Here is a 72,089-nt window from a genome sequence, read left to right as displayed (position 1 = left end):
CTGAAATAATAAGAAAAGCTTGTCTACAGTCCAATATTATAACAAATTATTTTCTGAATAAGTGTCATTAGCTAGATTTCCATCCAATTGGTGACAGATTTTTATGCAAATATTCTAAAATTTGTAAAATTTTCCCACCAACGGTGTTTCCACAAAACGGACTTGTTGCGTATAAAAATCAGTGCATGATGACATAGTGCACACAAAATGTACTTTTTCGCTTTAGTTTTCATGTACTGAATAAAAATCTACAGTTCAATGTGTTTCCATTGCATTTTAAACTCTACTAATAGTTTTGTCACAAAAACTGTTGCATTAAACAGCAAATGTGCCTACTCCGGTCTTGGCACGTGCACTTTAGCCAACAGCTGGCAGATACAGTGTGGGTAGGCTGTGCTGGTAGGTTAGTTAGTCTACGATGAGATTATTATGGATAAGAGATATAATGTTTTTATTTGTCAAACGGCAGCCAAGCATCGATCGTCATGTCACCAAAATATGACCCTCGATATTTATTGGATAGCAGCATCAAGCTCATCACCGGGCACTTTTACCACCCTGTGAAGTTTATCATCATTTATTTAATCTGTAGGCTAATAAACTGTGGGAACTTATATAGACAGATGTGTGCCTTTCCAAATCATGTCCAATGAATTGCATTTACCACAGGTGGACTCCAATCAAGATGTAGAAACATCTCAAAGATGATCAATGCAAACAGGATAAACCTGAGCTCAATTTCGAGTCAAGTATTTCTGTTTTTTATTTTTTATAAATTAGCAAAAAAACCAACAACCTGTTTTCACTGTCATTATGGGGTATTGTGTGGAGATTGATGAGGGAAAAAAAATATTGAATCAATTTTAGAATAAGGCTGTAAGGTAACAAAATGTGGAAAATGTCAAGGGGTCTGAATACTTTCCGAATTACATTTACGTCATTTAGCAGACGCTCTTATCCAGAGCGACTTACAGTTAATGAATACCTTTTTTTCATTTTTTTATTTTTTCATTTTTTTTTTTTATATACTGGCCCCCCATGGGAAACGAACCCACAACCCTGGCGTTGCAAACACCATGCTCTATCAACTGAGCTACATCCCTGCCGGCCATTCCCTCCCCTACCCTGGACGACGCTGGGCCAATTGTGCGCCGCCCATGAGTCTCCCAGTCGCGGCCGGCTGCGACAGAGCCTGGATACGAACCAGGATCTCTAGTGGCACAGTTAGCACTGCGATGCAGTGCCTTAGACCACTGCGCCACTCAGGAGCATGCACAGTATATACAGTACCAGTCAAAAGTTTGGACACACCTACTAATTCCAGGGTTTTTCTTTATTTTTACTATTTTGTACATTGTAGAATAATAGTGAAGACATCAAAACTATGAAAGAACATATATGGAATCAAGTAGTAACCAAAAAAGTGTTAAACAAATCGAAATATATTTTATATTTGAGATTCTTCAAAGTATCCACCCTTTGCCTTGATGACAGCTTTAAACACTCTTGGCATTCTCTCAACCAGCTTCATGAGGTAGTCACCTGGAATCCATTTCAATTAACAGGTGTGCCTTGTTAATTTGTGAAATTTCTTTCCTTCTTAATGGTCCATCATTACTTTAAGACATGAAGGTCAGTCAATCCGGAAAATTTCAAAAACGTTGAAAGTTTCTTCAAGTGCAGTGGCAACAACCATCAAGCGCTATGATGAAACTGGCTCTCATGAGGACCGCCACAGGAAAGGAAGATACAGAGTTACCTCTGCTGCAGAGGATATGTTCATTAGAGTTAACAGCCTCCGAAATTGCAGCCCAAATAAATGCTTCACAGTGTTCAAGTAACAGATACATCTCAACATCAACTGTTCAAAGGAGTCTGCGTGAATCAGGCCTTCATGGTCGAATTGCTGCAAAGAAACCACTACTAAAGGACACCAATAAGAAGAAGAGACATGCTTGTGCCAAGAAACACGAGCAATGGACATTAGACCGGTGGAAATCTGTCCTTTGGTCTGATGAGTCCAAATGTGAGATTTTTGGTTCCAACCGCTGTGTCTTTGTGAGATGCAGAGTAGGTGTACGGATGATCTCCGCATGTGTGGTTCCCACCGTGAAGCATGGAGGAGGAGGTGTGATGGTGTGGGGGTGCTTTGCTGGCGACACTGTCAGAGATTTATTTAGAATTCAAGGCACACTTACAGTGCCTTGCAAAAGTATTCATCCCCCTTGGCGTTTTTCCTATTTTGTTGCATTACAACCTGTAATTGAAATTAATTTTCAATTGGATTTCATGTAATGGACATACACAAAATAGTCCAAATTGGTGAAGTGAAATTAAAACAATTACTTGTTAAAGAAATTCTAAAAAATGAATAACGGAAAAGTAGTATGTGCATATGTATTTAACCCCTTTGCTATGAAGCCCTAAATAAGATCTGGTGCAACCAATTACCTTCAGAAGTCACATAATTTGTTAAATAAAGTCCACCTGTGTGCAATCTAAGTGTCACATGATATTTCACTTGATCTCAGTATACATACACCTGTTCTGAAAGGCCCCAGAGTCTGCAACACCACTAAGCAAGGGGCACCACCAAGCAAGCAGGAACATTTACATTTACATTTACGTCAGGAACATGAAGACCAAGGAGCTCTCCAAACAGGTCAGGGACAAAGTTGTGGAGAAGTACAGATGAGGGTTGGGCTATAAAAAATTATCAGAAACTTTGAACATCCCACAGAGCACCATTAACTCCATTATAAAAAAATTGAACGAATATGGCACCACAACAAACCTGTCAAGAGAGGGCCGCCCACCAAAACTCACGGACCAGGCAAGGACGGCATTAATCAGAGAGGCAACAAAGAGACCAAAGATAACCCTGAAGGAGCTGCAAAGCTCCACAGTGGAGATTGGAGTATCTGTCCATAGGACCACTTTAAGCCGTACACTCCACAGAGCTGGGCTTTACGGAAGAGTGGCCAGAAAAAAGCCATTGCTTAAAGAAAAAGATATGCAAACACGTTTGGTGTTCGCCAAAAGCCATGTGGGAGACTCTCCAAACATACTGTATGGAAGAAGGTACTCCGGTCAGATGACACTAAAATTTAGCTTTTTGGCCATCAAGGAAAACGCTATGTCTGGCGCAAACCCAACACTTCTCATCACCCCGAGAACACCATCCCCACAGTGATTGAATAGTGATTGAACAGTTATGCACGCTCAAGTTTTCTGTTTTTTTGTTTTATATCTTGTTTGTTTCACCCCAAAAAATATTTTGCATTTTGCATCAAAGTGGTAGACATGTTGTGTTAATCAAATGATACAAACCCCCCAAAAATCAATTTTAATTCCAGGTTGTAAGGCAACAAAATAGGACAAATGCCAAGGGGGGTGAATAATTTCTCAAGCCACTGTAACCAGCATGGCTACCACAGCATTCTGCAGCGATACCCCATCCCATCTGGTTTGCGCTTTGTGGCACTATCATTTGTTATTCAACAGGACAATGACCCAACACACCTCCAGGCTGTGTAAGGGCTATTTGACCAAGAAGGAGAGTGATGGAGTGCTGCATCAGATGACCTGGCCTCCACAATCACCCGACCTCAACCCAATTGAGATGGTTTGGGATGAGTTGGACCGCAGAGTGAAGGAAAAGCAGCCAACAAGTGCTCAGCATATGTGGGAACTTCTTCAAGACTGTTGGAAAAGCATTCCAGGTGAATCTGGTTGAGAGAATGCCAAGAGTGTGCAAAGCTGTCTTCAAGGCTAAGGGTGTCTACTTTGAAGAATCTCATATATAAAATATATTTTGATTTGTTTAACACTTTTTTGGTTACTACATGATTCCATATGTGTTATTTCATACTTTTGATTTCTTCACTATTATTCTACAATGTAGAATTTGGAACCCCACCTCTTTAAGGAACACCTGGGATAGGATAAAGTAATCCTTCTACCCCCCCCCCCCCCCAAAAAATAAATAAATAAATAAATAAATAAAAAAGTATAATTGTAAAGTGGTTATCCCACTGGCTATAGGGTGAATGCACCAGTTTGTAGTCGCTCTGGATAAGAGCGTCTGCTAAATGACGTAAATGTGCCCTTGAGCAAGGCACTTAACCCTAATTGCTCCTGTAAGTCGCTCTGGATAAGAGCGTCTGCTAAATGACTAAAATGTAAATGTAAATGTAGAAAATAGTACAAATAAAGGAAAACCCTTGAATGAGTAGGTGTGTCCAAACGTTTGACTGGTACTGTATATATATATATATATATATATATATATATATATATATATATATATATATATATACAGTGGGGAGAACAAGTATTTGATACACTGCCAATTTTGCAGGTTTTCCTACTTACAAAGCATGTAGAGGTCTGTAATTGTCACGGATTCTGCCGAGGCTGCTCCTCCTCCTTGCTCGGGCAGGCTTCGGCGTTCGTCGTCCCCGGAGTACTAGCTACTGCTGATCGATATTTTCGGTGTTTGTCTTGTGTTGTCTAGTTAGTACACCTGTTGCATATTAGTGTTGATTGTGTAGCATATAAGTTCCCTTGTTTTACGTTTGGGCTTTGTGTGTTATTGTTTATTGTCTTGTTGATGTTAGGCCTAGCTACTACTTCGGATTACGCATATGGTGTTTTTCCCTCCAGTGTTGGAGACGTTTGTTTTGTGCGTAACACTCAGTAAAGTAGTCAACCTGATTCTCTGTGTCCTGCGTCTGACTTCACTCGCCGCGTACACATCACCTCCTGACAGAATAACACACCACCATGGAGTCAGCAGGACCAGCGGTACCAACAGAGTCTTTAGAGGAGCGCGTCAGCAGCCAAGACGCCATGATCCGAAGACTCGGCACCGACATGCAGGATGTGATGGACACTTTGAGCCGATGGGAAAGAGGAGGTTTGCCCACACCTCCTCCTACAATACCACCACCATCGGCCAGACCCATCGTTCCATCTCCGGAGTCCAGTGGGATTAGGCTCTCGCTCCCGAGGGTTTATGATGGCACCGCAGCCGGGTGTCAGGGTTTCCTGCTTCAAGTAGAACTCTACCTGGCAACCATTCACCCGGCGCCCTCGGGATACGAGAGCGTTTCCGCCCTCATCTCCTGTCTATCCGGCAAGGCATTGGAGTGGGCCAATGCCGAATGGAGGGGAATAGACGCCGCCACCATCAGTTATGAGGAGTTCTCCCGCCGCTTCAGGGCGGTTTTCGATCATCCCCCAGAGGGGAAAGCGGCGGGGGAGCGTCTGTTCAACCTCCGACAGGGGAAGAGGAGCGCGCAAGATTTCGCCCTGGATTTCCGGACTCTGGCGGCCAATGCAGGATGGAATGAGAGGGCCCTCATCGACCACTATAGGTGCAGCCTACGGGAGGACGTTCGCCGAGAGTTGGCCTGCAGGGACACCAACTTGAGCTTCGATCAGTTGGTGGACATGTCGATCCGTCTGGATACCCTGCTGGCTACTCGTGGACGTCCGGAGTTGGGGTCGTCCATTCCATCCCCCAGCACCTCCGAGCCGAGCCCTATGGAGCTCGGGGGTGCTGGTGCTAGAGAGAGGAGGAGAGAGACCCGGAGAGAGGCCGTCCCCTGCACCAGCTGTGGCCGTAGAGGACACACCGGTTCGGTGCTGGGGAGGGTCTCCTGGGAATCGAGGCAGCAGGTCACGCACTGATGAGTCATTCCAGGTGAGTAAGCGCCCAACTCACCCAGAGCTCTCTGTTGTCCACTTGTGTATCCAAGTTGAATTTCCCCAGGTTTCATCTCATTCCCAGCATAAGGCGCTAGTCGATTCAGGCGCAGCTGGGAATTTTATTGATCGCAATTTCTGTTACAAGTTGGGTATTCCCCTCCTACCAGTAGATGTGCCTTTCCCTATCCATGACCTAGACAGCCGTCCTTTGGGGTCAGGATTGATTAGGGAGGTCACGGCGCCACTTAAGATGAAGACGCAGGGGGGTCATGAGGAAATTATACAGTTGTATCTGATCGACTCTCCTGCGTTTCCCGTGGTGCTGGGGCTTCCTTGGTTAATATCTCATGACCCCAACATTTCGTGGCAACAGAGGGCTCTCAGGGAGTGGTCTGATCAGTCGGGCGGTGTGTAGGTGTTTCCGTAGGGGCGACAATGGTGGAGAGTCTGAACCAAGTGCCCGCACTGCACATTCCTCCTGAGTATAATGATTTGGCACTCGTCTTCAGTAAGAAGAGGGCGACTCAATTACCACCGCATAGACAGGGGGATTGTGCGATAGACCTCCAGGCAGGCGCTGCACTTCCGCGTAGTCATGTGTATCCTCTGTCTCAAGAGGAGACGGCGGCTATGGAAACATACATCGCCGAATCTCTGGGACAGAGATACATACGGCCCTCCACTTCTCCTGCGTCCTCGAGTTTCTTTGTTGTGAAGAAGAAGGATGGAGGGTTGCCCCCGTGTATAGATTACCGTAGTCTCAATCAGATTACTATTAAATACAGTTATCCTCTCCCTCTGATTGCGAGTATGACGGAGTCATTACACGGAGCGTGGTTCTTCACAAAATTGGATCTCAGGAGCACTTACAACCTGGTGCGCATTAGGGAGGGAGATGAATGGAAAACAGCATTCAGTACCACCTCGGGTCACTATGAGTATCTCATCATGCCATACGGGTTAATGAATGCTCCTTCAGTCTTCCAATCATTTGTGGACGAGATTTTCCGGGATTTGCATGGGCAGGGTGTAGTGGTGTATATTGACGACATTCTAATATACTCTGCTACACGAGCCGAGCATGTGGCCCTGGTGCGTCAGGTGTTGGGTAGGCTGTTGGAGCATGACTTGTTTGTGAAGGCTGAGAAATGCCTGTTTTTCCAGGAGTCCATCTCCTTCCTGGGACATCGGTTGTCCGCGTCAGGGGTGGAGATAGAGATTGACCGCGTTTCAGCCGTGCGTAATTGGCAGACTCCCACCATGGTTAAGGAGGTGCAGCGGTTTTTTGGTTTTGCCAATTACTACCGGAGGTTTATCCTGGGTTTTGGACAGGTAGCAGCTCCCATCACCTCCCTGCTAAAGGGGGGCCCGGTGCGTTTGCAGTGGTCGGCCGAGGCAGACAGGGCGTTTAGACATCTGAAGGACCTGTTCACCTCGGTTCCGGTGCTGGCACATCCGGACCCCTCTTTGGCGTTCCAAGTGGAGGTGGACGCGTCAGAGGCGGGTATTTGGGCTGTACTGTCTCAACGCTCGGGCATGCCTCCTAAACTCTGTCCCTGTGCCTTTTACTCTAAGAAGCTCAGCCCGGCGGAACGTAATTACGACGTGGGGGACAGGGAGCTGCTAGCTGTGGTCCAAGCCCTAAAGGTGTGGAGGCATTGGCTTGAGGGGGCTCAACACCCTTTTCTCATTCTGACTGACCATCGTAACCTGGAGTACATCCGGGCAGCTAGGAGACTGAACCCTCGTCAGGCTAGGTGGGCCATGTTTCTGGCTCGGTTTGTCTTTAAGCTCACCTATATACCAGGGTCACAGAACGTTAAGGCAGACGCCCTGTCCCGGCGATATGACACAGAGGAGAGGTCCATTGAGCCCACTCCCATACTTCCGGAGTCTTGTCTGGTGGCACCGGTGGTGTGGGAGGTCAATGCAGAGATCGAGCGGGCGTTACGTACCGACCCTACTCCTCCAGAGTGTCCGGAGGGGCGGAAGTACGTGCCGCTCGAGATCCGTGATCAACTGATTTATTGGGCTCACACGTCACCCTCCTCTGGTCATCCTGGTATTGGCCGGACAGTGCACTGCCTTAGTGAAAAGTACTGGTGGCCAACATTGGCAAAGGACGTGAGGGTTTATGTCTCCTCCTGCTCGGTGTGCGCTCAGTGTAAGGCACCTAGACACCTGCCCAGGAGGAAGTTACAACCCCTACCCGTTCCACAACGGCCGTGGTCTCACCTATCGGTGGACTTTGTCACGGACCTTCCCCCCTCCCAGGGGAATACCACTATTTTGGTTGTTGTGGATCGGTTTTCTAAGGCCTGCCGTCTCATTCCAATGCCAGGTCTACCTACTGCCCTACAAACTGCTGAGGCCCTGTTTACTCACGTCTTCCGGCACCACGGGGTACCTGAGGATATAGTGTCTGATCGGGGTCCACAGTTCACCTCTAGAGTCTGGAGGGTGTTTATGGAACGCTTGGGGGTCTCGGTTAGCCTTACCTCGGGTTTCCACCCTGAGAGTAATGGGCAGGTGGAGAGAGTAAACCAGGATGTGGGTAGGTTTCTGAGGTCCTATTGCCAGGACCGGCAGGAGGAGTGGTCGGGGTATATCCCCTGGGCAGAGATTGCCCAGAACTCACTTCGCCACTCCTCTACTAATCTGACTCCTTTTCAGTGTGTGTTGGGGTATCAGCCGGTTCTGGCACCCTGGCATCAGAGCCAGATCGAGGCTCCTGCGGTGGATGAATGGTTTCGGCGCTCGGAGGAAACATGGAACGCTGCGCATGTCCATCTGCAGCGTGCTATCCGTAGGCATAAGGCGAGCGCCGATCGCCACCGCAGTGAGGGTCCAGTGTATGCACCTGGAGATCGAGTCTGGCTCTCGACTCGAAACCTATCCCTTCGCCTGCCCTGCCGGAAGCTGGGTCGGCGGTTTGTGGGGCCATTTAAAGTCCTGAGGAGATTGAACGAGGTATGTTACAGGTTACAACTGCCCAATGATTATCGCATTAACCCCTCGTTCCATGTGTCTCTCCTCAGGCCGGTGGTAGCTGGTCCACTCCAGGAGAATGAGATACGAGAGGCTCCTCCGCCCGCACTGGACATCGAGGGGGCTCCGGCGTACTCAGTCCGGTCCATCGTGGATTCGAGACGTCGGATGGGGGGTCTGCAGTATCTCGTGGAGTGGGAGGGGTACGGTCCGGAGGAACGGTGCTGGGTGCCTAGGAGGGACATCTTAGATCCCTCCCTCTTGACGGAGTTCCACCGGAGTCATCCCACTCGCCCTGCTCCGCGTCCTCCTGGCCGTCCCGAGGCCGGGGTCGGCGCACGGCTGGAGCCGCGCGTCAAGGGGGGTGGGGGGTACTGTCACGGATTCTGCCGAGGCTGCTCCTCCTCCTTGCTCGGGCAGGCTTCGGCGTTCATCGTCCCCGGAGTACTAGCTAATGCCGATCGATGTTTTCGGTGTTTGTCTTGTGTTGTCTAGTTAGTACACCTGTTGCATATTAGTGTTGATTGTGTAACATATAAGTTCCCTTGTTTTACGTTTGGGCTTTGTGTGTTATTGTTCATTGTCTTGTTGATGTTCGGCCTAGCTACTACTTCGGATTACGCTTCTGGTGTTTTTCCCTCCAGTGTTGGAGACGTTTGTTTTGTGCGTAACGCTCAGTAAAGTAGTCAACCTGATTCTCTGTGTCCTGCGTCTGACTTCACTCGCCGCGTACACATCACCTCCTGACAGTAATTTTTATCATAGGTACACTTCAACTGTGAGAGACGAAATCTAAAACAAAAATCCAGAAAATCACATTGTATGATTTTTAAGTAATTAATTTGCATTTTATTGCATGATATAAGTATTTGATCACCTACCAACCAGTAAGAATTCCGGCTCTCACAGACCTGTTAGTTTTTCTTTAAGAAGCCCTCCTGTTTTCCACTCATTACCTGTATTAACTGCACCTGTTTGAACTCGTTACCTGTATAAAAGACACCTGTCCACACACTCAATCAAACAGACTCCAACCTCTCCACAATGGCCAAGACCAGAGAGCTGTGTAAGGACATCAGGGATAAAATTGTAGACCTGCACAAGGCTGGGATGGGCTACAGGACAATAGGCAAGCAGCTTGGTGAGAAGGCAACAACTGTTGCCGCAATTATTAGAAAATGGAAGAAGTTCAAGATGACGGTCAATCACCCTCGGTCTGGGGCTCCATGCAAGATCTCACCTCGTGGGGCATCAATGATCATGAGGAAGGTGAGGGATCAGCCCAGAACTACACGGCAGGACCTGGTCAATGACCTGAAGAGAGCTGGGACCACAGTCTCAAAGAAAACAATTAGTAACACACTACGCCGTCATGGATTAAAATCCTGCAGCACACGCAAGGTCCCCCTGATCAAGCCAGCGCATGTCCAGGCCTGTCTGAAGTTTGCCAATTGTTACGAACCCCGTGGCTCTAAACATCTAGGGTGGATGGACATGAGACCCGTAACATAAATTCATGTAAATTATAAGTGTGGCATGGAATAGTGAGAACAAATAAGACACAACTACCATGAACTACCGTCAAACACAAAGTGTTTATTTATGAACACACGGTAAGGGTTTGGGAAAAAGGGCTGAGCAGGACCCAAGAAATGAAACAATAGTGTAAAACCCCCTAAACTGATCTAGCCTGCCTGAAGAACCGCTAGGCTACTGCTACCATACAAAAATACAGTGGGTGGTCCGCTCAGGTCTAACTGGTGTTTATAGACAGATTTCTTCCTACGGGTAATGTACGCCCAAGGGCAACTAGCTTAAACCCCCCTTTTCCCAAAAAAACACACAAAACTACTAAACAGGGTACTCAGCAATTAAATAAGTACACAGGATACAACAGTATCCACACTCAGGTAAAGAAATATATTCTAATAATGTTACCAATAGGGTAACCAACAACTTAGTGCGTACACAACACACAGGACACCACCGTGTCCATACTCACATATGGCAAAAAGTCTCTCTCTCCTCCAACAAACACAAGTCTGGTTTTTATAAAATGGGATGTGTGATTGAACAAACGAATAACAGGTGGTGCAATTAACAGGAATGTTCACTGATTGGTCCAATCAGCAGACACCTCAACGACCACCAATCAGGAACATACAGGACACCTGTGATTAGGGCAGAAAGAGTAGAAACACACAAAAACACAGGATACCTGTATCCGTAACACTCCCCACCCTTAAAAGAGCAAACCAAAATGGTTTGCGACACACGTACTATCACAACACCCAAATTCACAAATCATCCTATCGGGATAACAAAAAAAACCTAGATCATTACACACGAGACAAAGCATCTGCCAACACATTATCCAACCCCCTTTTTGTTCTCCAAATTATAATTTTGCACGACAAGTGCCCAACGCATAAGGCGTTGGTTCTGGTTGTACATCCGGTGGAGAAAAACTAAGGGGTTATGGTCAGTATACACTATTACTGGTAATGCACTGGAACCAACATAAACTTCAAAGTACTGCAGAGCTAACAACAAAGCTAGAGCTTCTTGTTCAATGGTGGAATAGTTTGTCTGACATTTGTTAAATTTCCGTGAAAAATAACAGACAGGATGGTCCACTCCACTCTGGTCTTGCTGCAGTAGAACAGCACCAGCACCTCTGGCACTTGCATCTACCTCCAGTTTAAACGGCCGCTCAAAATCTGGCGCAGCAAGAACAGGAGTACTACACAAGAGTGCTTTAGCAGTGTTGAAAGCAGTACAACAATCTTCAGACCATACAAATTTTCTCGCCGGACTGAGCAAATCCGTTAATGGAGCAACTACCGCAGAGAAATTTTTACAGAAACTACGGTAGTAGCCAACCATCCCTAAAAAAACGGCGTAGCTCTCTTCTGGTGGTAGGTGCGGGAAATGCGTTTATAGCTGAGACCTTGGCATCTACAGGGCGCACCTGACCATGGCCGACCTGTTTACCAAGATACGTAACAGTGGCCTTCCCAAACTCGCACTTTGCTAAGTTCAGGGTTAGAGAAGCGGTTGCTAGACGTTCACACACTACCCTTAGAGTGTTAACATGATCAGACCACTCAGTTGAATAAATGACCAGATCATCAAGGTAAGCACTACAATTAGGAACTCCAGCCAATACTGTGTTAACCAGGCGTTGGAAAGTGGCTGGTGCGTTCCGCATCCCAAATGCCATGACAGCATATTGTAGGAAGTGATCTGGGGTCACAAATGCAGAGATGTCGGAGGCACGTGGGGTTAACGGCACCTGCCAGTAACCTTTTAGAAGATCTAATTTGGTTACATAGGTAGCAGCACCAACAGTATCAATACAGTCATCCAGTCTGGGTAACGGGAACGAGTCGGGCACTGTGACAGCATTGACTTTCCGATAGTCCGTACATAATCTGGATGTCCCATCAGGTTTAGGAACCAGAATGCACGGAGAACTCCAAGGACTTGAACTTGGCATAGCCAGGTTATTCTCCAGCAAATAACCGACCTCACCCCTCATTATCTTTCTCTTAGCGACGTTGACACGATACGGATGTTGCTTGATAGGTGCAGCGTTTCCAACATTAATGTCATGTTCTAACACATTTGTACATGTAGGAACATCATTAAAAAGACATGGAAAGCTGTGTAATAGTCTCACAATATCATCTGACTGTCTGTCCGTTAAATGAATCAGGCTTGACGGGAGAGACAGCAGCATCTCTGAATTGGGCAATCTAGCACACTGCTGCTGAGTATTGCGCAACTCCAAACCATCTCCGTCCACATCATTAACATGACCTCCCACTACAGCCGTAGCAGCAACAGAGACAGCCAACTCGGCCAGTTTCTCTGGACTGTCTACCTGAGTGACGGGTCTGGTGTGGTATGTCTTCAACATGTTAACGTGGCACACACGAGATTGGCGTTTTCTATCAGGAGTCTGTATCACATAGTCAGTTTCAGTTAGTTTCTTTTCAATGACATAAGGACCAGAGAAACGTGCTGACAATGACGCTCCTGGCACAGGCAACAACACAAGAACTCGGTCACCTGGCTGCAGTGAACGAGAAACAGCCTGTGTGTCATAGTGTCGTTTCATCCGTTTCTGTGAGGGAAGACATTGCTTCCTTTGCTAGAGCACAGGCAGCATGTAGGCGCTCACGAAAGCGACTAACGTAGTCCAACACATTTTCTTTCACACACAACTCTTGTGACAAAAACTGATCCTTAAGGACTTTCATAGGTCCTCTCATGGTGTGTCCAAACACCAGTTCAGCTGGGCTGAACCCTAGGGATTCCTGTACTGTCTCACGGACAGCAAACAACACTAGAGGAACTCCCTCATCCCAATCTTTCTCAGATTCCAAGCAATATTTACGGAGCATAGACTTCAGGGTCTGATGCCAACGTTCAAGCGCACCCTGAGACTCTGGGTGATATGCGCTTGACACACGGTGTGTAACTGACAAGGATTTTAACACTTGTTTGAAAAGTTTAGAAAGGAAATTCGTACCCTGATCAGTTTGTATCACCTTAGGTAATCCAAAAGTTGAGAAGAATTTGATCAACGCTTTACTCACCACCGGAGCAGTAATCCTTCGCAGAGGAATGGCCTCTGGGTACCTGGTGGCCACACACATAATTGTCAACATAAACTGGTTACCAGATTTTGTTTTCGGTAATGGTCCAACACAATCAACCATCACCTGTTCGAATGGTTCACCTATGGCCGGTATGGGACAAAGAGGCGCGGGGGAAATAACCTGGTTCGGTTTCCCAACTACTTGACAGGTGTGGCAAGTCCGACAGAACTGAGCCACATCTTGTTTTAAACCAGGCCAAAAGAAATGTCGCAAAACACGATCATAAGTCTTGGTGACTCCCAGATGTCCGGACCACTGGTGATCATGAGCGAGGGATAAAACATTTTGTCGAAAGGCTGTAGGAATCACTATTTGGTAAACAGCATTCCAATCTCCGCTAGCGTCAACATGGGATGTCCATTTACGCATGAGGAGATTACCATCAATGAAGTATGCCATGTTTTTCTTCTTTAGCTCGTCTTTTGAGACAACACTAGAAAAACATTTAGCCAGGCTAATGTCAACCTGTTGGTTAGCGATCAGCTGCTCACGAGTAACTGGTAACTGTATTGCTTCAGCAACAAGTTCCACATCCTTCTTCCTTTCTCTGGGCTGTTGGTCAGACTGCACCAGCTTACCAGAGGTAGCACCCGAACTATCCTCTGGGTCACACTCTCTGAATAGAATCGTGTCTGACAAATCTACCACTTCACCCACTTGTCGTGCTTGAGCACGTGTGACAGCACAAGCGGGGAACACATCTGGATAACCCTGTGCCAGCTCCTCGGAGAGAGACTGGTCACTTTTATCCAATACCTCCAATATGGGTATTACCTTTCCTCCGGCAATATCGTTGCCCATTATAAATGTCACACCTTTTACTGGCAACATAGGACGTACGCCCACTCTGAACAATCCACTGACTAACTCAGAGTGTACGTTCACAAAGTGCAATGGCACTGGGACGAAACCCATTTCAATTCCTTGTACTAACACACTGGAACCACAATATGTATTATTAGACAAGGGCAACACATCAGCTAGTATGAACGACTGCGCCGCACCAGTATCTCTGAGGATTCTAACTGGACGCTGAGACGCTTCATCATCTGATATAGAAACAAACCCCTCAAAAATGAACGGTTCATAACTGTGATCTGGGACAGGGACTTTCAAACCACATTCACTATGAGGCTTCTGTCTTGATTCCGGCCTTACAACCGCATCGAATCAGCCCAACACCCGTTGGCGGCCTGGCGTGCTGAGGCATCCCGGTTTGCGTTTTAGCAGAAAGCAATCATTAACTATATGTCCCACCTTATGACAATAGAAACAGTGACGCACATCTTTGGGCGTGCTGGATGTACTGCTGGTCGACTAGGATTAAAAGTTAGCAACTCCGCAGCCCGGCTCTCCGTACGAGCCGAAAACACGCTCTTATGCGTCAACACAAACTCGTCTGCCAATACAGACGCTTCCGACAGTGAGGATACTTTCTGTTCGTTCAGATAAACTACAATGCGTCCGGTAAACAATTTTTAAACTCTTCTAACAAGATTAACTCCCGTAGAGAGTTAAAATCAGTTACCTTACTAGCACTGTGCCATTTGTCAAACAGATTTCCTTTGTCTCTAGCAAACTCCACATAAGTCTGAGTAGGAGACTTTTTATGAGACCTAAATCTCTGTCGATATGCCTCAGGAACAAGCTCATAGGCACGAAGAACAGTAGCTTTGACCACCTCATAATTCAAACTGTCTTCAAGAGGTAGCGCTGCCAGAACCTCTTGGGCTTTACCTGTTAGCTTACACTGAAGTAATAGGCACCATACCTCGTCGGGCCATTTCAATGCTACCGCTATACGCTCAAACACACTGAAATAGGAATCAACCTCTGACTCCCCTAAACTCAGGTACCAAGGTGATCTGTCTACTAATATCAAATGTAGCAGACGACACCGCTGGTGAGGCTGGCTCACTAGCAGGCATAGTATGAGCAGAGACTAACCTCGCTGTTTCTGCCTCTAGTTCCATTTTACGCATCTCCAGTTCCATCTTACGCGTCTCCAGTTCTTGATCAAGCCTACGCGTCTCCAGTTCCATCTTACGCGTCTCCTGTTCTGCCTCTAGCTTACGCGTGTCTCCTGTTCTGCCTCTAGCTTACGCGTCTCCTGTTCTATCTTACGCGTCTCCTGTTCTGCCTCTAGTTCCATTTTACGCATCGCCAGCTTGTCTTGCCTGATTTGTGCCCGCTCTTCCGCCTCTATTTGGAGCCGTGTCGAGCGGACATCCATCCTGGCATCACTGTCAGTCAGTGGGGAGAGTGGGTCATAACGGGGCAATGTGGCTGGAGCCTTAGCCTCGTCCTCAGACACTGATGGGCTTACAGGAACAGCAACCACATCCCCTACAGGAGCAGCAGACTCAGGCGGCGGTAACTCAAGCACTCGCTCGTTTAACAATATCGCTAACACTACTTCCCTAACTTCTGCTTTCACTAAACCCCTCGGTATGGGTACAGAAAAGTGGTCAGCCAAAGCCTGTAGATCCACTCTACGACAATTCTCAAAAATCTCCCACGTAGGGTTTTCCAAAAATGCTTCCAAATCAAAAGTAGCCATCCCACTAGCAACACGAGCCGTCGACTACTGAACACACAAAAAAAACAGGTAGTTACAGCTGCCAAGCTCAACACTGAACCAGACACTAACTAATTTACATGAGTAGCATGGGATAGATAGTATCCCGGACGAGCCCCCACTTTATGTTACGAACCCCGTGGCTCTAAACATCTAGGGTGGATGGACATGAGACCCGTAACATAAATTCATGTAAATTATAAGTGTGGCATGGAATAGTGAGAACAAATAAGACACAACTACCATGAACTACCGTCAAACACAAAGTGTTTATTTATGAACACACGGTAAGGGTTTGGGAAAAAGGGCTGAGCAGGACCCAAGAAATGAAACAATAGTGTAAAACCCCTAAACTGATCTAGCCTGCCTGAAGAACCGCTAGGCTACTGCTACCATACAAAAATACAGTGGGTGGTCCGCTCAGGTCTAACTGGTGTTTATAGACAGATTTCTTCCTACGGGTAATGTACGCCCAAGGGCAACTAGCTTAAACCCCCTTTTCCCAAAAAACACACAAAACTACTAAACAGGGTACTCAGCAATTAAATAAGTACACAGGATACAACAGTATCCACACTCAGGTAAAGAAATATATTCTAATAATGTTACCAATAGGGTAACCAACAACTTAGTGCGTACACAACACACAGGACACCACCGTGTCCATACTCACATATGGCAAAAAGTCTCTCTCTCCTCCAACAAACACAAGTCTGGTTTTTATAAAATGGGATGTGTGATTGAACAAACGAATAACAGGTGGTGCAATTAACAGGAATGTTCACTGATTGGTCCAATCAGCAGACACCTCAACGACCACCAATCAGGAACATACAGGACACCTGTGATTAGGGCAGAAAGAGTAGAAACACACAAAAACACAGGATACCTGTATCCGTAACACCAATGACCATCTGGATGATCCAGAGGAGCAATGGGAGAAGGTAATGTGGTCTGATGAGACAAAAATTTAGCGTTTTGGTCTAAACTCGCCGTGTTTGGAGGAAGAAGAAGGATGAGTACAACCCCAAGAACACCATCTCAACCGTGGAGCATGGAGGTGGAAACATAATTCTTTGGGGATGCTTTTCTGCAAAGGGGACAGGACGACTGCACCGTATTGAGGGGAGGAATGAATGGGGCCATGTATCGCAAGATCTTGGCCAACAACCTCCTTCCCTCAGTAAGAGCATTGAAGATGGGTCGTGGCTGGGTCTTCCAGCATGACAACGACCCGAAACACACAGCCAGGGCAACTACGGAGTGGCTCCGTAAGAAGCATCTCAAGGTCCTGGAGTGGCCTAGCCAGTCTCCAGACCTGAACCCAATACAAAATCTTTGGAGGGAGCTGAAAGTCCATATTGCCCAGCGACAGCCCCGAAACCTGAAGGATCTGGAGAAGGTCTGTATGGAGGAGTGGGCCAAAATCCCTGCTGCAGTGTGTGCAAACCTGGTCAAGACCTACAGGAAACGTATGATCTCTGTAATTGCAAACAAAGGTTTCTGTACCAAATATTAAGTTCTGCTTTTCTGATGTATCAAATACTTATGTCATGCAATAAAATGCAAATTAATTACTTAAAAATCATACAATGTGATTTTCTGGATTTTTGTTTTAGATTCTGTCTCTCACAGTTGAAGTGTACCTATGATAACAATTACAGACCTCTACATGCTTTGTAAGTAGGAAAACCTGCAAAATCGGCAGTGTATCAAATACTTGTTCTCCCCACTGTATATATATACATACACATGCATTCATATAGATGAAGCGAGGGAATAACAATGGAGTTAAAACATTGCATATTGTTAACCAGGACCCTGTATTAACAGGCAGGCAGACGCAAGCAGTGTCGCAATATTGCAGAGAGCTTACTAGCTAGTTTACTCTATTAAAGTATGCTCAACAAGATATGGGAAGTAGCCATAAACTGATCATAACCCAAATGTTATAACGTTTGTGTGTGGCTCAAAACTCATTTCTGGGATTGGTTATTAGTGCATTCAATGTGTAGCCAATGTGTACTGGTTTCGATGCATATGAGCTTTGTTAATTGAGTTTGCCCCACCAATATTTCCATGTTAAAGTTGCCACTGCATAGTCACAACCATATCCTGTCAAGTCCATCTCCTTTATATATTAAGATAGAATATGAGTTATGGTTCAAAAATCCAATTCCGGCTATGTTTAGTTTAGCAGATACATTATTCAAAAATTACACATGATTTTCATCATCATCATCATCATCATCATATTTATAATCATCAAAGACCTTTAGGAGAAGCAGCATGGGATTCACCACTTTTCAACACAGATTTGTGACTGTTCATATATGTTAACTGCACCTTACCCACCGGGACAAAGATATCAGGGTGGGTGAATGCCGCTGACGATACCCAGTGTGTTGAGGCTACAACTGCCAGTACTGTGAAAAATGACATCAACAATCCAACCGTCAACCAATGTCACTGTCAACTAACCGCTAATGCTACTGGTAAGTTTGATATAGTAATTTTAACCAATTTTATTCATTTGCTGATTAGTTGTCCCCCACAGATGAAATCGGGGAGGGGACTGTGGATCGGTCTCAGTCCGTCCATTACATGATGACCAAACTGGCTCCACGCGTACCCATATTGATTTTGTCTATCCTCACCAGATACGCAGGTTAAAATACCAAAGCCAACTGTGAACTCAACCAACTATACTGAACAAAAATATAAACGCAACATGTCAAGTGTTAGTCCCATGTTTCATGAGCTGAAATAAAGATCCCAGAAATGTTCCATACTCACAAAGAGCTTATTTCTCTCAAATATTGTGCACAAATTTGTTTACATCCCTGTTATTGAGCATTTCTCCTTTGCCAAGATAATCCATCCACCTGACAGGTGTGGCATATCAAGAAGCTGATTAAACAGCATGATCATTACACAGGTGCACCTTGTGCTGGGTACAATAAAAGGCCACTCTAAAATGTGCAGTTTTGTCACACAATACAATGCTACAGATGCCTTAAGTTTTGAGGGAGCGTGCAATTGGCATGCTGACTCCAGGAATGTCCACCAGAGCTGTTGCCAGATAATTTAATGTTAATTTCCCTACCATAAGCTGCCTCCAACATCATTTTAGAGAATTTGGCTGTACGTCCAACCGGCAACACAACCGCAGACCACGTGTATGGCGTCGTATGGGCGAACGGTTTGCTGATGTCAACGTTGTGAACAGAGTGCCCCATTGTGGTGTGGGTTATGGTATGGGCAGGCATAAGCTATGGACAACGAACACAATTACATTTTATTGATGACAATTAGAATGCACATAGAAACCGTGATGAGATCCTGAGGCCCATTGTCATGCCATTCATCCCCCACCATCACCTCACGTTACAGCATGATAATGCACGGCCCCATGTCACAAGGATCTGCACACAATTCCTGGAAGCCCAGTTCTTCCATGGTCTGCATACTCACCAGACATGTCACCCATTAAGCATGTTTGGGATGCTCTGGATCAATGTGTACGACAGCGTGTTCCAGTTCCCGCCAATATCCAGCAACTTCACACAGCCATTGAAGAGGAGTGGGACAACATTCCACAGGCCACAATCAACATTCTGATCAACTCTATGTGAAGGAGAAGTGTCGCGCTGCATGAGGTAAATAGTGGTCACACCCGATGCTGACTGGTTTTCTGATCCATGCCCCTACAGATGCATATCTGTATTCCCAGTCATGTGAAATCCATAGATTAGGGCCTGATGATTTTTTTTCAGTTGATTCATTTCCTCATATGAGCTGTAACTCAGTAACATCTTTGAAATTGTTGCATGTTGCATTTATATTTTTGTTCATTAATTTGGGGAGAGGTCGAAATTCTGATCCAACCATAAATTCATACATTGTGCCCCTGGCCTGAGAGAATGGAAGTTAAATATGAAGCTAGGTGTAGAAGGCTAATGTTAACTAGCTAATGTTGCCCATGCAAGGAAGCTAGGCTAGCGAGCAAGCATTTTAGCCAGGTAGCCTAGGACAAAAAAAAATAAAATGTGTACTGTATGACAGAGTGATAGACCGTTTCGTCAACATGAAAGAGAGGAGGGTGGATGGCATTGCCGTTTCTCTATAGGTAGGGTGAGTCAACATGTTTTTTCTACTTGCACGCACACACACACACACACACACACACACACACACAAACACACAGAAATCAGAACCATGGACAGCCACAGCATATTAACTTACGTTAATTGGACTAAATAGTTTTTGGTATCTTTTAGTTGTCACTGTGTTAGACTAAGCATAGGTGATTTGATGATGTTGAAGTTTAAATGGTGCTCCTGTTTTCTTTTCGACTTGCGGTAACTCTCTGTTTCTAAATCAATAGTTGTTTAGTAGTCCGAAAATGTCGGAAACATTAACTTGCTTGACCATGCTGTAGGTCATGTAACTGTTTGCAACGCTAGTGCACTCAACACGCAGGCGGTGTGGTCAGCATGTAAGTCACACGCAATATCTCAGACCGCATTGGCCCGATTTCTATGAAGCTTTGGTGAATGATACGTCTTGCCATAGAGATCCAGCATTTACAAATATATACCGATTGGCCCAAGGCGGGAGCTATAGTATTTAACTGAAATGTGTGATTCACACCTAGAGAGGAGGAGGCGACACAAGAGGGATAACTGGACCCAAAATAAATCTTCTCCAACAGTTGGCGTTTTTTATTTGGCGTATTACATGGAGTACAGGGAGTGGATTAGCTAAAGAGACTGAATAATTTGTGGGGGATGACATGGTTACTGTTGCCTTCTTAATTTAAGTGTTATTCTGTCTCTCTTTTCCACAGGACCTGGGTTCAATGTGTTTGTTTATTTCCAACTTGCTGAAGTCTTCATTCTGCTGACAGTCTGTCTGGGATCATACTGTTTCTACAAGAAGAAAACTTGTCCTCAAGAACAAAGTCAGTACCATGCATTGTACCTTTCAATTAAGGTCTATCTTTGTTTTAAACGTTTCTAATTTATTCTGCTTAATTCTCTTTCTCTCCAGATGATGGCCAGTAAGCAGAGTGTATGAAGTCTCTCAGGTGGATCATGATGGGACTCAGAGAAGGGTGTTGATGTCCTGAGAGTTGCTATGGGGACCAACCAGGCTTTGAGATTACCTTATGAAATAATGACTAATGATGATATAATACTGCTTCTCTCTCTTTTAATCTTTAATCGAGCTCAAACTCAAAGCACAGTAATATTTCAACTAAAAAAATGCCATTCTGTTCTTTAGAAATGTATTTGAAATGTATTTTCTTATGTTCCTTAAGACCTGCCCTTAACAAATTAATTATGAATGATCTATGTGATGGTGTTTATTTAATGAATTTTAACACTTGAATTGTAGTGTTTTAGTGCTTTTTCGTTTGTACATACAGTTACATAAACTAATAAAAACGCTATTGTGTTTTTGAAAATACATTTTCTTTCATTTTCTAATGTTACCTTCATAAAAACAAACAAATTATTATTTTTCCAATAGCATACATGACATAAATTTATTAGATTCAAAGACTTATCATTGGCTTGAAGGGCGTCCCTCTAGGCTTTCCTAGTGTTAATTATTGTTTAAAATGTCAAAGGAGTGTATAGTACAGTGTACTGATTGCATTGCAGTGTTTTGTTTTATGTTGCTTGTGATATACAGTAACAGAAATGTATGAGAGTTGAAAGGCTTTTTAAATGGGGAACTGTAACAGACACTTCCATTCTTACATCATGTTATGATTTGATGTGTTTGTGCGATTTTGAATGCATAGAAATAAAAGCAAGCAACTTTTAAAACATTTGAACCTCATTTCTCATTATCTACTACTTTTTGAAACATTCTGGACCTAATTTCTCATTATCTACTACTCTTTGTTTAAAGCACAACAAACTAAGTGACTATGTGCTGTCGAATAATGGAACACCCAATACTAGTCATGGTAGGGATTGTAATAATAAAACATATTTATAGTAGGTATAGTAATTTATAAAGGGATAAGACAGTATTACAAGAAAAGATAACAAGCTAAATAATACATCTTCAAATTATAACACAAGTACTCAATCAACATAGTGGAGATAGAAACATAGCAAACAGAAGACATAGAAGGCACAGTATGTGGGTATGTGTGGATGAATTGTGATGGAAGGCCTGGTGTGCGTTTTGGTGTTTGAATAAGTGTGGCTTTAAGTGAGTGAGAAAGAAATGGTTGCATATCCCAGAACTAACATGTGTCTGTGAGCAGGGGTTGTGAGAGAGAGCTATCCATTTTGTGCAGATGAAGGATATACATTTTAAAGTATAGTATACATCTAATATATTTTTTATTGTCCTATCATGATGGAACGATCCCCAACCCTATATCCTAGACACCCACCTGAGCGACCCATACACCAAAGAGAAGTCCCCATCTGTTTTATGGACCTGCTCTGAGTTGCCTATATGCAGCCAAAACAGGAAAATAAATGCGGTCAGAGACCTACTTGAGCAGCACCACCCCCTCAAGATTCTGAGCCTGCCTGGCAGGGTTGGTCCTACAAAGCCAGAGCCCCCTGATGGGAGAGCATTATATACAAGGAAATTCTCAAAGCTGCTAATGAGAACCTTGACGACCTTGTACCTAGCCGGTGGGGATTCCGGTGGGGCACCCCCACCCAGGTAGTGGCAGTGCTGGCAACACTGGCTGCAGTAACCCATGGGGAGGGGGTCACACTCGGACAATCAGAGAGGGGGCTTCTCATTGTGGCCCAGGTGGCACAAAATAATCAAAGGTCTGACTGCACGGAGATGCTTGGGAAAAATTGTTACAACGGGGGACCAGAGTGTTTGTGTCTCAAGTGAAGAGGGTGGATTTGATCTCCATCACCTAGGACTTGACATAGATTAAATAGATTAATCAAATCTCACATTGTTGTCAATATCTGCTCAATCTTGCATGCTTTATCAATCAGCTGTAATTATACATGCATTCGTAAATCAGGTCCTTTCTTGAGTTGGGCTCTGGGATGTAACAACCGTTGAGCATCTGATTTTATGGTTGATTGTGTAGGAAAGGGGTTGAGTGTGTTAGAATATGTGAGTATGTGCGTGTGTGTTTATCCCACATCTGTTGCAAGGGGGTAAGGATGTTAGGGAGAATATAGGATGAACCACAATAATTGTTTGCTAAAATAATAATTACTTGTCAAAAATGAAATGTAATACAACGGGTTAAATGTTAAAATCCTACGCATGAACTGTCAACATTATTACGCATATTAATTGATAATGATGGAAAATAAGATATGCAATATATTTGAATAGATATATTTTTAAATAGTTATATATATATATATATATATATATATATATATATATATATATATATATATATATATATATATATATATATATATATATATATATATATATATATATATATATTGAGGTTATATATATATTGAGGTGACAGCATTGGAAATGCTTTTGGCGGTTAACCTGCTTCTGTTTTGTGGGTGGCACTGTGTGCTGTTTTCGATGGATGGGTCCTGGCCTCTCGGGGCCCTAGGGATCCGGAGGGACAGGGGTGGGATGCCGATCACTGGGATGACGGCTCAACTTGGGATGGGGAGGGGCTTTAGCGGGGGAATTAGTGGAGAACAATTGGAGGGTTACTTAGTAGCAATGCAAATATCATGGTACAGCTAGAGTGGGGAGAACAAGTATTTGATACACTGCCGATTTTGCAAGTTTCCTACTTACAAAGCATTTAGAGGTCTGTAATTGTTATCATAGGTACACTTCAACTGTGAGAGACAGAAACTAAAACAAAAATACAGAAAATCAAATTGTATGATTTTTAAGTAATTAATTTACATTTTATTGCATGACATAAGTATTTGATACATCAGAAAAGCAGAACTTAATATTTGGTACAGAAACCTTTGTTTGCAATTACAGAGATTATACGTTTCCTGTAGGTCTTGACCAGGTTTGCACACACTGCAGCAGGGATTCTGGCCCACTCCTCAATACAGACCTTCAGATCCTTCAGGTTTCGGGGCTGTCGCTGGGCAATACGGACTTTCAGCTCCCTCCAGTCGTCCTGTCCCCTTTGCAGAAAAGCATCCCCAAAGAATTATGTTTCCACCTCCATGCGCCACGGTTGGGATGGTGTTCTTGGGGTTGTACTCATCCTTCTTCTTCCTCCAAACACGGCGAGTTTAGACCAAAAAGCTCTATTTTTGTCTCATCAGACCACATTACCTTCTCCCATTCCTCCTCTGGATCATCCAGATGGTCATTGGCAAACTTCAGACGGGCCTGGACATGCGCTGGCTTGAGCAGGGGGACCTTGCGTGCGCTGCAGGATTTTAATCCATGACGGCGTAGTGTGTTACTAATGGTTTTCTTTGAGACTGTGGTCCCAGCTCTCTTCAGGTCATTGACCAGGTCCTGCCGTGTAGTTCTGGGCTGATCCCTCACCTTCCTCATGATCATTGATGCCCCACGAGGTGAGATCTTGCATGGAGCCCCAGACCGAGGGTGATTGACCGTCATCTTGAACTTCTTCCATTTTCTAATAATTGCGGCAACAGTTGTTGCCTTCTCACCAAGCTGCTTGCTTATTGTCCTGTAGCCCATCCCAGCCTTGTGCAGGTCTACAATTTTATCCCTGATGTCCTTACACAGCTCTCTGGTCTTGGCCATTGTGGAGAGGTTGGAGTCTGTTTGATTGAGTGTGTGGACAGGTGTCTTTTATATAGGTAACGAGTTCAAACAGGTGCAGTTAATACAGGTAATCAGTTGAGAACAGGAGGGCTTCTTAAAGAAAAACTAACAGGTCTGTGAGAGCCGGAATTCTTACTGGTTGGCAGGTGATCAAATACTTATTGTCATGAACCCTGCATCCTGAGTCGGTTGCTGCCTGTGTTGTCATTTTTCTGCTCGGGATCTCCAGTTTCCTGAGGGTTCTGGAACGCTCCCTGCCTGGTTGCCGGGCGACGTTGCTAGGCGGGAGCTCTCCTGATTAACCGCACCTGCATCCCATCAGCGATCTGCACACCTGGTCCTGATCATCACCCTTTTTAAGCTCTGACCTGACATCCATTCCCTGCCGGATCGTTAGCCATGAACAGTATGTTTGTCAGTGTATCAGCCTTGGAGCTTCTAGCGTTAGTTTTGTTGTTTTGCACCTTGTTGGCTTGCTGTGTACTTACCTCCGTTTTGTTCTATCTGCAGTCACTCACCCGGAACCTTCACCCAACCCCTGCCTGGTGGTCGGCGGCTGCCGAGCCATTATTGGATCTGCCACTGCACCCCCACCAACTCATCTCCGCCGCCCGCTCTGTTCCCTGGATTATTCAGCATCGCTTTTGACTCTGTTAAATAAATACTCACCTTCGTTTCAACTCACCTTGTCCTGGTCTGCTTCTGGGTTCTGGCTTTGTAACCCGTGACACTTATGTCATGCAATAAAATGCAAATTATTACTTAAAAATCATACAATGTGATTTTCTGGATTTTTTTTTAGATTCCGTCTCTCACAGTTGAAGTGTACCTATGATAAAAATTACAGACCTCTACATGCTTTGTAAGTAGGAAAATCTGCAAAATCGGCAGTGTATCCAAATACTTGTTCTCCCTACTGTATATGGACACTAAATCATTACGGTATTTTTTATTGGTAAATTTACAAACATATATAATGATAAATAGACTTGAAACTTGTATCTCTTTATGGTGTATGGTGAAATAAATATAGCCAGTTATAATTGTAATGGCTTAGCAGATAATAACACAAGAATAACAATATTTTTATGGCTCAAAGAGAAGGAATATAATATCTATTGTTTACAGGAAACTCATTCAACTTTTCTAGATGAAGTTGCGTGGAAAAAGGAATGGGGTGGCAAAGAAACTCAAAAGGGGTGATGATATTAATTAATAGTAATTTCTATCCAAATGTGCAAATTGTCCAAATAGATACGCAATGTAGATTATACATTACCATGTATTTTACCAATAAAATGGTCTGATGGTCATGTGGATATACTCGGAATACATATCCCAAAGGAAATAAATGATCTCACTCCAATAAATGTTAATAGAAAGTTAGCAAAAATAGATAAGATCTTGCAACCATGGAAAGGTAAATGCCTGTCAATTTGTGGAAAAATCACCCTGATTAACTCTTTAGTATTATCCCAGTTTACCTATTTGCTTATGGTCTTGCCTACGCCTAGCGAACAGTTTTTTAAATTATATGAGAAAAATATATTCCATTTTATTTGGAACGGCAAGCCAGACAAAATTCAACGGGCCTATTTATATAATGAATATGAATTCGGAGGACAGGAATTATCAAACATTAAAGCAGTAGACCTATCACTAAAAGCTTCAGTCATACAAAAGTTATACTTAAATCCGAATGGGTTCTCTAGCAAATTAGTAAGATTGTCTCACCCAATGTTTAAGAATGGCCTTTTTCCCTTTATTCAGATTACAACCTCTCACTTTCAGTTATTTGAAAAGGGAATAATCTCCCAAATATCACTATTTCTAAAACAAGCCATAGAAAGTTGGTTGCAATTTCAATTTAATCCTCCAGAAACGACAGAACAAATAATGCAACCAAAATTGTGGTTAAACTCAAATATACTAATTGACAAAAAACTTTTTTTATTTGACAAAATGTTTAAAAAAGGTATAATCTTCGTAAATGATATCATCGGTAGGACTTATGGAGTTATGTCGCACATGCAGCTAACAAAAACATATGGAAATGTCTGCTCTACCCAAAATTACAACCAAATAATTGCAGCCTTACTGTAAAAATGGAAGGAGGAAAGTGGAAGGGGGAGAAAGTAAGGAACTTGTCTGTCGGCCTTGCATTAAATAACATAATTGGTTAAAGAAAACTGTGATAAATAATAAAGTATACCAGTTTCATTTAAGGACCAAAGGATTGACAGCCATCCCATATAGATTGCAAAATAGTTGGGAAGAGATTTTTTATGTACTGATCCCATGGCATATTGTTTATGAACTGATACGCAAAACAACACCGGATTAAAAACTTTGAATCTTTCAATTTAAATTATAATATATAATTCTTGCTACCAATAGAATGTTATTTATATGGAGGATACAATCTTCACAGCTCTGCAGATTTTGCTGCGAAAAGACAGAATCATTAGATCATTTGTTTTGGTACTGTCTTTTTGTAGCTTGTTTTTGGACACAGGTCCAGGAATGGCTAAAGGATTGCAATATTTACCTGGAGCTAACCTTGCAGATAGCATTACTGGGTGATCTGAAAAGTCATAGTCAATCGATCAATAATATAATAATACTTTTAGCAAAAATGTTTATTTTCAATTTACAATCTGTAGAAACAATGAGAATAGAAAGGTTCAGAACTTTTGTAAAACATCACAGTACAGTTGAAAAATATATGGCAATGTATTTGTATGGATATGACAATCTATGTGTATGTACAGTGGGGGAAAAAAGTATTTAGTCAGCCACCAATTGTGCAAGTTCTCCCACTTAAAAAGATGAGAGAGGCCTGTAATTTTCATCATAGGTACACGTCAACTATGACAGACAAATTGAAGAAAATAAAATCCAGAAAATCACATTGTAGGATTTTTAATGAATTTATTTGCAAATTATGGTGGAAAATAAGTATTTGGTCACCTACAAACAAGCAAGATTTCTGGCTCTCACAGACCTGTAACTTCTTCTTTAAGAGGCTCCTCTGTCCTCCACTCGTTACCTGTATTAATGGCACCTGTTTGAACTTGTTATCAGTATAAAAGACACCTGTCCACAACCTCAAACAGTCACACTCCAAACTCCACTATGGCCAAGACCAAAGAGCTGTCAAAGGACACCAGAAACAAAATTGTAGACCTGCACCAGGCTGGGAAGACTGAATCTGCAATAGGTAAGCAGCTTGGTTTGAAGAAATCAACTGTGGGAGCAATTATTAGGAAATGGAAGACATACATGACCACTGATAATCTCCCTCGATCTGGGGCTCCACGCAAGATCTCACCCCGTGGGGTCAAAATGATCACAAGAACGGTGAGCAAAAATCCCAGAACCACACGGGGGACCTAATGAATGACCTGCAGAGAGCTGGGACCAAAGTAACAAAGCCTACCATCAGTAACACACTACGCCGCCAGGGACTCAAATCCTGCAGTGCCAGACGTGTCTCCCTGCTTAAGCAAGTACATGTCCAGGCCCGTCTGAAGTTTGCTAGAGTGCATTTGGATGATCCAGAAGAGGATTGGGAGAATGTCATATGGTCAGATGAAACCAAAATAGAACTTTTTGGTAAAAACTCAACTCGTCGTGTTTGGAGGACAAAGAATGCTGAGTTGCATCCAAAGAACACCATACCTACTGTGAAGCATGGGGTGGAAACATCATGCTTTGGGGCTGTTTTTCTGCAAAGGGACCAGGACGACTGATCCGTGTAAAGGAAAGAATGAATGGGGCCATGTATCGTGAGATTTTGAGTGAAAACCTGTAATTTTCATCATAGGTACACGTCAACTATGACAGACAAAATGAGATTTTTTTTATCCAGAAAATCACATTGTAGGATTTTTAATGAATTTATTTGCAAATTATGGTGGAAAATAAGTATTTGGTCAATTGTTATATACCCTTTGTTGGCAATGACACAGGTCAAACGTTTTCTATAAGTCTTCACAAGGTTTTCACACACTGTTGCTGGTATTTTGGCCCATTCCTCCATGCAGATCTCCTCTAGAGCAGTGATGTTTTGGGGCGGTCGCTTGGGCAACACAGACTTTCAACTCCTCCAAAGATTATCTATGGGGTTGAGATCTGGAGACTGGCTAGGCCACTCCAGGACCTTGAAATGCTTCTTACGAAGCCACTCCTTCGTTGCCCGGGCGGTGTGTTTGGGATCATTGTCATGCTGAAAGACCCAGCCACGTTTCAACTTCAATGCCCTTGCTGATGGAAGGAGGTTTTCACTCAAAATCTCACGATACATGGCCCCATTCATTCTTTCCTTTACACGGATCAGTCGTCCTGGTCCCTTTGCAGAAAAAACAGCCCCAAAGCATGATGTTTCCCACCCCCATGCTTCACAGTAGGTATGGTGTTCTTTGGATGCAACTCATCATTCTTTGTCCTCCACACACGACGAGTTGAGTTTTTACCAAAAAGTTCTATTTTGGTTTCATCTGACCATATTACATTCTCCCAATCCTCTTCTGGATCATCCAAATGCACTCTAGCAAGCTTCAGATGGGCCTGGACATGTACTGGCTTAAGCAGGGGGGACACGTCTGGCACTGCAGGATTTGAGTCCCTGGCGGCGTATGTGTTACTGATGGTAGGCTTTGTTACTTTGGTCCCAGCTCTCTGCAGGTCATTCACTAGGTCCCCCCGTGTGGTTCTGGGATTTTTGCTCACCGTTCTTGTGATCATTTTGACCCCACGGGGTGAGATCTTGCGTGGAGCCCCAGATCAAGGGAGATTATCAGTGGTCATGTCTGTCTTCCATTTCCTAATAATTGCTCCCACAGTTGATTTCTTCAAACCAAGCTGCTTACCTATTGCAGATTCAGTCTTCCCAGCCTGGTGCAGGTCTACAATTTTGTTTCTGGTGTCCTTTGACAGCTGTTTTGTCTTGGCCATAGTGAAGTTTGGAGTGTGACTGTTTGAGGTTGTGGACAGGTGTCTTTTATACTGATAACAAGTTCAAACAGGTGCCATTAATAAAGGTAACGAGTGGACGACAGAGGAGCCTCTTAAATAAGAAGTTACAGGTCTGTGAGAGCTAGAAATCTTGCTTGTTTGTAAGTGACCAAATATTTATTTTCCACCATAATTTGCAAATAACTTCATTACAAAATCCTGCAATGTGATTTTCTGGAATTTTTTTTCTCAATTTGTCTGTCATAGTTGACATGTACCTATGATGAAAATTACAGGCCTCTCTCATCTTTTTAAGTGGGAGAACTTGCACAATTGGTGGCTGACTAAATACTTTTTCCCCCCACTGTATATATGTATATGTATGTATATATGTGTATATATATATATATATATATATATATATATATATATATATATATATATATATACAGTGGGGGAAAAAAGTATTTAGTCAGCCACCAATTGTGCAAGTTCTCCCACTTAAAAAGATGAGAGAGGCCTGTAATTTACACCCTGTCTCTAATTACATTTTAGTCATTTAGCAGACGCTCTTATCCAGAGCGACTTACAGTTAGTGAGTGCATATATTATTTTTTTATACTGCCCCCCCGTGGGAATCAAACCCACAACCCTGGCGTTGCAAACGCCACGCTCTACCAACTGAGCTACACCCCTGCCGGCCATTCCCTCCCCTACCCTGGACGACGCTGGGCCAATTGTGCGCCGCCCCATGGGTCTCCCGGTCGCAGCCGGTTACGACAGAGCCTGGATTCGAACCAGGATCTCTAGTGGCACAGCTAGCACTGCGCTGCAGTGCCTTAGACCACTGCGCCACTCGGGGACCCGGGAACCCTATTGTATCTTTCTAAATGGACACATTACAGACGCTCAATGAAATAAAAGTAGGACATTGCTACACAATACAAAGCAGCTTTAGTGACAGTTTGAGTAATATTCTGAGTGCATTATTTTTGTCATTCAAAGCGGGGATCCCCATTGTGAGTAAATGGTTGCAGGACATACTAAGACATATCTATAGGCCTTTGTTGTGACAGACTTTATCAACATGCAGGATGTGTATGGCCTTCTAATGATGGTAGTGGGACTGTCATATAGCAAAAAAATGTATGCAGTATCTCACAGATATATTTGAATTGTATATCCATCTTATAACTAAAATCAGTGATAAACAATTATTCCAAAACAAGTTTGTTAATGATTTTGCTTGTGAAACGATCATATTGGTCACAAAGTCCATAAGTTAAATTATAAAAGAGGTTCAGTTGAGAACGTTATAATTTTCACTCTATCCTCAATGGTTCAAACTGTTTTCTAAAGCACATCTTATTTTGCATCCAATAACAAACCCAATTCAACAAGGCTTGAGCCCCCACAAAGTGATATATAAACTCAGTCCATTATAAAGTCATGTTATTGTGTCTAGCCAACAGCTGCAACCCAAAATGAATCAGTTGCAGCCGGTCGAAGACACCAGAGAGTCACAAACCACTATTAGGGAAACATTGGACTTTGATCTGCTGGTCCTCTCTGTTTCACTTCTTATTTCTCACATCTCCACTCAAATTCCTGTCTTTCTATCTCACTTGTTCATTTCTTTTTCAAATTATCACAATCTAAAATTACATTAGACATTTTAGTCATTTAGCAGACGCTCTTATCCAGAGCGATTTACAGTTAGTGAGTGCATACATTTTTCATACTGCCCCCCCCGTGGGAAACGAACCTCTAATGATCTTGGAGATGGGGAAAGGGCCGATAAACCAGCGGGAAAGTTTGGGGGACTCATCCCGGAGGGGCAGATCTCGGATGGACATCCATACCTTCTGCCCAAGAGACTGGAATGGAGAGAAAATATAAGTACCCTTTTCAAGAAAGCACAAAGTCCTTTGCTCTTTCATTGTTTTCATTCATTGACTTCTAATACATATTTAATGGTATTGGCTTTAAAAAATAATTCAATTTCTGTTGCCAGATATGAATTCGCAATGGCATTAAGATATTTTCAAAGGATACGGAAACAAATTGCATTTGAATACTTTTTCTCATGAGAAATAAACAGCATGAACTTGTAACACTTTCTTAAAATGTAGAAGTTCTCCCTCACAAATCAAATCAAATCAAATTGTATTCGTCACATGCTTCATAAACAACAGGTGTAGACTAACAGTGAAATGCATATGGCTATTCCCAACAATGCAGAGAGAAACAAAATAGAGAAATAATAGAAAAGTAACGTAGAGAGTACCACTTCCTCCCGATTCGGCCCATACCTGGCACGACCTCGGGACCTTTTTCTCACCAACACATTTCACTGTCCTCCCTCAAGCGTATTAGCCGATCGTGCCACTTCAAAAGCCATCTAATTAGCCTATGCAAGCGGGACACTTAATGCTGAGGAGTACGTTTCACACATCCCCATATGTTACACTGGCACCACACTGCCAGATCTCTGGCCTCTTACCTATAGCCCGTCTCATCGTTGTCAGTGATGAGGCCTACCACTGTTGTGTCGGCGACAAACTTAAGTAACGGTGTTGAGGGTCAGCGTGGCGGATGTGTTGTTGTCTATCCTCACCACCTGGGACGGCCCGTCAGGAAGGCCAGGATCCAGTTGCAGAGGGAGGTGTTCAGTGCAAGGGTCCTTAGCTTAGTGATGAGCTTGGAGGGCACTATGGTGTTGAACGCTGAGCTGTAGTCAATGAAAAACATTCTCACGTAGGTGTTCCTTTTGTCCAAGTGGTAAAGGACAGTCAGGGAGAGGTTTAAAATGTCAGTGAAGACACTTGCCTGCTGGTCAGCACATGCTCTGAGTATGCGTCCTGGTAATCCGTCTGGCCCTGTTTCAAAGGTCTCACTCACATTGCTACAGAACAGCTGGTGCTCTTATGCATGGTTCTGTGTTGCTTGCCTCGAAGCAGAGTATGTGAACGGAGTTGAGTAGTAGGAAATCCTGCTCATTGCTCTGCTAAAAACTGCTCCTCGCTCAAAAAAATAAGAAAACGCTGCTCCAAATTCGCTCCATTCATTAAAATCACAATTTATCCAACATCCATCTACCGTATTGTTGTGACTACCTCGACCTACCATTTGATTTTGAAGTATTGAAACCAAACTATATGATTTGAATGAAAAGTATTTTAATAAACAACATGAAAATGTGACTGTAAGAAGCACTCAACATTTCAAATAATCTGCATGTCGTATTAACCTTTTCACCTGTGAGTTCCAAATATCATTACTGAGCCGGACAAACTTCTCTTCGATGAGAGCCCAAGCACTTCCCCAGTGTTTCTCCAGATCAAGTATGCAGACATTTGCGCATCTCCAGTCAGAACAGAACTTCAGAACTTGCATGAACTTTCTCCCCCCTTTCACATTTTCCGGCTGGCGCCCGCATTGCCTTCATTATTGTTTTCTTTACTAATAATAACTTTGGACATGTGTGCGTTCCTATCAAAGTAAGTGCCGTATTACGTTAACATTATAGTTTCTGTATATCGTGTTGTCGTTTCTACTGTAGCACATCGTATGTAACTATGTATGGAGCATAATGTATTTACTGTTTTATTCACGTTTTCAAGTACTTGTGACAAACATGCATTTCGATTCTTGCAAAGATTGTAATGGACACATATGATGTGTGTAAAATACTTTTTTGAAGGTTGTCCTGATCATGATGAGCTAATGCTACGCTAATTGCCAGCTGTGTGTGGCGCCATGTTTGTTGACATCATACACAATGCATTCTGGTTGTCACGCGAACATCTGTCAGACCAAAGATGTTATAACAAAACGAGGTGAAGGGATGGTTCACTTGTCTTTCGAGTAAACTTACGGAAGTGAATGATGGTAGACGACACAGCCCCTTCAACATGCATACTGCAAACAGTCTCTCTCTCTCTCTCTTTTTTCATACTGGTCCCCCGAATGAATCGAACCCACAACCCTGGCGCCATGCTGACTTTTAACATTTGAGGTACGTTAGACTTTCTACAGACACTGTTTGTATAAGGGGCTTAAAAGCCATGGAATCATTGAATGCAAACAGCCAGTTGGGGTTTAAGAATAATTTAGACCTTCAGTTTAGGATGCAAGACTTATGTTCTTAAAAAGGAAGTGGTCAGCCTGCTATATATGCTTCTGTGTTAACACCTTCTGTAGATGAGTACTGTTGTTGTGCTCTGTGGGTGTTGTTGCCTGGTAACGGTGGCCTGAATTCAGTCAGGGGGTCCCGTTCAGCTATAAAGATGGCCGCAGGGGCCTGTTTCATGACTAGAAATTCAAACCATACCATACCAACCATACCAAACCATACCATACCATACCAAACCATACCAACTGTGTAACAGTCTAGCAAATCTAGCAAACCTCAAAGATGGCTATCTACAGTACACCGATGGTTACCACATTCAGTCAGCTCATGTGACTGTTGTGTCAGTGTTGTAGCTCACTTTAGCACTGTTTTACGTGGGCTTTTCTACTTCACATTAGTGTAGGCCTAGATGCGTTTCGATAGGGCGATTTCCAGATCTACAGATAGTCCAAGTGCATGTGAAGTAGGTGAATAGATGCTATTTCTAACTCCACTCATGACATTGCATGACCCTTGATACAGTAGGGATCTATAGTTACTATACCCACACTTCAACCATAGTGCTTCTGTAGGCTACTAACATACAGTGGGGAAAAAAAGTATTTAGTCAGCCACCAATTGTGCAAGTTCTCCCACTTAAAAAGATGAGAGAGGCCTGTAATTTTCATCATAGGTACACATCAACTATGACAGACAAAATGAGAAAAGAAAATGCAGAAAATCACATTGTAGGATTTTTAATGAATTTATTTGCAAATTATGGTGGAAAATAAGTATTTGGTCAATAACAAAAGTTTCTCAATACTTTGTTATATACCCTTTGTTGGCAATGACACAGGTCAAAAGTTTTCTGTAAGTCTTCACAAGGTTTTCACACACTGTTGCTGGTATTTTGGCCCATTCCTCCATGCAGATCTCCTCTAGAGCAGTGATGTTTTGGGAATGTCGCTGGGCAACACAGACTTTCAACTCCCTCCAAAGATTTGCTATGGGGTTGAGATCTGGAGACTGGCTAGGCCACTCCAGGACCTTGAAATGCTTCTTACGAAGCCACTCCTTCGTTGCCCAGGCGGTGTGTTTGGGATCATTGTCATGCTGAAAGACCCAGCCACGTTTCATCTTCAATGCCCTTGCTGATGGAAGGAGGTTTTCACTCAAAATCTCACGATACATGGCCCCATTCATTCTTTCCTTTACACGGATCAGTCGTCCTGGTCCCTTTGCAGAAAAACAGCCCCAAAGCATGATGTTTCCACCCCATGCTTCACAGTAGGTATGGTGTTCTTTGGATGCAACTCAGCATTCTTTGTCCTCCAAACACGACGAGTTGAGTTTTTACCAAAAAGTTCTATTTTGGTTTCATCTGACCATATGACATTCTCCCAATCCTCTTCTGGATCATCCAAATGCACTCTAGCAAACTTCAGACGGGCCTGGACATGTACTTGCTTAAGCAGGGAGACACGTCTGGCACTGCAGGATTTGAGTCCCTGGCAGCGTAGTGTGTTACTGATGGTAGGCTTTGTTACTTTGGTCCCAGCTCTCTGCAGGTCATTCACTAGGTCCCCCCGTGTGGTTCTGGGATTTTTGCTCACCGTTCTTGTGATCATTTTGACCCCACGGGGTGAGATCTTGCGTGGAGCCCCAGATCGAGGGAGATTATCAGTGGTCTTGTATGTCTTCCATTTCCTAATAATTGCTCCCACCGTTGATTTCTTCAAACCAAGCTGCTTACCTATTGCAGATTCAGTCTTCCCAGCCTGGTGCAGGTCTACAATTTTGTTTCTGGTGTCCTTTGACAGCTCTTTGGTCTTGGCCATAGTGGAGTTTGGAGTGTGACTGTTTGAGGTTGTGGACAGGTGTCTTTTATACTGATAACAAGTTCAAACAGGTGCCATTAATACAGGTAACGAGTGGAGGACAGAGGAGCCTCTTAAAGAAGAAGTTACAGGTCTGTGAGAGCCAGAAATCTTGCTTGTTTGTAGGTGACCAAATACTTATTTTCCACCATAATTTGCAAATAAATTCATAAAAAAATCCTACAATGTGATTTTCTGGATTTTTTTTCTTCAATTTGTCTGTCATAGTTGACGTGTACCTATGATGAAAATTACAGGCCTCTCTCATCTTTTTAAGTGGGAGAACTTGCACAATTGGTGGCTGACTAAATACTTTTTTCCCCCACTGTACCTCAAATGTTAAATGTCAACTAATGATCTGTGCAGTAGCCTACCCAACCACAGAGAGAGACAGACCTGAGGGGCGGGAGAAGACTGTGTTTGTTGGAATACAGCTTGGCCAATGAGAGAGGTTCTTCAATGTAGTCAAGGGTGTGAAGGGTTGGTGTTTAGACATAGTATTGAAGCTTTGTTGCTTCATTTGTTACTGTAACTAATTGTATCTAACTTCCCATATTTCTGTAGATATTTTCATGAAATGTACATGAACAACCCAGCAGCTAAACTGTATACACTGGCCGCAGTGAGTCCCTCTGTTATTGATTGAACATGTTTTTTACCCTTTAAAGTCTCAACATACAGCCATACTAACCATTTCCATCTACAACATGTTATTGGGTCTAGCCAACAGCTAAAAAGGAATCAGTTGCAGGCGGTCGAAGACACCAGAGAGTCACAAACCACTATTAGGGAAACATTGTACTTTGATCTGCTTGTCCTCTCTGTTTCACTTCTTATTTCTCTCACCTCTCCTCCTCTCAAATTCCTGTCTTTCTATCTCTCTCTCTCACTTTTTCATTTCTTTTTCAAATTATCACAACCTAAAATGGAGTGAAAGAGCCTACTAATTGTGAAGAAGGTAGTGTCTTCATGACAGTGTTGGACAGCAGTGTGTGAGAGCTGACCACTGCCCTGACACAATGAAGGAGGTGTTATTTTCTCAGGCGCCAACATCTCTTCTTCACACTCAAAAGTAGCATCACTTACCACACATTTTACATCCTGTCTAAATCCATCACACAGGAGACATGTAGCCAGCCTGGCTGTTTACATTGGCGATTTTAGCGTGTCAATCTTGGTGGGGCAAACTCCCCCCCAAATGTTTTTATGCATGCCAGCAAAGCTACTACACATCACAACACTAAACATTAATTGCACTATAATGGTGACAAACGGTGCCCACAAACTGTTAGGGCCTACATAAAGCTGTCCCAACAGCAGAGCTTTCTTTTCAGCACCATGGAGTGGATCCTTACCACTGCTACACCTGGCTATCATCAGTGGAGCCTTGTCTGGCAGCTAAACAGTTCATTCAGCTTCATTTACTGCCTTTTAAAAATACATTGCTGATATGGCTGACTTGCTTAAACAAATGTGGTTTCTACTGACAATTGAGATGTACAAACTGTCAGCTTCCTGCTTCCCCTGTTTGTCTCCTGGCCTCTAGAGGTCAGCTGTGTTCCCCTTTGCCTTAGTTTTTCCTCATGTGTCCTAATTAGCTTATCTATGTCACCTGTGCCTTGTTTCCCCTTGAGTATTTTAGCTGTGTGTTTTCCCCTTGTTTCTCACTTGGTTATTGCGTCCTGTCTATGTGTCTCCTGCTTTGTCCCACCGTATCAGTCCTAGTAAGTTATTCGAAGTTATCTTTAGTTTGTTTTTCTCCCCTCGGGGAGTTGTTTTGTTTTGCCTCCTGTTTTGGAACATTAAATCTACTTACCTGGAGTATTGCCTGGGGTGTTTCATTTGGGTCCTACAACATCTCCTCTGTGGCTAAGGGGTAGTACCCCCAGCTCTACACATTTGAGACCGGAGTTCTAGCCCGGCTTGTGACAGAATAACCAAGTCAATCATGGACCCAGAAACACTCAGTTCCCAGGACCTGTTGGCGGTGATCATTCGACATGAGGCTTCTTTCCAGCGCCATGAAGCCGTTCTCAGCCGACAAGAGGAGCTGATGGCTAGACATTCTCAACTCCTGGCCGAAATGATGAGTTCCCTTCACCAGCTCTTTGAACGCCTCCTTGGTTCTCCCCCTTCCCCCGGTCACCTCCCAGTGACGACAGGCCTTCTCGGTTGGCGGAGCCCCGACTACCACCTCCCAAGCCCTTTTCTGGGGATCCAAGCTCTTGTCAGGGTTTCCTCACCCAATGCTCCCCTCACCTTCGAGCTCCAACCCTCAAGTTTTCCCACAGACCGTTCCAAGATTGCCTACCTCATTACCCTTCTTTCAGACAAGGCGCTCGCCTGGGCCTCTGCGGTGTGGCAGTCCCAGGAGGCCTGTTGTGACTCCCACGCTGCATTTGTAGAAGAGTTCAAGCGGGTGTTCGATCATCCTGTCAGTGGGCGGGAGGCTTCCAAGCGCCTACTGTCTCTCCGTCAGGGCCCCCAAGCACGGCAGATTTTGCCATTGAGTTCCGAACCATAGCAGCAAGGAGCGGATGGAATGATGAAGCGCTGAGGGTCTGCTTTCAGGGAGGGTTATCTGAGCCCCTTCAAGATGAGTTAGCCACCCGTGAACCAGCTGAAGATCTCGAGTCCCTCATAGCCTTGGCCATCCGCCTGGACAATCGTCTAAGAGAGCGGAGAACGGCTCGCCGTCAGGTGTCTCAGTCCCAAGTTCCTCTGAGCAGCTCTGTTTCTCCTGTTTGGACTCCGTCATTCAGAGCTGCCCCGGCTCCTGAACTGCCCCAGGATTCCCCGGAGAGCATGCAGTTAGGCCGTTCCAGGCTTTCTTCCAACGAAAGGGGACGTCGCATGAGGGAGCGTCGGTGCCTCTACTGCGGGGTTGCCGGCCACTTCGCTCCACTTGCCCCGAGCTTTGGAAACGCCTGTCCCCGCCCCAGCTACAGGAGGGTTGTGATGGGGAAAATTAGAGCTCCTCCTACTAACGCGGTCCTAGCTATTCCAGCCACTCTGTCCTGGGAGGGCCACCAGCATCGGGTCCAGGCTATGATCGATTCCGGTGCCGCAGGTGATTTTATGGATGTAACCTTGGCTAAGGAACTTAAGATCCCTACCCAACTACTTCCTCAACCCCAGGCAGTTACAGCCTTAGATGGCAGACCTCTGGAACCAGGAAAAGTTACTGAGGCGACTCAGTCCCTGCGACTTACCATCTCTCAACACCAGCAGGAGGAGACCTTCTATCTCATTGACTCTCCCGAGTATCCTATTATCCTGGGTCACCCTTGGCTATGCAGACATAATCCCCAGATCGACTGGCCTACTGGCACCATTCTTAGCTGGGGTCCCACTTGCCAACTCACCTGCATGCTTCAGAGTTCCTCAGCCCCCTAGTACCCAGTTTCAAGAGTCTGTTGACGTCTCCCGAGTCCCCAGTGTTTACCATCGGTTCAAAGCAGTGTTCAGCAAGGCCCGGGCTACTGCCTTACCGCCTCATCGCACTTATGACTGTGCCATTGATCTACTCCCTGGGTGCTGCCCTCCTAGAGGTCGGATCTTTTCCTTGTCCTCCCCGAGCCCGCAGCTATGGACACCTACATTAAGGAGTCCTTGGCAGCCGGCCTCATCTATGCCTCTACTTCCCGGCTGGGGCGGGCTTCTTTTTGTTGAAAAGAAAGACGGGGGTCTGAGGCCTTGTATTGATTACCGGGGACTCAACAAGATCACGGTTCGGAATCGATACCCTCTTCCTCTCATGGCCACTGCTTTTGAGCTGCTTCAAGGGGCTTCCATTTTTACTAAGCTGGATCTCCGCAATGCTTACCATCTCGTGCGGATCCGGCCAGGAGACGAATGGAAGACGGCGTTCAACACGCCCACGGGACACTATGAATATCGGGTGATGCCGTTCGGGCTCACCAATGCCCCCGCAGTATTCCAAGCCCTGATTAATGATGTTCTCCGGGATATGCTTAATCTGTTCGTCTTCGTGTACCTGGACGATATCCTCATCTTCTCGAGGTCACTGAAGGAGCATGAGGGGCATGTTAGCCGGGTTCTCCAGCGGCTCCTTGACAATCACCTCTACGTTAAGCCTGAGAAGTGTGAATTTCATGTTTCTCAGACTCAGTTTCTCGGGTTTATTGTCACTCCCGGGCACCTAGAGATGGATCCCAAGAAGGTCAAGGCGGTCCACGATTGGCCCACACCTGCCACGGTCAAGGAGGTTCAACGGTTCATTGGCTTTTCTAACTTCTATCGGAAGTTCATCAAGAATTTCAGCTCGGTGGTAGCCCCCTTGACGACGCTTACCAAGGGAGGAGGGACCAAGATTCACTGGGGTCCGGAAGCAGCAGGGGCCTTCGAGGATCTCAAGCGCCGCTTCACTTCTGCTCCGATTCTGGTGACCCCTGACCCAGAGAGACCTTTCGTGGTGGAGGTGGACGCCTCAGAGGTGGGGGTGGGAGCCGTCCTGTCACAGAGGGGTGCGGATGGGAGATTACACCCTTGTGCCTTCATGTCTCGCCGCCTGTCTGAGGCCGAGCGCAACTACCACGTGGGGGATCTAGAGTTGCTTGCGGTTAAACTGGCCTTGGAAGAGTGGCGCCATTGGCTTGAGGGGCTCAGCACCCTTTCCAGGTTCTCACAGACCACAAGAACCTGGAATATCTCCAACAGGCTAAGCGGATGAACCCTCGGCAAGCACGATGGTCCCTTTTCTTTAATTGATTCCAGTTCATCCTGACTTACCGACCTGGCACCAAGAACGTCAAGCCGGATGCTCTGTCTCGAGTCTATTCTCCCGAGGTACAAGAGAAGCCCTTGGCATCGATTATTCCGAGGTCTAGGATCGTCGCACCTCTTCAGTGGGAACTAGAAAGAGGGGTACGAGAAGCTCTTGCCCATGAGCCCGATCCAGGCGGTGGTCCTGCCGGTCGCCTGTACGTTCCTCTCTCGGTTCGGGCCCGCGTCTTGCAGTGGGGTCATGAGTCGCCCTTGACATGCCATCCTGGCAGTGCTCGCACACTGGAGTTCCTCCGACGGCGGTTTTGGTGGCCGTCCATCAAGAAGGACGTGCAGGTCTATGTGGAGGCCTGCCCTGTGTGCAACCAGGGAAAGTCGACACGCCAGCGACCCCAGGGACTGCTCCATCCCTTACCTGTTCCTCGAAGGCCATGGTCACACCTTTCTCTGGACTTTGTTACGGGACTTCCTCTATCCCAGGGCAACACCGTCATCCTTGTGGTGGTAGACCGTTTCTCTAAGGCTGCCCGGTTTATTCCCCTGCCCAAGCTGCCCTCGGCTAAGGAGACTGCGGAGCTCCTCATGAACCATGTCTTCCGGATATTTGGCATTCCCCTGGACGTGGTCTCTGACCGAGGTCCCCAATTCTCGTCCCGGTTTTGGGGGGCCTTCTGCAGGCTTATTGGGGCCACAGCCAGCCTATCGTCAGGATTCCATCCAGAGTCTAATGGCCAAACGGAACGGATTAATCAGGATCTGGAGACCACCCTGCGGTGTATGGCGGCCAGTAATCCCACGTCTTGGGCCACCTATATCATTTGGGCTGAATATGCCCACAACACCCTCCAGTCCTCAGCCACCGGATTGTCCCCCTTCGAATGCCAGTTCGGTTACAACCCTCCTTTGTTTCCAGAGGAAGAGGCGCAAGTTGGTGTTCCCTCGGCCCAGCGCTTTGTCCAACGCTGTAGGCGGACCTGGAAGAAGGCCAGGTGTACCCTCCTTCGGACCTCCCAGAGATACCAAAGTCAGGCTAATCGCCACCGCCGGACGGCTCCTAGTTTCCGAGCTGGTCAGAGAGTTTGGTTGGCCACTAAGAACTTGCCCCTCCGGGTCGAATCCAAGAAGCTTTCCCAGAGATACATCGGCCCTTTCCGCATTTCTAGAAAGGTTAACCCTGTGTCGTATCGTTTAGTTCTGCCTCGCTCCCTTAGAGTTAACCCCACTTTCCATGTTTCACTCCTTAAACCTGTCTTGTCTTCTCCTTTTGCCCCCCACACAGACCCCCGCCACCTCCCAGGATCATAGACGGCCAGCCAGCCTACACAGTCCGCCGGATACTGGACTCCCGGAGGGTCCAGAACTCTCTGCAGTATCTGGTGGACTGGGAGGGCTACGGGCCAGAGGAGCGCTCCTGGGTTCCGGCCAGGGACATCCTGGACCCAGGGTTGATCCGAGATTTTCGCACCCTGGGGCCAGGGTGTTCTGGAAGGAACGTCAGGAGTCGTTCCTAGAGGAGGGGGTCCTGTCAGCTTCCTGCTTCCCCTGTTTGTCTCCTGGCCTCTAGAGGTCAGCTGTGTTCCCCTTTGCCTTAGTTTTTCCTCATGTGTCCTAATTAGCTTATCTATGTCACCTGTGCCTTGTTTCCCCTTGAGTATTTTAGCTGTGTGTTTTCCCCTTGTTTCTCACTTGGTTATTGCGTCCTGTCTATGTGTCTCCTGCTTTGTCCCACCGTATCAGTCCTAGTAAGTTATTCGAAGTTATCTTTAGTTTGTTTTTCTCCCCTCGGGGAGTTGTTTTGTTTTGCCTCCTGTTTTGGAACATTAAATCTACTTACCTGGAGTATTGCCTGGGGTGTTTCATTTGGGTCCTACAACATCTCCTCTGTGGCTAAGGGGTAGTACCCCCAGCTCTACACATTTGAGACCGGAGTTCTAGCCCGGCTTGTGACAACAAACTATGGCATAAGGGGACGACAAGTGGATAAGAGGCAATCCGTAATTTTTATTAAGACATTAATGAGCGACCTAGGACTGACGTAGTCAATATAAATATTTGTTCAGCATTTTTTAAATGTACAGCGACAGAATTCAGAACATGGGCTGTTCTTACAGTATTCTCCCTGTACACCAAGTCAGAACCGTAGGATAAATAAAGGGGGCATATAAGCAGACAATGAAAGCTCTTACAATATTCAATAATGACATTTCTCTAAAACAGGCTATAGGCTACATGTGCACCACCAAGTCAGAACAGTAGGCTAAATTATGAGGGGGAAAGGGACCTAATTATTAGGGTGAGGCACATGGGCTACTAACAGCTTACTGCAAAACATACACTTAGTATTCCTTTCTTAGTTACAGTATACATATCTCCCTGGCATTTTATATCATTTATGCAGCAGCATACAATACATTTTTGGACTCATCTTGTTGTGCTGTATTCACTTGAACAGGAAGGTGGCGCGGCGGTCCTTCGTGGGCAAATTTTGTCATCAAACTTTGGCATCAAAGTCTGTCACTCTCGGGATTTATGGTGCTTTCAAGAGAAATGGAAACTGAAAAAAACAAGGTCGAATCATGATGTCAGTGACCTTCAGGTCAGAGCTCTAGAAAGAGGGCTGGGTTCCCTACTTGGAATTCCGAGTTGGATGACTGTTCAAAACGTATTTTCCCAGTTGGAGCAAGTTTTTTTCAGAATTCCCAGTTGTCTTGAACTCACTGAAGTCTGAGATTTCCCAGTTCAGAGTTTCCAGTTGTTTTAAATGTGTCTGAAGTCGTGCTGGATTGACAGCATGGCCAATGTTGAATGTTTATCCTTTTAAGCTTGGAAAAGAGACCCTTAAACACAGACTTGGACCACACACCCACTCCACTGAATAGCAGGCTAGTGATTGCTTTGCAACGCTTGCAGTTAGACACTGAATTTGCAATTTCCAACTTGTTGTGTTATGTTTATGTCCAATGGCCGATGAGCACCGACACGTTTTATCTATAATTTCTCTTCATAATTTCTCTTCATATGACAAGGATTGAAAAGGATTTGCCAGTAGATTGCCGACTTGATTCATTATGATTTTGAAGGTATGATGTTGACATGATCAGTCCAATCAAAGCTACGGTAGTTATAACGTGATTTGATGTCATTTTATCAGTGGCCAATGACCTTGAGCCTTCTTGGATGGGCACTTCTAATGTAACTCTATGGCAGCACCCAAGGGGCTTGAATTTTCGAGCTCTCCCTGTAGATTTTGCGGTGACGTAGTGTCCCCATGAGTGACAAAACACTGAGCCAATCACGGCGCAACTAGAGAACATTAACAATCCCTACGCTCCGTATTTTCCGCCGGCTGCCCCACCACCATAGAAAGCTGAAAAACCTGCATTTTGGAGCTGCCTTCACAAGACAGCAAAAAAGAAACCATTTTGTATGCGGCTTTATTAAGTGAATGATTTAATTTTTTTTTACATTGTTTGCAAACTGATATGTGACACGTATTAATTCCAAAATAACATGCAAAACAGCTAAAACAGCTGTTTTTAGCTAAACAGGTGGGGCTCAAAACAGGTGGGGCTCTGCCCTGAATGACGGGTCGCCACTGGCTGTTTATATAATGAAGAAGTTAAACTTTGATGTGGCTCTTCCTCTTTCCTCTGAGTCAGAACCTATGAATAGGGTCAAAATTACACTTCTTATTTTGCTTGTCACAAACTGGGTGGCAGGAACAGGTGTCTCTCATACTATTCTTGCATTGGTTTTGTTTATGCCGTAAAACATTGCCAGTTTATGGAAATTCAGCTCTGAATAGAAAATAGAGGACTTTGTTGAAGTACCAAAGGTTAATTTGATAAACTGAGACCTTAACGAGAGATGGAGGCTGTTTTAGGACTGTTGGTGATCTCAGGAGGAGTGTCTCATGGTAAGAAACAACTTTATATGTGTTGGTTTCCCTCTTCTTTTATGCAGAATATAATATAAGGAGTCTTGTATATCATGTAGCAGAAATGACAGATGATGATAGACAATATTCAGAACACTTAGAGACAGTTGTCTCTTTACTCACTGTCCCATGATAATGATCACTGACTTCTGTTCTCTATTATGTTGATGCTGTTGGTTTGGTTATACTGTTAGTCGCTTGTATCCTCATCTGTAAAACGATACATGACTTGACATGGGTTAGAACAGTGATAGTCACTATCGTGTATATTTTTCTTCCTGATCTTCAGGCTTGGATACTTCCTGTGATGCTAGAGAGGATGGATCTCAGTGTTATGGAGCTCTGGGAGGAACTGTCTATCTCCAGCTGATCACTAATGCCACGGGAAATTATGAACTCTTATTTTGGAAAGCCTCAACTGGTACTAGAACAAATATACTCAAAAGTAAGAATCACAAACTGGTAATAAGAAACAGTCCCATTAAAGACAGAGTACACTTCTTTACAAACAATGGGACATTTAGGTTAAATAACACAAGAAGGAATGATTCTGGTAAATACCTGCTAGAAACGTATAATACAAAAGGGACATTAATCTGGACCAGTGGACTACAACTGTTCATCGAAGGTAATTAACTAACTCTTTATAAAGTTAATGTTGTCAAATCATTATTGCAAATTATAACTTTGACAAGCTCTACATATTTCTCTTTGGCTAAACAAAAAATATGTGACTACCTGTCACGGATGCCGCCGAGGCTGCTCCTCCTCCTTGCTCGGGCAGGCTTCGGCGTTCGTCGTCCCCGGAGTTCTAGCTACTACCGCTTGATGTTTTCGATGTTTGTTTTGTCATGTCTAGTTGGTGCACCTGTTTCGTATTCTGTATTGATTATGTCACCTATAAGTTCCCCTGTGTTATGTTTGCATTTTGTGTGTTATTGTCCGCTTGTCTTGAATGTATTTGTTCGGTACCTTGGCTATTCGTGTGGTTTTACGCACCCCGCGTATTTGTTCGCCTCTAGTGTTTCGAGGCCGTTTATTTTGTGTGCATATAGAGTTCGTTACTAAAGTCGTCTTGACTTATCCTCTGTGTCCTGCGCTTGACTTCACCACCGCAACCACATCAGCACTCTTGACAGAATAACACACCCTCTATGGAGTCAGCAGGAGCAGCGGCGGTGACCGAGTCGCTGGAGGATCGGGTAGCAGCCAGGACGCCATGATCCAGCGACTCGGCTCCGCCATGCAAGACGTCATGGACACCCTGCGCCGATGGGAAAGACGAGGCTTGCCCACACCTCCTCCTACCTTACCACCACCATCGGCCAGCCCCATCATACCAGCTCCGGAATCCAGTGGGATTCGGCTCTCGCTCCCGAGGGCATATGATGGCACCGCAGCCGGGTGTCAGGGGTTTCTCCTTCAGTTGGAACTCTACCTGGCAACCATACACCCGGCGCCCTCGGGATACGAGAGCATTTCCGCCCTCATCTCCTGTCTCTCCGGCAAGGCTTTGGAGTGGGCCAATGCCGAATGGAGGGGAATAGACGCCGCCACCATCAGCTACGCGGAGTTCTCCCGCCGCTTCAGGGCTGTTTTCGATCATCCCCCAGAGGATAAAGCGGCGGGAGAGCGTCTGTTCCACCTCCGACAGGGGAAGAGGAGTGCACAGGAGTTCGCCCTGGACTTCCAGACTCTAGCGGCGGATGCAGGGTGGAATGGGAGGGCCCTCATCGACCACTATCGGTGCAGCCTGCGAGAGGACGTTCCACGAGAGTTGGCCTGTAGGGACACCAATCTAACCTTCGACCAGTTGGTGGACATGTCAATCCGTCTGGATAACCTGCTGGCTACCCGCGGACATCCGGAGTTGGGGCCGTCCATTCCATCCCCCAGCACCTCCGAGCCGAGCCCTATGGAGCTCGGGGGTGCTGGCGCCAGAGAGAGGAGGAGAGAGATCCGGAGGGAGGCCGTCCCCTGCACCAACTGTGGCCGTAGAGGACACACTGCGGTTCGGTGCTGGGGAGGGCCTCCAGGGGATCGAGGCAACAGGTCACGCACTGGGGAGTCATTCCAGGTGAGTAGGCACCCAACTCACCCAGAGCTCTCTGTTGTTCACCTGTGTATACCTGTAGTATTCACCCAGGTTGCATCTCATTCCCAGCATAAGGCGCTAGTCGATTCAGGCGCAGCTGGGAATTTTATTGATCGTAATTTTTGTGTTAAGTTAGGGATTCCCCTCCTACCAGTAGATGTGCCTTTCCCTATTCATGCCCTAGATAGCCGTCCGTTGGGATCTGGGTTGATTAGGGAAGTCACAGCGCCACTAAAGATGAAGGCGCAGGGGGGTCATGAGGAGATCATTTTATTTTTTATTTTATTTTATTTCACCTTTATTTAACCAGGTAAGCCAGTTGAGAACAAGTTCTCATTTACAACTGTGACCTGGCCAAGATAAAGCATAGCAGTGCGATAAAAACAACAACACAGAGTTACATATGGGGTAAAAAAACATAAAGTCAAAAAATACAACAGAAATACATATATATATATACAGTGTGTGCAAATGTAGCAAGTTATGGAGGTAAGGCAATAAATAGGCTATAGTGCAAAATAATTACAATTAGTATTAACACTGGAATGCTAGATGTGCAAGAGATTATGTGCAAATAGAGATACTGGGGTGCAAAAGAGCAAAATAAATAACAATTTAGGGATGAGGTAGTTGGGTGGGCTAATTTCAGATGGGCTGTGTACAGGTGCAGTGATCGGTAAGGTGCTCTGACAACTGATGCTTAAAGTTAGTGAGGGAGATAAGAGTCTCCAGCTTCAGAGATTTTTGCAATTCGTTCCAGTCATTGACAGCAGAGAACTGGAAGGAATGGCGGCCAAAGGAGGTGTTGGCTTTGGGAATGACCAGTGAGATATACCTGCTGGAGCGCAGACTACGGGTGGGTGCTACTATGGTGACCAATGAGCTAAGATAAGGCAGGGATTTGCCCAGCAGTGATTTATAGATGGCCTGGAGCCAGTGGGTTTGACGAAGAACATGTAGTGAGGACCAGCCAACAAGAGCGTACAGGTCACAGTGGTGGGTAGTGTATGGAGCTTTGGAGACAAAACGGATGGCACTGTGATAGACTACATCCAATTTGCAGAGTAGAGTGTTGGAGGCTATTTTGTAAATGACATCGCCGAAGTCAAGGATCGGTAGGATAGTCAGTTTTACGAGGGCATGTTTGGCAGCATGAGTGAAGGAGGTTTTGTTGCGAAATAGGAAGCCGATTCTAGATTTAACTTTGGATTGGAGATTCTTAATGTGAGTCTGGAAGGAGAGTTTACAGTCTAACCAGGCACCTAGGTATTTGTAGTTGTCCACATACTCTAGGTCAGAACCGTCGAGAGTGGTGATTCTAGTCGGGTGGGCGGGTGCCAGCAGCGTTCGATTGAAGAGCATCATTCAGTTATATCTGATCGACTCTCCTGCATATCCCGTGGTGCTGGGGCTTCCTTGGTTAATGACCCCACCATTTCGTGGCAACAGAGGGCTCTCAAGGAGTGGTCTGACCAGTGTGTTGGGCGATGTCTAGGTGTTTCCGTAGGGGCGACCACGGTGGAAAGTCCGAACCAATTCCCCGCACTGCACATTCCTCCTGAGTATGATGATTTGGCACTCGTGTTCAGCAAGACTAGGGCGACGCGATTGCCACCTCATAGACAGGGGGATTGTGCGATAGACCTCCAGGCAGGTGCTGCACTTCCACGTAGTCATGTGTATCCTCTGTCTCAAGAGGAGAAGGTGGCTATGGAGACATACATAGCCGAGTCTCTGAGACAGGGATACATACGGCCCTCCACTTCCCCTGCGTCCTCGAGTTTCTTTTTTGTGAAGAAGAAGGATGGAGGGTTGCGCCCGTGTATTGATTACCGTAGTCTCAATCAGATCACTGTGAAATACAGTTATCCACTCCCTCTGATTGCGAGTATGACGGAATCATTACACGGAGCGCGTTTCTTCACAAAACTGGATCTCAGGAGCGCCTACAACTTGGTGCGCATTAGGGAGGGAGATGAATGGAAGACAGCATTTAGTACCACCTCGGGTCACTATGAGTATCTCGTCATGCCATACGGGTTAATGAATGCTCCTTCAGTCTTCCAATCCTTTGTGGACGAGATCTTCCGGGATTTGCATGGACAGGGTTTAGTAGTGTATATTGACGACATACTAGTTTACTCTTCTACACGAGCCGAGCATGTAGCCCTGGTGCGTCGAGTGTTGGGTAGGCTGTTGGAGCATGACTTATATGTCAAGGCAGAGAAATTTCAGTTTTTCCAGGAGTCCATCTCCTTCCTGGGCCATCGATTGTCTGCGTCAGGGGTGGAGATGGAGATTGACCGCGTTTCAGCCGTGCGTAATTGGCAGACTCCAACCACGGTTAAGGAAGTGCAGCGGTTTTGGGGTTTTGCCAATTCCTACCGGAGGTTTATCCGGGGTTTTGGACAGGTGGCAGCTCCCATCACCTCCCTGCTGAAGGGGGGCCCGGTGCGTTTGCAGTGGTCAGCTGAGGCGGACAGGGCGTTTGGTAAACTGAAGGACCTGTTCACCTCTGCTCCGGTGCTGGCGCATCCGGATCCCGCTTTAGCGTTCCAGGTGGAGGTGGACGCGTCAGAGGCCGGTATTGGGGCTGTACTGTCTCAACGCTCAGGCACGCCCCCTAAACCCCGGCCCTGCGCTTTTTACTCTAAGAAGCTCAGCCCGGCGGAACGTAATTATGACGTGGGGGACAGGGAGCTGCTAGCCGTGGTTCAAGCCCTAAAGGTGTGGAGGCATTGGCTTGAGGGGGCTCAACACCCTTTTTTCATTCTGACTGACCATCGTAACCTGGAGTACATCCGGGCAGCTAGGAGACTGAACCCTCGTCAGGCTAGGTGGACCATGTTTCTGGCCCGGTTTGTGTTAAAGCTCACTTACATCCCAGGGTCCCAGAACGGTAAGGCAGACGCCCTGTCCCGGCGATATGACATAGAGGAGAGGTCCATTGAGCCCACTCCCATACTGCCGGAGTCTTGTCTGGTGGCACCGGTGGTGTGGGAGGTTGATGCGGAAATCGAGCGGGCATTACGCACCGACCCTACTCCTCCAGAGTGTCCGTTGGGGCGGACGTACGTTCCGCTCGAGATTCGTGATCATCTCATATATTGGGCTCATACGTCACCCTCCTCTGGACACCCTGGTATTGGCCGGACAGTGCACTGCCTTAGTGAAAAGTACTGGTGGCCAACATTGGCTAAGGACGTGAGGGTTTATGTCTCCTCCTGCTCGGTGTGCGCTCAGTGTAAGGCGCCTAGACACCTGCCCAGGGGGAAGTTACAACCCCTACCCATTCCACAACGGCCATGGTCTCACCTCTCGGTAGACTTTGTCACGGACCTTCCCCCCTCCCAGGGGAATACCACCATTCTGGTCGTTGTGGATCGGTTCTCTAAAGCCTGTCGTCTCATCCCAATGCCGGGTTTCCCTACTGCCCTACAGACTGCTGAGGCTTTGTTTACTCACGTCTTCTGGCACTACGGGGTACTCAAGGATATAGTGTCTGATCGGGGTCCCCAATTCACCTCTAGAGTCTGGAGGGCGTTCATGGAACGCTTGGGGGTCTCGGTTAGCCTTACCTCGGGTTTCCACCCTGAGAGTAATGGTCAGGTGGAGAGAGTGAACCAGGATGTGGGTAGGTTTCTGAGATCATATTGCCAGGACCGGCAGGAGGAGTGGTCGGGGTATATCCCCTGGGCGGAGATTGCCCAGAACTCTCTTCGCCATTCCTCTACTAATCTGACCCCTTTCTAGTGTGTGTTGGGGTATCAGCTGGTTCTGGCACCATGGCATCAGAGCCAGATCGAGGCTCCTGCGGTGGATGAGTGGTTTCGGCGCTCGGAGGAGACATGGAACGCTGCACATGTACATCTGCAGCGGGCTATCCGTAGGCAGAAGGCGAGCGCCGATCTCCACCGCAGTGAGGGTCCAGTGTATGCACCGGGAGATCGAGTCTGGCTCTCGACTCGAAACCTGCCCCTTCGCCTGCCCTGCCGGAAGCTGGGTCGGCAGTTTGTGGGGCCATTTAAAGTCCTGAGGAGATTGAACGAGGTATGTTACAGGTTACAACTGCCTAATGATTATCACATTAACCCCTTGTTCCATGTGTCTCTCCTCAGGCCGGTGGTAGCTGGTCCACTCCAGGACAGTGAGATACGGGAGACTCCTCCGCCCTCACTGGACATCGAGGGGGCTCCGGCGTACTCAGTCCGGTCCATCGTGGATTCGAGACGTCGGATGGGGAATCTGCAGTATCTCGTGGAGTGGGAGGGGTACGGTCCGGAGGAACGGTGCTGGGTGCCTAGGAGGGACATTTTAGATCTCTCCCTCTTGACGGAGTTCCACCGGAGTCATCCTACGCGCCCTGCTCCGCGTCCTCCTGGCCGTGGTCGGCGCACGGCTGGAGCCGTGCGTGAAGGGGGTACTGTCACGGATGTCGCCGAGGCTGCTCCTCCTCCTTGCTCGGGCAGGCTTCGGCGTTCGTCGTCCCCGGATTACTAGCTACTACCGCTTGATGTTTTCGATGTTTGTTTTGTCATGTCTAGTTGGTGCACCTGTTTCGTATTCTGTATTGATTATGTCACCTATAAGTTCCCCTGTGTTATGTTTGCCTTTTGTGTGTTAATGTCCGCTTGTCTTGAATGTATTTGTTCGGTACCTTGGCTATTCGTGTGGTTTTACGCACCCCGCGTATTTGTTCGCCTCTAGTGTTTCGAGGCCGTTTATTTTGTGTGCATATAGAGTTCGTTACTAAAGTCGTCTTGACTTATCCTCTGTGTCCTGCGCTTGACTTCACCACCGCATCCACATCAGCAGTCTTGACACTACCTAATAATCAAAATAATGAGAAATGCATTTTATGTGTAACCATGGAGTCATTTTTGTTTCATAGGCTACTGTAGTTGGTACATAGAGTCATAACCACATCCATCAACATTAAATCATCTGTTGGTTATTTGAAATGCAGTCATTGTGTATCATGAATCTGCTCCTCCTGTTGACTGTAGTATCTTCTGTGGCTTTCAAGAAGAATGGCTGGTGTTGTGTTCTAATGTGTTGACCTCTTACTACAGTTACATATCCTTCTTCCCCCACAGCTCCAGTGTCCTCTCCTCAGCTGTACTCTGAGTGTCTGTCCCATGGAGAGATGAGGGTGTCCTGCTCCTCTGGGGGGGACGGTCCCCAGTACAGCTGGACTCTGGATGGACAGACACTGAGAGACACTGAGACCTCTCCTGGTGATGAGACAAACACCATCACTCTGAAGAAAGGCCTGTCAGGAGATCTCACCTGTACCATCAGAAACAACATTAGTAGTGTTGCTGTCAGCAAGAGAATCTCACACTGTCCAGGTAATCTACTGTTTAATTCACTTTGTTAAAAATAAATATTATTATGATCAACAAGATTAATGATTAACGATAATAATTATGATGATAATAATGATCAATGATCAAACCTTATCAATAAAACATTTCCTGTTTAGAAACAGCACTATCCATTTGCCAGTATTTAAATGTAATTACATTTTTTACATTTAGCAGACGCTCTTATCCAGAGCGACTTACAGTTAGTGAGTGCATACATTATATTTTTCATACTGGCCCCCCGTGGGAATCGAACCCACAACCCACGGGGGGTATGAAAAAAAAAAATAATAATGAAAAAAAAGTGATGTATGCACTAACTGTAAGTCGCTCTGGATAAGAGCGTCTGCTAAATGACTTAAATGTAACGTAAATGGTGTAAAGCCATAACACATACGTTTTTCCAACAGCAGAATATGATCGATAATGTCAAAAGCCTCACTGAAGTCTAACAAAACAGCCCCCACACTATTTTTATTATCAATTTCTCTCAGCCAATAATCAGTCATTTGTGTAAGTGCTGTGCTTGTTGAATGTCCTTCACTATAAGAGTGCTGAAAGTATGTTGTTAATTTGTTTACTGTAAAATAGCATTGTATCTGGTCAAACACAATTTTTTCCAAAATTTTACTAAGGTTTGGTAACAGGCTGATTGGTTGGCTATTTGAGCCAGTATTGGGGTTTTACTATTCTTGGGTAGCGGAATGTATTTTGCTTCCCTCCAGGCCTGAGGGCACACACTTTCTAGTAGACTTAGATTGACGATATGGCAAAAAGGAGTGGCAATATCGTCCACTATTATGCTCAGTAATTTTCCATCCAAGTTGTCAGACCCCGGTGGCTTGTCATTGTTGATAGACAACAATACTTTTTTCACCTCTTCCACACTCACTTTACGGAATTCAAAATTACAATGCTTGTCTTTCATAATTTGGTCAGTTATACTTGGATGTGTACTGTCGGCATTTGTTGCTGGCATGTCATGGCCAAGTTTGTTAATCTTGCCAATTAAAAAATCATTAAAGTAGTTGGAAATATCAGCGGGTTTTGTGATTAATGAGCCATCTGATTCAATGAATGATAGTGATAGAGTTTTCCGTTTTTTTTTTTTTTTTAATTTAAGGTGTTCCAAAGTTTTTGTATTTGTTTCTTAGTATAGTTTCTTCTTCTTTTATTCAGTTTAGTCACATGATTTCTCAATTTGCAGTACGTTTGGCAATCGGTTGTTCGTGTCAATCATACCATTTTTCAATTCCTCATCAATCCAAGGGATTTTAACAGTTTTTACAATCATTTTCTTAATGGGTGCATGCTTATTAGTAACTGGAATAAGCAATTTCATAAATGTGTCAAGTGCAGTGTCTGGTTGCTCCTCATTGCACCACAGACCAGCAAATATTCTTTACATCATCAACATAAGAATCACTACAAAACTTATTGTATGACCTCTTATACACTATATTAGGCCCAGCTTTTGGAACTTTGGTTTTCTCATATATGGATACTATATTGTGATCACTACATCCGATGGATCTGGATACTGCTACAAAGCACATTTCTGCAGCATTAGTAAAGATGTGATCAATAAATGTTGATGTTTTCATTCCTTTTCTGTTTGTAACTACCCTGATAGGTTGACTGATAACCTGAACCAGGTAGCAGACACTGGTTACAGTTTGAAGCTTTTTCTTGAGTGGGCAGCTTGATGAAAGCCAGTCAAGATTGAAATCACCCAGAAAGCATACCTCTCTGTTGATATCACATACATTACCAAGCAAGATGGCAAGATGGCGCCGACAGACATGGCTGCTCTGCTTCTAGCTCCTAAGCAACTTTGCAGCATATTGTTTTTGTGTGTTATTTCTTACATTATTAGGCCAGAACGTTTTTTTTGGTGTTATTTCATACACCTGAAAATAACTTTGGATATCAGAGTGGCGGTAACTCACCAGCATTATGACCAGGAATACGACGTTCCCGAATTGGATCCTTTATTCGTACCCCCCAGGGCAATTGAACTTGTCCCAGAGGCTGCTCCAAGTTGCCGCCGGTGGAGAAGAGGTATTCGGAGTGGATTTCTAGTCCGACTCAGGAGGCGTGCACACCATCCACCGCATCCAAGTATATTACTCGCTAATGTCCAGTCTCTGGACAATAGTGTAGACCAGCTCAGGGAGAGGATCTCCTTCCAGAGAGACATCAGGGACTGTAACATACTCTGTTTCACGGAATCATGACTCTCTCCGGATATACTGTCCCCGTCCATACAGCCAGCTGGGTGCTCAATACATCGCGCAGACAGGAATAAAGAACTCTCCGTGAAGAAGAAAGACGTTGGTGTATGTTTCATGATTTAAAAAATAATTTTAAAAAATAAGCCATTTAGCAGACGCTTTTATCCAAAGCGACTTAGAATCGGCTTCCTATTTCGCAACAAAGCCTCCTTCACTCATGCTGCCAAACATGCCCTCGTAAAACTGACTATCCTACCGATCCTTGACTTCAGCGATGTCATTTACAAAATAGCCTCCAACACTCTACTCAGCAAATTGGATGTAGTCTATCACAGTGCCATCCGTTTTGTCACCAAAGCCCCATATACTACCCACCACTGTGACCTGTACGCTCTTGTTGGCTGGTCCTCACTACATATTCGTCGCCAAACCCACTGGCTCCAGGCCATCTATAAATCACTGCTAGGCAAATCCCCGCCTTATCTTAGCTCATTGGTCACCATAGCAACACCCACCCGTAGTATGCACTCCAGCAGGTATATCTTACTGGTCATCCCCAAAGCCAACACCTCCTTTGGCCGCCATTCCTTCCAGTTCTCTGCTGCCAATGACTGGAACGAATTGCAAAAATCACTTAAGCTGGAGACTCTTATCTCCCTCACTAACTTTAAGCATCAGTTGTCAGAGCACCTTACCGATCACTGCACCTGTACACAGCCCATCTGAAATTAGCCCACCCAACTACCTCATCCCCATATTGTTATTTATTTTGCTCATTTGCACATCATCTGCACATCATCTCTTGCACATCTATCATTCCAGTGTTAATACTAATTGTAATTATTTTGCACTGTAGCCTATTTATTGCCTTTTTTGTTTGACCAGATACAATGGTATTTTACAGTAAACAACCTCTCATGGTGAGATTGTGGTAACTTACAGAAACTCAAGTCCTTTTGTTCACCCTACCTAGAATACCTCACAATGAAATGCCGACCATATTACCTCCCAAGAGAATTCTCTTCGGTTATAGTCACAGCCGTGTATATTCCCCCTCAATCCGATACCACGACGGCCTTCAAGGAACTACACTGGACTTTGTGCAAACTGGAAACCACATATCCTGAGGCCGCATTTATTGTAGCTGGGGATTTTAACAAAGCAAATTTGAGTAAAACGCTATCAACACATTGACTGTAGTACTCGCGCTGCTAAAACGCTCGTCCACTGTTATTCCCCATTCCGGGATGCCTACAAGGCCCTCCCACGCCCTCCCTTCGTCAAATCAGATCACTACTCCATTTTGCTCCTCCTTTCCTATAGGCAGAAACTCAAACAGGAAGTACCCGTGCTAAGGTCTATTCAACGCTGGTCTAACCAATCGGAATCCATGCTTCAAGACTGTTTTGATCACGCGTTCTCCGTGGCTGACATGAGTAAGACATTTAAGCGTGTTAACCCTCGCAAGGCTGCCGGCGCAGATGACATCCCTAGCAGCGTACTCAGAGCATGCGCAGACCAGCTGTCTGGAGTGTTTACGGATATATTCAATCTCTCCCTATCCCAGTGTGCTGTCCCCACTTGCTTCAAGATGTCCACCATTGTTCCTGTACCCAAGAAAGCAAAGGTAACTGAACTAAATTACTATCGCCCCGTAGCACACACTTCTGTCATCATGAAGTGCTTTGAGAGGCTAGTTAAGGATCATATCACCTCTACCTTACCTGACACCCTAGACCCACTTCAATTTGCATACTGCCCCAATAGATTCACAGACGATGCAATCGCCATCGCACTGTACACTGCCCTATCCCATTTGGACAAGAGGAATACCTATGTAAGAAAGCTGTTCATTGACTATGGCTCAGCCTTCAACACCATAGTACCCTCCAAGCTCATCATTAAGCTCGGGCCCTGGGTCTGAATCACGTCCTGTGCAACTGGGTAATGGACTTCCTGACGGGTAGGAAACAATATCTCCACTTCTACCAACAATGACGACACAGCCTACAGGGAGGAGGTGAGGGCCCTGGCGGAGTGGTGCCAGGAAAATAACCTCTCCCTCAACAGGAGGAGCTGATCGTGGACTTCAGGAAACAGCAGAGGGAGTACGCCCCTATCCACATTGACGGGCCGCAGTGGAGAAGGTGAAAAGCTTTAAGTTCCTCTGCTTACATCACTGACAATCTGAAACGGTCCACTCACACAGGTTAAAAACCTCAGGATGCATGGCCCCTAAGACCCTCACAAGCTTTTACAGATGCACAATTGAGAGCGTCCTGTCGGGCTGTATCACCGCCTGGTACGGCAACTGCACCGCCTGCAACCGCAGGGCTCTCCAGAGGGTGATGCGGTCTGCCCAATGCATCACCGTCAATACACTGCCTGACCTCCAGGACACCTACAGCACCCGATGTCACAGGAAGAACAAAAAGATAATCAAGGACATCAACCACCCGAGCCACGGCCTGTTCACCCCGCTACCATCCAGAAGGCGAGGTCAGTACAGGTGCTTCAAAGCTGGGACCGAGAGACTGAAAAACAGCTTTTATCTCAAGGCCATCAGACTGTTAAATAGCCATCACTAGCAGGCTACCACCCTGTTACTCAACCCTGCACCTTAGAGGCTGCTGCCCTACATACATGGACATGGAATCACCGGTCACTTTAATAATGGAACACTAGTCACTTTAATAATGTTTACATTGCTTGGAGGTCCTCTGTAGCTCAGCTGGTAGAGCATGGCGCTTGTAACGCCAAGGTAGTGGGTTCGATCCCCGGGACCACCCATACACAAAAATGTATGCACGCATGACTGTAAGTCGCTTTGGATAAAAGCGTCTGCTAAATGGCATATTATATATTATACATACTGCTTTACTCATTTCATATGTATATACTGTATTCTATTCTACAGTTTTTTTGTCAATGCCACTCCGACATTGCTCATCCTAATAATTATATATTTCTTAATTCTTTTACTTTTAGATTTGTGTGTATTGTTGTGAATTGTTAGATACTACTGCACTGTTGGAGCTAGCAACACAAGCATTTCGCTACACTCGCAATAACATATGCTAAATATGTGTATGTGACTGATTTGATTTCACACATATTATCCAGATACTGACTGTTTGCACTTGGTCTATAGCAGCTTCCCACAATAATGGGCTTTAGCTGAGGCAGATGAACCTGTAGCCATATTACTTCAACAGTATTTAATATGAGATCCACTCTAAGCTTTACAGGAATGTGGTTCTGAATATAGACTTCAACACCGCCCCCTTTGGCATTTCTGTCTTTTCTGTAGATGTTATAACCATGAATTGCTTCCACTGTATTGTCAAGTAATTATCTAAGTGAATTTCAGAGATATGAATGTCATCTGTTACTAGCAAGTTATTTATTTCTTGAACCTTGTTTCTTAGGCTTAGTGCATTCGGAAAGAATTCAGACCCCTTGACATTTTCCACATTTTGTTACGTTACAGCCTTAATCTAAAATTGATTCAATTGTTTTTCCCCCTTATCAATCTATACACAATACTCCATAATGACAAATGTATAAACAAAAAAAATGAAATATTAAATTTACATAAATATTCAGAACCTTTCCTCAGTACTTTGATGATGCACCTTTGGCAGCGATTACAGCCTCAAGTCTTCTTGGGTATGACGCTACAAGCTTGGCACACCTGTATTTGGGGAGTTTCTCCCATTCTTCTCTGCAGATCCTCTCAAGCTCTGTCGGGTTGGATTGGGAGCGTCGCTGCAAAGCTATTTTGAGGTCTCTCCAGAGATGTTCGATTGGGTTCAAGTCCGGGCTCTGCCTGGACCATTAAAAGATGTTCAGAGACTTGTCCCGAAGCCACTCCTACGTTGTCTTGGCTGTGTGCTTATCGTCGTTGTCCAGTTGGAAGGTGAACCTTCGCCACCAGTCTGAGATCCTGAGTGCTCTGAAGCAGGTTTTCACCAAGGATCTCTCTGTACTTTGCTCCGTTCATCTTTCCCTCAATCCTGACTAGTCTCCCAGTCCCTGCCGCTGAAAAACATCCCCAGAGCATGATGCTGCCACCACCATGCTTCACCACAGGGATGGTGCCAGGTTTCCTCCAGACATGACACTTCACATTCAGGCCAAATAATTCAATCTTGGTTTCATGAGACCTGATAATCTTTTTTCTCATGGTCTGAGTCTTTAGGTGCCTTTTGGCAAACTCCAAGTGGGCTGTCATGAGCCTTTTATTGAGGAGTGGCTACCGTCTACCATAATGGCCTGATTGGTGGAGTGCTGCAGAGATGGTTGTCCTTCTGGAAGGTTCTCCCATCTCTACAGAGGAACTCTGGAGCTCTTTCAGTTACCATCGGGTTCTTGGTCAGTTCCCTGACCAATGCTCTTCTCCCCCGATTTATCATTTTGGCCGGGTGGCCAGCTGTATAAAGACTCTTGGTGGTTCCGAACTTCTTCCATTTAAGAATGATGGAGATCACTGTGTTCTTGGGGACTTTCAATGCTGCAGAAATGTTTTGGTAACCTTCCCCATATCTGTGCCTCAACATAATCCTGTCTCGGAGGTCTTCGGACAATTCCTTCGACCTCATGGTTTGGTTTTTGCTCTGACATGCACTGTCAACTGTGGGACCTTATATAGACTGGTGTGTGCCTTTCCAAATCATGCACAATCAATTTAATGTACCATAGGTGGACTCCAATCAAGTTATAGAAACATCTCAAAGATGATCAATGGAAACAGGATGCACCTGAGTTCAATTTCAAATCTCATAGCAAAGGGTCTGAATACATATTTAAATAAGGTTTTCCTGTTTTTAATTTTTTAGACATTTTCAAAAATGTATAAAAACTTGTTTTTGCTTTGCCATTATGGGGTACTTTGTGTAATTGATGAGGAAAACAATAATTTAATCAATTTTAGAATAAGGCTGTAACGTAACAAAATGCGGAAAAAGTCAAGTGGTCTGAATACTTTCCGAATTCATTGTATGTTAATATGCTCTATGTTTATCCCTTTTCTGGGATGCTTGATTGTTTGTATTGCTTTACTAGGAAGCTTATCAGAAGTAGACATGCTCATGTTATTTATATTTGAGCTGATAGTGCAGGGTGAGCTTCACACAGTTGTCGTGATGTGACTTGCTTTAATGTATGACTGTTATTTATCAAATCACCTAACTATGTTTAATTGTCACTCGATTAAATCATGTAACAATTAACTCATTAGGAATTTGGTGCACCACAGAAGAAGTTGTTCAACGAATTACCATCTCCCGAATTAAACGCTTAGAAGATATATATGTTATATATCGATGACAGTCACTTATTAAATAATTACCTCTTATCAGTCTCATTCTGAACATCGCATAATCCTTGAACCTGCAAGAATCCTAACCTTCTTGATGAATCAGCAATACACAAATTGGCTTAATTATTTATTTACTAACTAACTAAATAATAACATAATACAAACACACACACACATAACTTATTGATTACTAACGTAATACAATGAAAACAGGTCCCTAGTGGACTGGACTAACAATAGCATGAAGGCATGGGTTATCATTATCATACTATCCAGGTTTGTGCCCAAACAGTTTGAGTTTCTACTTCTAAACATCCACCTTTCAAGAAATAAGTCTCTCACTGTTGCCGCATGCTACAGACCCCCCTCAGCCCCCAGCTGTGCCCTGGACACCATATGTGAATTGATTGCCCCCCATATATCCTCAGAGTTCGTACTGCTTGGTGACCTAAATTGGGATATGCTTAACACCCCGGCCATCTTACAATCCAAACTAGATGCCCTCAATCTCACACAAATTATCAACGAACCTACCAGGTACAACCCTAAATATGTAAACATGGGTACCCTCATAGATATCATCCTGACTAACTTACCCTCTAAATACACCTCTGCTGTCTTCAACCAGGATCTCAGCGATCACTGCCTTATTGTCTGCGTCCATAACGGGTCCGCGGTCAAACGACCACCCCTCATCACTGTCAAACGCTCCCTAAAACACTTTAGCGAGCAGGCCTTCCTAATTGACCTGGCCCAGGTATCCTGGATGGATATAGATCTCATTCCGTCAGTAGAGGATGCCTGGTTGTTCTTTAAAAGTCATTTCCTCTCAATCTTAAATAAACATGCCCCATTCAAAAAATACAGAACTAAGAACAGATATAGCCCCGGTTCTCCTCAGACTTGACTGCCCTTGAACACCACAAAAACATCCTGTGGCGTATTGCATTAGCATCAAATAGCCCCCGCGATATGCAACTTTTCAGGGAAGTTAGGAACCAATATACACAAGCAGTTTGGAAAGCAAAGGCTAACTTTTTCAAACAGAAATTTGCATCCTGTAGCACTAACTCCAAAAAGTTTTGGGACACTGTAAAGTCCATGTAGAATAAGAGCACTTCATCCAAGCTGCCCACTGCACTGAGGCTAGGAAACACTATCACCACCGATAAATCTACAATAATCGAGAATTTCAACAAGCATTTTGCTACGGCTGGCCATGCTTTCCACCTGGCTACCACTACCCCGGCCACCAGCTCTGCACCCTCCGCTGCAACTTGCCCATTCCCCCCCCCGCTTCTCCTTCACACAAATTCAGACAGCTGATGTTCTGAAAGAGCTGCAAAATCTGGAAACCTACAAATCATCAGGGCTAGACAATCTGGACCCTTTCTTTCTAAAACTAGCCGCCGAAATTGTGGCAACCCCTATTACTAGCCTGTTCAACCTATTACTAGCCTGTGTCAAATCGGAGGGCCTATAGTCTGGACCTATAGCAGTCTCTATGGGGGTGCCACAGGGTTCAATTCTTGGGCCGACTCTTTTCTCTGTGTATATCAATGATGTCGCTCTTGCTGCTGGTGACTCTCAGATCCACCTCTACGCAGACGACACCATTTTGTATACATCTGGCCCTTCATTGGACACTGTGTTAACAAACCTCCAAACGAGCTTCAATGCCATACAACACTCCTTCAGTAGCCTCCAACTGCTCTTAAACACTAGTAAAACTTAATGCATGCTCTTCAATCGAACGCTGCTGGCACCCGCCCACCCGACTACAATCACTACTCTCGACGGGTCTGACCTAGAGTATGTGGACAACTACAAATACCTAGGTGTCTGGTTAGACTGTAAACTCTCCTTCCAGACTCACATTAAGAATCTCCAATCCAAAGTTAAATCTAGAATCGGCTTCCTATTTCGCAACAAAGCCTCCTTCACTCATGCTGCCAAACATGCCCTCGTAAAACTGACTATCTACCGATCTTTGACTTCGGCGATGTCATTTACAAAATAGCCTCCAACACTCTACTCAGCAAATTGGATGTAGTCTATCACAGTGTCATCCGTTTTGTCACCAAAGCCCCATATACTACCCACCACTGTGACCTGTACGCTCTTGTTGGCTGGTCCTCACTACATATTCGTCGCCAAACCCACTGGCTCCAGGCCATCTATAAATCACTGCTAGGCAAATCCCCGCCTTATCTTAGCTCATTGGTCACCATAGCAACACCCACCCGTAGTATGCACTCCAGCAGGTATATCTCACTGGTCATCCCCAAAGCCAACACCTCCTTTGGCCGCCATTCCTTCCAGTTCTCTGCTGCCAATGACTGGAACGAATTGCAAAAATCACTTAAGCTGGAGACTCTTATCTCCCTCACTAACTTTAAGCATCAGTTGTCAGAGCACCTTACCGATCACTGCACCTGTACACAGCCCATCTGAAATTAGCCCACCTCATCCCCATATTGTTATTTATTTTGCTCATTTGCACATCATCTGTACATCATCTCTTGCACATCTATCATTTCAGTGTTAATACTAATTGTAATTATTTTGCACTGTAGCCTATTTATTGCCTTACCTCCATAACTTGCTACATTTGCACACACTGTATATATATTTTCTGTTGTATTTTTGACTTAATGTTTTGTTTTACCCCATATGTAACTCTGTGTAGTTCTTTTTTTTATCGCACTGCTTTGCTTTATCTTGGCCAGGTCGCAGTTGTAAATGAGAACTTGTTCTCAACTGGCTTACCTGGTTAAACAAAGGTTAAATTAAAAAATAATTTAAAAAAATGGGTAGAATGAGGGTCAGAGTGGAAGGGTGAGACAGAAATTCAAACTATCGTGGTTACTTTGGAAACTACGCTCATGGAAATACAAATGCTTAAAACCCCACTAAACACCATTTGGATTAGAAATGCAACATGTATTTACGTGTAGCTGTCCTCGATAGTTAAGTTGATGATGTAGGACTCTGGTTTGCCCACCAGAGATCCCAATGTCCTTGGTAGAGTTTCTGGTCATAGTGGTGGTCAGGATACTTCAAATGTATCAGCAATTGTCGGAGAGGGATTGTCCTTCCCAACTCGTGTCTTTAGGTAAAGTTCTCTAGACGACTCTACATGTCAGCTGCAGACTGAGATGATAAGGTCTAGTGCGTTGTTGTCTTCTTCTTCACCTCGTGTAGAGGTTGAGAGTTTCAGAGTTTCTCCATTTCAAACGTGTGGACTAATGTGGAACGCCCAGACGTTCAATGTAGCAACTGTTTGCTTGCAGAGGACTGCAGGGGCGAAGTGGCTACTCTTAGCAAACAAGTAGCGAACCTACACAAGCTATTGGGGAACCCACACCTGCCTACTTTCAATTTTTCTTCTACCCCAGTTGCCGGACGCCGCTCTGGTCTGGTGGAAATGTCACCGACGTGATGGCTCTCTACTGCCGACTGGCCAGTGCTCTGCAGGGATCCCTCCCCGAAGGGGTATCCCCCTTCCCTGGAGAACGGAGCTAGTAGGATGCTCCTGGATGACTTGGGGGATGTTCCTGTTTTTGATCCTACCAACCAGCCATGGAGATATGTCACTCGCCATGGAATTTGAAAAAAGCGACCTCTGGCAACGGGGGCCTCCTTGGAGATTTTATGCCCGGACCGGACACAGACCAGAAACAGCTTCGCCGCCCTGGATCAAGAGGTTCCGGCGCCTTCTTCTCTTGGGGAAGTCACTTCCTCTGCAAGCAAACAGTTGCTACATTGAAAGTCCTGGCGGTCCACATTGTCCCGGAATAAAGCTAAATAAACACAGCTCCTGCAGTATTGAACATTTTCAATAGCGACCTCTATTTGAGACTGCCGGCCAGCTAGGCTAGCTAGGCTAGCTGGGCTTCCATGTCTCTCTCCTTACAGGGAATTACTCAACTAAATGAACAAAAAGAGCTCACACAAATTGCAAAATCCGAAAAGCAGAAACATATGTCCTCCTTTAAATCCTCTCACAGCGGTGAGAACGAAAGCATTGTCTTTGCATGTACTGTTGGTCGCAGCATTGGCTAATGTTGGTAGCTATACAATGCAGTTCCAACCAGGTCAGGTTGCAGGGACTACAGCCACAATTAGGATGGGATACCCCTGTGGTCCCAGCCACAAGGGCTAACCTTGTTGTGGGCTGTGTTCAAGCTGTTTATGGAAAACCCTGCTAGCTTGATACTGATAGCTACCAGCTAGGCTAGTAGCTAGCTACGGTAAACAACTTCAGGCTTTTGGTCTGGCAGAATCCCGGGACAGATAGTAGTAGTCACAGCAACTGTGGCTAACCGCGATGCAGGATCCAAAATCAAAAAGTATATAAATCAAACTTCGCAAGGAAACACTGTCACAACTTTACAAAAACAATAAACCGAAGGGACAAAGATATCAGGGTGGGTGATTGAGGCTAATAATACCCTGTGTGTTGAGCCTACAACAGTGGCCACACAACTGTGACAGAGGCAACCATTGGTAAGAGGCATGAAACCTTAGTAATTGCTCAACACGTCCCAGCCACAATAAATCATTTTACTGCTGTCTCCCTTTAACAGAACATTCAGCAGAAATCTCCTCATGGGCTGGTAGGATTTATGTTGAAAGCAGATCTTACTGCAGTTGTTTTTTATGGATTTTATTAATTAGCTGATTAGTTAATTTAAGTGTTACACTGTCTCACTTCTGTCCCACAGGACCAGGGTTTGTTTATTTCCAACTTGCTGAAGTCTTCATTCTGCTGTCAGTCTGTCTGGGATCATACTGGTTTTACAAGAAGAAAACCTGTCATCAAGAACAAGGTCAGTAATGCATCATTGTACCTTTGTTTAATGTATTTTGTTTGCTAAGTTTAATTTTATTATTATGCTTAATTCGTTCTCTCCCTCTCTCCCCCTCTCTCTCGCTCACTCTCTCTCTCTCGCTCACTCTCTTTTTCTCTCTCTCCAGATGATTGTGAGTAAGCAGAGCGTATGCAGTCTCTCAGGTGGATCACGGTGGGACTCAGAGGGGGGGTGTTGATGTCCTGAGAGTTGCCATGGGGACCATGACTAATGACTAATGATGATGTTATACTGCTTATCACTGTTTTAATCTTTAATGGAGCTCAATCTCAAAGCACAGTTATATGTTCACTCAAAATATGCCATTTAGTTCTTTTGACATTCATTTTCTTAGTTTCATAATGTTCCTTAAGACCTGTCCGTAACAAGTTAATAATGAATGATCTATGTGATAGTGTTTATTTAATGGATTTTAACACTTGAATTGTAGTGTTTTAGTGGTTTTTCATTTGTGCATACAAGTTACATAAACTAATGAAAATGCTATTGTGTTTTTGAAAATACATTTTCTTTCGTATTCTAATGTTACCTTCATAAACACGAACAAATGATTATTTTTGCAATAGCATATATGTAGATTTAAAATGGTACTTGCACTCAAAACCATGAAAAGGAATAACCCAAGGAGATGCAAAAATAATGTACTTAATTTAATTCATGCTCAAAATAATACAAAAAGGTTATATAAAACAAAAACCGAGCTGACGTTTTGACCTCATGCCTTCATCAGTGCTGTACAAACAAATTATGAAGACATGTACTGTACTTAAGGAGACACACCTTCTGTGCATAACAGGCGCAACAGGTGCAAGCAGATAGTTGATTAGAGACTGGCGAATAGGGATTCCAATGCATTTTAGCAAGGAATATGTAGAAGAATAAAAAAAATTGACAAATCAAATGTCACATATAATTGGAAAGAGACAACAGTCTGGGCTACATAACAATATCAGAAGCAATAGATATGAAATATTAAAGTAAGCTAAAAACTCAGAGTGCAGGGGTAGAGAAATTGGTGGGTCACTCGAGGCCAGGCTATTCTAGTGTTAATTATTGTTAAACATTTCAAAGGAGTGAATAGTACAGTATATTGCAGTGTTTTCTTTTAAGTTGCTTATGATATACAGTAACATAAATGTATGAGTTTGGGAAGGCTTTTTATCTGGGAAACTGTAACATAGACACTCCCCTTCTTAGTGTAACTTCATCATGTTTTGATTTGATGTATTTGTGTGATTTTGGATCCGTAGAAAATTATAAAAGCAAGCAACTTTTTAAAACATACTGGACCTCATTTCCCATGATCTATTTTTTTTAATGCACGACAAACTAAGTGACTATGTGCAGGGTTTTATGACTTTTTTATTGGTCCACTGAAAGAAATGTTATCACACATACAGTGCATTCAGAAAGTATTCAGACCCTTCACCTTTTCCACATTTTGTTACGTTACAGCCTTATTCTAAAACTGATTAAATCGTTGTTGTTTTTCTACTCATCAATCTTCAATAGATATGGCTACAATATAGTAGCCATATCTAGGAAAACCAAAGTTCCAAAGGCTGGGCCTAATATTGTGTATAATAGGTCATACAATAAGTTTTGCACTGATTCCTATGTCGTTGATATGAAGAATATTTGTTGGTCCATGGTGTGTGATGACAAGTAACAAGACGCTGCACTTGACACATTTATAAACTTGCTTTTCCCATTTACTAATAAGCATGCACCCATTAAGAAAATGACTGTAAAAACTGTTAAATCCCAGTGGATTGATGAGGAATTGAAAAATTGTATGGTTGAGAGAGATGAGGCAAAACAGATGCCAAATAGGTCTGGCTGTACAACCGATTGGCAAACATACTGCAAATTAAGAAATCATGTGGAAAAACTGAATAAAAAGAAGAAGAAACTACACCATGAAACAAAAATAAATGACATAAACAAAGATAATAAAAGGCTTTGGAGCACCTTAAATGAAATCTTGGGAAAAAGGCAAACTCCGCTTCATTGTTCATTGAATCAGATGGCTCATTCATCACAAAACCCACTGATATTGCCAACTACTTTAATGATTTTTTCATTGGCAAGATTAGCAAACTTACGCATGACATGCCAGCAACAAACGCTGACACTACACATCCAAGTATATCATTGTAATTCTGAATTCCGTAAAGTACAGTGGGGCAAAAAAGTATTTAGTCAGCCACCAATTGTGCAAGTTCTCCCACTTAAAAAGATGAGAGAGGCCTGTAATTTTCATCATAGGTACACGTCAACTATGACAGACAAATTGAGAAAAAAAATTCCAGAAAATCCCATTGTAGGATTTTTAATGAATTTATTTGCAAATTATGGTGGAAAATAAGTATTTGGTCACCTACAAACAAGCAAGATTTCTGGCTCTCACAGACCTGTAACTTCTTCTTTAAGAGGCTCCTCTGTCCTCCACTCGTTACCTGTATTAATGGCACCTGTTTGAACTTGTTATCAGTATAAAAGACACCTGTCCACAACCTCAAACAGTCACACTCCAAACTTCACAATGGCCAAGACCAAAGAGCTGTCAAAGGACACCAAAAACAAAATTGTAGACCTGCACCAGGCTGGGAAGACTGAATCTGCAATAGGTAAGCAGCTTGGTTTGAAGAAATCAACTGTGGGAGCAATTATTAGGAAATGGAAGACATACAAGACCACTGATAATCTCCCTCGATCTGGGGCTCCATGCAAGATCTCACCCCGTGGGGTCAAAATGATCACAAGAACGGTGAGCAAAAATCCCAGAACCACACGGGGGGACCTAGTGAATGACCTGCTGAGAGCTGGGACCAAAGTAACAAAGCCAACCATCAGTAACACACTACGCCGCCAGGGACTCAAATCCTGCAGTGCGAGACGTGTCCCCCTGCTTAAGCCAGTACATGTCCAGGCCCGTCTGAAGTGCATTTGGATGATCCAGAAGAGGATTGGGAGAATGTCATATGGTCAGATGAAACCAAAATATAACTTTTTGGTAAAAACTCAACTCGTCATGTTTGGAGGACAAAGAATGCTGAGTTGCATCCAAAGAACACCATACCTACTGTGAAGCATGGGGTTGGAAACATCATGCTTTGGGGCTGTTTTTCTGCAAAGGGACCAGGACGACTGATCCGTGTAAAGGAAAGAATGAATGGGGCCATGTATCGTGAGATTTTGAGTGAAAACCTCCTTCCATCAGCAAGGGCATTGAAGATGAAACGTGGCTGGGTCTTTCAGCATGACAATGATCCCAAACACACCGCCCGGGCAACGAAGGAGTGGCTTCGTAAGAAGCATTTCAAGGTCCTGGAGTGGCCTAGCCAGTCTCCAGATCTCAACCCCATAGAATATATTTGGAGGGAGTTGAAAGTCTGTGTTGCCCAGCGACAGCCCCAAAACATCACTGCTCTAGAGGAGATCTGCATGGAGGAATGGGCCAAAATACCAGCAACAGTGTGTGAAAACCTTGTGAAGACTTACAGAAAACGTTTGACCTGTGTCATTGCCAACAAAGGGTATATAACAAAGTATTGAGAAACTTTTGTTATTGACCAAATACTTATTTTCCACCATCATATGCCAATAAATTCATTAAAAATCCTACAATGTGATTTTCTGGATTTTTTTTTCTAATTTTGTCTGTCATAGTTGACGTGTACTTATGATGAAAATTACAGGCCTCTCTCATCTTTTTAAGTGGGAGAACTTGCACAATTGGTGGCTGACTAAATACTTTTTTTCCCCACTGTAAGTGTGGAAGAGGTGAAAAAAGTATTATTGTCGATCAACAATGACAAGCCTCCGGGGTCTGACAACTTGGATGGAAAAATACTGAGGATAATATCGGGCGATATTGCCACTCCTATTTGCCATATCTTCAATTTAAGCCTACTAGAACGTGTGTGCCTTCAGGCCTGGAGGGAAGCAAAAGTTATTCCCCTACCTAAGAATAGTAAAGCCCCCTAAACAGGCTCAAATAGCCGACAAATCAGCCTGTTACCAACCCTTAGTAAACTTTTGGAAAAAATGGCGTTCGACCAGATAAAATGCTATTTTACAGACTTTCAGCACGCTTAACGGAAGGACATTCAACAAGCACAGCACTTACACAAATTACTGATTATTGGCTGAGAGAAATTGATAATACAAATATTGTGGGGGCTGTTTTGTTAGACTTCAGTGCGGCTTTTGACATTATCGATCATAGTCTGTTGCTGGAAAAATGTATGTGTTATGGCTTTACACCCCCTGCTATATTGTGAATAAAGAGTTATTTAATGGAAGCCTTTCTAACAAAATCCAGGTAGAACCTGGAATTCCCCAGGGCAGCTGTAAAGCCCCCTTACTTTTTTCAATTTTTACTAACGACATGCCACTGGCTTTGAGTAAAGCCAATGTGTCTATGGATGTGGATGACTCAACACTATACACGTCAGCTACCACAGCGACTGAAATGACAGCAACAGTTAGTTTCAGAACGGGTGGCAAGGAATAAGTTAGTCCTAAATATTTCAGAAACTAAAAGCATTAAACCCTAATCCTCAACTAAATCTTGTGATGAAGAATGTTGAAATTGGGCAAGCTGAGGTGACTAAAATGCTTGGAGTAACCCTGGATTGTAAACTGTCATGGTCAAAACATATTGATTCAACAGTAGCTAGGACGGGGAGAAGTCTGTCTAAAATAAAGTGTTGCTCTGCATTCTTAACAGCACTATCAACAAGGCAGGTCCTACAGGCCCTAGTTTTGTCGCACCTGGACTACTGTTCAGTTGTTTGTTCAGATGCCACAAAGAGGGACTTAGGAAAATTGCAATTAGCTCAGAACAGGGCAGCACGGCTGGCCCTTGGACGTATGCAGAGAGATTACATTAATAATATGCATGTCAATCTCACATGGCTCAAAGTGGAGGAGAGAATGACTTCATCAATACTTGTATTTGTGAGAGGTATTGACATGTTGAATGCTCCGAGCTGTCTGTCTGAACTACTGGCACACAGATCGAACACCCATGCATACCCCACAAGACATGCCACCAGAGGTCTCTTCACAGTCCCCAAGTCAAGAACAGACTATGGGAGGCGTACAGTACTATATAGAGCCATGACAACATGGAACTCTATTCCACATCAAGTAACTCATGCCAGCAGTAAAATTAGATTTAAAAAACAGATAAAAATACACCTTATGGAACAGCGGGGACAGTGAAGCAACACAAGCATAGACAAGATGGCGTATTGAATAGAAATCGGTACAAAACACCTCAAGATAAAAACATAATATTCAAAATCAGTAAGTTAAACTAAATATTAGCATTTTATATATTCGTAGTTAATATAATTCAATCTGGATAATAGCACAAAACAGATCATAAGGCTAGAGAAATATATCGACAAATATTACAACAACACGCAACACCCAAACATGACTGAAGACAAGCGTGGAGAGCCGATCCCCAAAAGGAAACGCGACTCATCGACTGATACAGATGATATATGCTTTTCACCACTGGGTATGGTAAGTGTGGAAAGCGACCTGTTGAAGTCGATAAATGACAAATTGGGCATACTAGAATTGGTCAGTAAAGAGGTAAAAGAGTTGAAAGCGAGTCTTCAAATGAGTGACGAAAAAGCTTTGGTAATGGAGAAAGAAAACAAATAATTAAAAGTGACAGTCTCTAAAATGGAAACGGACGTTAGGGAACTAAAAAAGGAGAACAATCTTCTGAGAGAAGCCTTACTAGACATCCAAACTAGATCGATGAGGGAAAATCTAGCACTTATGGGTAATCAGGAAAAGGAGGGAGAAATAACAGAGAATATTATGAAGGACTTCCTGCATACAGCGCTACAAATCCCACTCGAGGCTGTCGATAAAATCCAACTAGAACGTGTACATCGTTTCGGAAAAAGAGGACAGAAATATGAGCGCCCAATCGTTGCCAAATTTACTTTTTTTAAGGATAAAGCTATGGTGAAAAGCCTAGGAAAAATACTTGCTGGCACGAAAATAGGCATGAATGATCAGTTCCCGAGGGAGATTGTAGAAAGGCGCAAAGTTCTGTATCCAATCTTCAAGGAAAACAGATTAAAAGGGAAACGTGTTGCACTAGTGGTGGATAAATTATATATTGACAATCAAATGTTCAGAGACACAAAGACTACTCCATGGCTATTCTAAAAGTTGTAATAGAGGAGTCAAATATTGGAGCACCTGATACTAGCAATGATAGGGATTGTAATATTAAATAACATTTATAGTAAGTATAGTATTTTATAAAACGATAAAACGATATAACAAGCAGAATAATACATATTTAAATACAAATAATTAGAACATGGCTTTTTTGGCGGGAGGTTGTTGTTTTGGCGGATGGTTGTTGTGGTTGGTCCTGCGTTCTCTCTGGCGTCCTTTCCCCCTTGCGGCAGATGTGGATGCGGGTGCGTTTGCATGCTCGGCCCATTTCTTCCGCAGTCAACCATGTGGTGTGCATTTTTGTGTTTGAAAAGGTGCAGTGTTATGTGAGTGAGAGGGGAAATGGTTGCATATCCCAGAGCCGACCGGTGGTCTATGAGCAGGGGTAGTGAGAGAGAGCTTTCAATTTTGTGTAGATGAGGGATATACATTTTTAAATATAGTATACATCTAATCTAATGTTTCATTGTCCTATCATGATGGAAAGATCCCTAACCCTATAACCTGGACACCCACCTGAGCGACCCATACACCAAAGAGAAGTTCCCATCTCTTTTATGGACCTGCTGTGAATATGCAGCCTAAACAGAGAAATAAATGCGGTCAGAGACCTACTTGAGCAGCACCGCCCCCTCAAGATTCTGAGCCTGCCTGGCAGGGTTGGTCCTACAAAGCCAGAGCCCCCTGATGGGAGAGCATAATACACAAGGAAATTCTCAAAGCTGCTAATGAGAACCTTGACGACCTTTTACCTAGCCGGTGGGTTTCCGGTGGGGTACGCCCACCCAGGTAGTGGCAGTGCTGGCAACACTGGCTGCAGTAACCCATGGGGAGGGGGTCACACTCGGACAATCAGAGAGGGGGTTTATCATTGTGGCCCAGGTGGCACAAAATAATCAAAGGTCTGACCGCATGGAGATGCTTGGGAAAATGGTTACAACAGGGGATCAGAGTGTTTGTGTCTCAGGTGAAGAGGGTGGATCTGATCTCCATCACCTAGGACTTGACATAGATTAAGTAGATTAATCAAATCTAAAAAATTTATCAATTTCTGCTCAATCTGCATGCTTTCTCAATCAGCTTTAACTGTATGTGCACTCGTAAATCAAGTTATTTCTCGAGTTGGGCTCTGGGATATAACAGCCGTTGAGTATCTGATTTTATGGTGGATTGTGGAGGAGGAGGGTTGAGTGTGTTGGAGTATGTGAGTATGTGCGTGTGTGCTTGTCTGGCATCTGTTGTGGGGGGGTGGGGATGTTGAGGGGGAGGGTATAGGATGGACCACGGGAATTATTTGCTAGGATAATAATTGCTTGTCAATGAATTAAATGTAATACAATGGCAATCCGGGTTATATGTTAGAATCCTACGCGTGAACTGCCGACATTATTACGCATATTAATTGACAATGATGGAAAATAGGATATGCATAATAAAAAAAAAAAAAGTTATATATATATATACAGTGAGCTCCATAATTCATTGGACAGTGACACTTTTTTTGTTATTTTGGTTCTGTACTCTAGCACTTTGAGTTTGAAAGGATACAATGACAATGAGGGTGAAGTGCAGACTGTCAGCTTTAATTTGAGGGTATTTTCATATATATCGGATGAACTGTTTAGAAATGATAGCACCTTTTATACATGGTC

The 72,089-nt window shown here is 44.4% G+C and overlaps 1 protein-coding gene across 1 annotated transcript; it reads left to right on the top strand.

Annotated features, from left to right (window-relative positions):
• Positions 1–44,114: 44,114 nt before the first annotated feature.
• On the top strand, positions 44,115–64,601 carry LOC121580322 (T-cell surface antigen CD2-like). Its single transcript, XM_041895377.2, has 5 exons — positions 44,115–44,308; positions 44,619–44,957; positions 51,521–51,775; positions 64,072–64,176; positions 64,325–64,601. Exons 1-5 carry the CDS (start codon positions 44,260–44,262, stop codon positions 64,336–64,338), a joined length of 762 nt encoding a protein of 253 aa, XP_041751311.1. The 5' UTR covers positions 44,115–44,259; the 3' UTR covers positions 64,339–64,601.
• The last annotated feature ends 7,488 nt before the right edge of the window (positions 64,602–72,089 follow it).

The sequence above is a fragment of the Coregonus clupeaformis genome, chromosome 2, assembly GCF_020615455.1.
Source record: "Coregonus clupeaformis isolate EN_2021a chromosome 2, ASM2061545v1, whole genome shotgun sequence".
In the NCBI taxonomy this organism is placed as follows: domain Eukaryota; kingdom Metazoa; phylum Chordata; class Actinopteri; order Salmoniformes; family Salmonidae; genus Coregonus; species Coregonus clupeaformis.
The sequence above is the reverse complement of the archived record's forward strand: the minus strand, read 5'-3'. Positions and strand labels throughout refer to the sequence as shown.

Coding starts and splice junctions, on each gene's coding strand:
- LOC121580322 (XM_041895377.2), top strand. CDS start 44,260: ATGGAGGCTGTTTTAGGACTGTTGGTGATCTCAGGAGGAGTGTCTCAT. Junction 44,309..44,618: donor CTCAGGAGGAGTGTCTCATG/GTAAGAAACAAC, acceptor CCTGATCTTCAG/GCTTGGATACTTCCTGTGAT. Junction 44,958..51,520: donor ACTACAACTGTTCATCGAAG/GTAATTAACTAA, acceptor CTTCCCCCACAG/CTCCAGTGTCCTCTCCTCAG.